Below are 72,089 nucleotides of genomic sequence, written 5' to 3'. Positions count from 1 at the left end.
CAATTGGTTTTAGAAATCACATAATTAGTTAAATGAAGATCACCATGTGCAGTCAAGGTGTTCCATCTGATTGTAGTAAAAATACACCTGTATCTGGAAGATCCACTGCTGGTGAGTCGGTATCCTGGCAAAAACTACACCACTCGCAACTCTGCAAAAAGGTTATTGAAAAGCCCAAGCCAGAAGGTGGATGAAAGAAAATTTCCAAGACACTGAATAACCATTGCAGCAGGGGCTAGTGAGGGAGGCCTCCAAGAGACCCATGATAACTCTGGAGGAGTTACAAGCTTCAGCGGCTGAGATGAAAGAGCCTGCGCGTACAACTGTTGCCCGGGTGCATCAGCAGTCGCAGCTTTATGGGAGAATGTTGAAAAAAACCTCACATGAAATCTTGGCTAGAGTTTGCCAGAAGGCATGTGGAAGGCAGCTGGAAGAAGGTTCTATGGTTTGATGAAACCAAAACTGAGCTTTTTGGCCATCAGACTAAACGCTATGTTTGGCATAAGTCAAACACTGAGCATGGTCAAAAACACACCATCCCTACCGTGAAGCATGGTGGTGGCTGCATCATGCTGTGGGGATGCTTCACTGCAGCAGGCCCTGAAGGGCTTGCGAAGGTAGAGGGTAAAATGAATGCAGCAAAATACAGGGAAATCCTGAAAGAAAATCTGATGCAGTCGGCAAGAGAATTGACTTGGGAGAAGATTTATTTTCCAGTAAGATAATGACCCCAAGCATAAAGCCAAAGCTGCATAGGAATGGCTTAAAAACAACAAAGTTAATGTCCTGGGGCGGCCAAGTCGGAGTCCAGACCTCAATCCAATTGAGAATTTGTGGCTGGACATGAAAAAGGTTGTTCACTCATGATCCCCATGCAATCTCACAGAGCTTGAGCGGCTTTGTAAAGAAGAATGGGGAAAAACTGCAGTGTCCAGATGTTCAAAGCAGATAGAGACCTGTCCACACAGACTAAAGGCTGTAATTGCTGCCAAACGTGCATCTAATAAATACTGACATGAAGGGGGTGAATACTTACGCAATCAATTATTCTGTGTTTTATATTTGTAATTAATTTAGGTCACTTTGTAGAGATCTGTTTTCACTTTGACATGAAAGAGTCTTCATCCGTTGATCAGTGTCAAAAAAGCCAAATTAAATCCATTGTGCTTCAATGTTGTAAAACAATAAGACATGAAAACTTCCAAGGGGGAGGGTGAATACTTTTTATAGACTCTGTATGTCCTTGATGGTGGGTAGTCTAGTGCTGGTGTTGCATTGGGCAGTTTTGATGACCCGTTCTGGAGCCTTTCTCTCTGCCACAGAGCAGTTTCTGTACCATAATGTGATACTGCTTGTTAGGATGCTCTCTATGGCGTGTGTAAATGAGGTGAGTATGGAGGTGCACAGTCCAGCTCTCTTCAGCCTCCTTAGAAAGTAGAAGCGATGGCGAGCTTCCCTGACTGCGAAGGATGTGTTCTGGGACCATGGGAGGTTGTGCGATATGTGCACTCACAGGAGTTTGAAACGGCTCACAGTTTCCATCACTGCGCTGCCAACATAAAGGTGGGAGTGAGTGGTGCAAGGTCTCCTGAACATGTTGACATTGAGGAAGATATTATTTGACTGGCACCGGGCCTCGTGCTCTTCACTAACTCTCTGTAGATCATCTCATTGTTGGTGATGAGCCCCACCGTTGTGTCATTAGCATAATTATCAATGTGATTACTTGAGTACATTTGGCCATGCAGCCACGTATGAGCAGAGAATACAACAACTCCTACATTCAAGATATTCTGCAGACGCTGGAAATTCAGAGGAACAAACACAAAATGCTGAGGAACTCAAATGGTTAGGCAGCGTCTATAGAGAAGAATAAAGAGCCCTGATGAAGGGTCTTGGCCCGAAACATCGACTGCTTATACCTCTCCACTGATATTACTACTCACATGTTCCCCTGGGATAATACACCTCTTCATTGTTTGAGTGACATCCCCACCAACTCCGCATCTCCAAGTTCAGTATTGGCAGAATCCTCGACCGTGTTCCTTCCTCACAGAGCCTGAGCACTGCCTGCAGAGAGCTTCAGTGTACCCCTTAGCATCTACCCTTGCAGCCTGGACTACACCAGTCAGTAACATCCCTTACAGTCATCTCGCTGTGCTGGAAGACCAACAAGCTTGGGCAAACCAAAAAGTGTCTTTCACCGAGCTCATGATCTTCCAGCAGCATGTCTCTGTTATGATCCTGGGGACACAGTAGATTATAAAAAGCACTATCATAGAAGTACTCAAACCTTTAATAGAGTAGTCTTGAGCACTGCATTTTCCTGTCGTGAGATCGTGTGGAGTTAACACCTCATGGTGACGTGACAAAAGAGGCTGCCTCTTCCTTTGTGGAAACCACTGTTGAACCAGGATTTGGGGAATGGGAGTGGGAAGGAAGATGGAGACGGGGGTGGGAGTGGAGACAGAGACTGTGGGCGAAAGGAGAGATGTGGGCTGAGGGTGTGAGTGGAGATGAGAGTGGGGGTGAAGGAGAGATGGAGGCTGGGGGGGATGGAAAATGAGACGGATTGCTGGTGGGATGGACGATGAGGACTGCGGGCGGGAGATGGAAGCTGGAGGTGGGATGGTGGATGTTCACTGGGGATAGGAGGGGAGATGGAGACTGGGATTGGGAAGGGACAGGGAGGTTGGGGTGGGAAAGGAAGTGGAAGTTGGGGCTGGGAGGGGAAGTGCGGAATTTGCGGTTGGAGAGGAGATTGAGAATGGAGATGGAAAGAGAAAGGAAGGATTGGGTTGGGGAGGAAGTCCAGTAGTAATATGCCACAGTACACATTCCTGCTCCTTCACAGGCATCTCAAAACCTTTGGCGTACCTCTGAAAACAACTGAAATGAAATCTGGGGCCAACATCAGAGTTGCAATTCAATGGCTAAGTGAGACAGTGTATATTCCATATTCAATAATTCAATTAATTAGCCAAATTGAAACTGGAATTTGAATTGCTGCCAATTTCTAGATTCTTGCTCTGGAGGTTTTGCTCATGGTGGAACCAATGATGAAGGGTGGCATGACAGTGTAACACCACTACAACGCCAGTGACCTGGGTTCAATCCCTCTGCTGTTTGTAAGGAGTTTGTGTGCTCTCCCCATGACCGTGTCAGTTTCCTCCAGGTGCTCTGGTTTCCTCCCACATTCCAAAGATGTACAGGTTTGTAGGTTAATTGTATGTAACTGGGCATCACAGGCTCATTGGGCTGGAAGGGCCTGTTGCCGTGCTGTATCTTGAAATAAAAAAATAAAAGAAATAAGAAATTGGCCAAAACATTCTGAACAAGTGGGTAAAATAGCCCGCCATAATGGTAAGAGATTTGACTTCCTTTCAACCTAGAATGGTGATCACATCTCTAGCAACACACACAAAAGGCTGGAGGAACTCAACAGGTCAGGCAGCATCTATGGAAAAGAATAACATGATGAAGTGCCTTGCCTCAAAATATCGACTGTTTACCCTTTTCCATAAATGTTGACTGACCTGCCGAATTCCTCCAGCATCTAGTTGGTGTTGCTTTGGATTTCCAGCATCTTTAGGTTTTCTCATTTCTAGACTATGTTTAACAGCTTCCTGTGTAGCAGGTTGAGGCACAGCTGGGCTCTTCCTGCCTTCCTGATTCAGTGTGAATGTTTGGCTTCCCATTAATTATGCAGTAATGGGACATCATTGATGCATTAAATAAAACACACACTGAGAGATCACTGTTGGTGATATTATTGGACAATCACATAATGCACTTTCATGAGGTTTCTCTCTCCACTAGTTAAGTTAATCCATTTAAAATAAACATGCTCTTGCTTGTCTTAAAAGCCCAGACAGGATGTCAGTGCTGTGATGGATATGGTGTCTTTATTTCATTCCACTCTGATCCCAAGCTCCGATTGCCAATATCTTGAGGTAAACCAGTAGAAACATGAACAGAAATAAGCAGCAGAATTGCAAATAGTAAAGTTGATGAAGAACAGACGGTTGTCAAATTCTCAATGCCAGGCAGTGGACTGCCAAGATGCAAGAGTCTGCCAGCATTGCTGTGGGTGTTACATTGCCTTCCCTAGTTACTGAACACGGTCCTTTGTATTAGTACACCATATTTTAAAATTTGTGTTATGTATTTGTTTGGAGAATATGTGAATCAGTGATTGGTAAGGCCAGCCTTTATTCTCCCTAGCAATTCACACAAAATGCTGGAGGAACACAGCATGGAAATGAATTAACAAGTCGATGTTTCAGGCTGATACCCTTCTTCAGGATTTAGTTCCATCCCTGTTTTGTGTTGGAAGGGTATCTGTTGGTGGGTCACCTTCCTGAACAAATGACGTCCATGTGCTGTTAGAAAGGGAGTTCCACGATTTTACTTCAGTGCCAATAAACGATGGACAATATACGCTCTGTAGCTACATTATTAGGTACAGAAGGTACCGATTAAAGAGGCCACTGAGTGTATTTCTGGATGATCATGGTCTTCTGCTGCTGTAGCCCATCCTCTTCAAGGACTGATGTGCTGTGCACTCAGAGATGCTCTTCTGCACACCACCGTATTTACGTATGGTTAGTTGAGTTATGGTCACCTACCTGTCAGCTTGAACCAGTCTGGCCATTCTCCTCTGACCTCCCTCGTTAACAAGGTTTTTGCTCACAGAACAGCCACTCACTTGATTTTTCATTTTTTTGCACTATTCTCTATAAACTCTAGGGACTGATGTGTGTAAAAATCCAAGATAAGCACTTTATGAGATACTCAAACTGGCATCAACAATCATTCCACATCAAAATCACTTACAGGTAGATCACGTTTCTTTCCTATTCTGATGTCTAGTCTGAACAACAACTGAACCTCTTGACCATGTCTGCATGCTTTTATGCATTGAGTTACTGCCAAATGATTGGCTGATTTGGTATTTGCATTAACAAACAGCTGCACAGGTATACCTGGTAAAATGGCCACTGTGTGTACCTGATCATCAATCTGCTGTGTGATTGGTGGAGCAGTTAAAAACATAGAGCATAGAAAAGTACAGTACAGTAGTGTGATCACTTGAATCGAATATGATGATCTCCTAGGAGATTGATTCCCTTAATGGAGAATGCCTGTGCATTGTTTAATGTTGAGGGTGCGGGGGGGGGGGGGTTGCTGAAATGGCAGCCACCACACAGTTCTTGACAGATTGGTGTCAGGGTCCAGTGGCATGGAGTGCAAGACGACTGGGGGCACTTCACTGCTGCAGCCTTCCTCCACCTTCATTGCCATTGCAAAGTGTCATCATCTTCCACCAGCTCCACCATTGAGATCTTGCTTGGATTGCTCTTTGTCTGGAACTTCCACCTTGGCCTTACCACCATGAGTCACCCTATCAGGAGCTAAACTGCTAACAGTTGGGATCTCGGGAACTCTCTAGCTCCTCCACCACGACAAGGAAATGAACTTCAGAGAAGACAGGATAGTATAGATCCTTCAGCCCATTATATTGTGTCAACACTTTAACCTTTTCCAAGATCAATTTAAACCTTCCCTCACATATAGCCCTCTTTTTTTTATCATTCATGCCTATCTAAGAGTCTCTTAAATCTCCCTAATGTACCTGCTCCTACCACCATCCATGACAGTGTGTTCCACACACCTACAACTGTCTGAACAGATTATTGTGTTTCTGCCTGGACAAAGTTTACCAGCACAGTCCAGTGACAGACCCTCAATAGCAGCCAGACTTTGCAGATCGATCACAGTATCACACTGCCAAAGGGAGGCTACTCAGCCCATTGAAACACTGACTGCCCTTCCCAGTGGGTGACACAGTAGCGTAATGGTCAGCATAACTTCAATTACAGCGCTGGCGACCCTGGGTTCAATTCCCGCTGCTGTCTGTAAGACATTTGTAAGTTCTTAACCTCGGTCACTGGGAGAACATACAGATGTGGGTTTGCTTCAGGTACTCTGGTTTCCTCCCACATTCCAAAGAGGTACGGTTAGGGTTAGTGAGTTGTGGGCATGTTGTGTTGGTGCTGGAAGTGTGGCAACACCCAGTATATTCTTGGATTGAGTTGGCCATTGATGCCTGTCACTGTAGGTTTCAACGTTACAATCTATATGTATCAAATAAAGCCAGTCTTTACCTTTAACTGAGGATTATCATCCTGGGAGATCTGCAATTTCTCACATGGAAGGTAAGAATTTTTAAATCTTTTGTTCATTCCTTGCCCAGCTGAGGGTAACATTTCAGATGCCTATGTAATGAGCCGGAAATGGTTTCTATCTGGTGACTACAATTGTTCTGCATGAAGACAGGCTTGTAATTGTGCTGTGCGGCGCAGATTGTTTTACAGAAAATCCAATGTTTTCAAGTGCACTCACTTGTTATGTGGGAAAACACAACAGACATTCTATGCAGACAAAATCTCAAGCTGACTTAAAGAAAAATAATGATAAACTGAAAATCAGGCAGGGGATTATTTAACACCCTCATCTTCTGCAAATAGTATTCTACAATTATTGTCCATCTCTACCTATCCTGACTGGTTGCCTCACAGTCTGGTATGGAAGTTAGATTGCACTGGAACGTAAGAAGCTACAGTGAATAGTGGACTCTTCCCAGTACATCGTGAGTACGTTCCTCACCACTAATGGCAATATCTACAGGAGGTACTGCAAAATCCATAATCAAAGATCCCCACCATCCAGGCCATGCCAATTTTGTACAGCTACCAAAGTTCAAATATCAAAGTAAATTTATTATCAAAGTACTTTCATATCACCATTTTCATTTTCTTGTGGGCATAAACAATAAATCCATAGACTAATAACCACAACAGAATCAATGAAATCAATGAAAGAGGTTTCTAAGATTATGAGAGGTGTAGGTAGAGTAGAGAGACAGTATCGTTATCCTAGGGTTGACATGTCTAACACCAGAGGGCGTGTATTTAAGGTGAGAGGTAATTTCACAGGAGCTGTGAGGAGCAAGTTCTTTACACACAGAGTGGTGGGTGCCTGGAGTAATGTTAGAGGCAGATGCTTTTGGGACTTTTAGGAGACAGCTGGTTAGGCACACGAATGTTAGGAAAATGGAAGGATATGGACATCACAAACACGAGGAAAATGATTGCCTCGGCCCAAAATATCGACAGTCCTGACAAAGGGTCTCGGCCTGAAACGTCAACTGTACTTCCTCCTATAGATGCTGCCTGGCCCGCTGCGTTCCACCAGCATTTTGTGTGTGTTTCCAGGATATGGACGTGGTGTAGGCAGAAGTGATTAGTTCAGTTTGCCATTTGATTATTAATTTATTGGTCAGCTCAACATTGTGGGCCAAAAGGCCTGTTCCTCACTGTACTGTCCAATGTTCAATGTTTTATGTTCAGATAACAATGAACTTGACTTTAACTTTGACCTGGGGATAATGGTGGTTTATCATCTGCAAGAACAGGAGGATAGAACATGCATACAATGTTCAGTAAAGTGTTATTCAATTGATGATAAGTGGAAGAGTCAGGCTGGGTTATCAGATCAAATCCCAGTTGCTGGACTGAACCAGCAAACTTATGACTTTACCAAATGAGCAAAAGCAATGTGACTTTACCGAATTTTCCTATGGCCTTGAGGCCAAACACACTCTATCTCATTTTCCTCTCCTCTTTCTCTCTCTCTCTCTCTCTCTCTCTCACTCTCTTTCTCTACCTCTCGCACTCACACACACTCCCCCTCTCTTTCCCTCTCTCTGTCACTCACCTTCTCTCCTCTTACACTCACAAACCCTCTCACTCTCTCTCTCTCACTCTTTTTCTCTTCTCTCATTCTTTCTGTCCGCTCTCATTCTTTCTCAAGTTTCTCTCCCGTCTCACACTCTTTAACTCACCTCTCTCTCCTTTCACTCTCTCTCTCTCCTCTTTTTCTCATACTTTCTCACTCTCTCTGTCTTCCTCTCACTCCCTCCATGAGAATACTGCCAGAAGTTTTACAAGGATGTTGCCAGGATTGGAGGGCCTGGATTATGGACAGCCTATGGAGGCTAGGCCATTACAAAACGTGTGGGCTGTGAATAAGATGTAAAGGAATTGCAAGAGCATATATAGACAGATTAAGTGAAAGGACAAAGACTTAAGGGATGGCAATTTTGTGAAACTACATATAAGACCGTGCAAATAGTGAAAGTTTGTAAGGTATAAGCATTCAAAAGGAACTAGGTTCCTTTGTACATGAATTACTGGAAGTTAATATGTAAGTACAAGTAATTAGGAAAGGTGGTAATAAATTGTTGGTCTTTATTGCAAGAGAATTTGAATACAAAACTAAAAGCATCTTTTTCCTATTATGAGACATCTGAAATATTATGTACAGCTGTGGCTGCTTTATATCAGGAAAGATGTACTTGTGTCTGAGGAAATGCAGTGAAGGTTTATCAGAGTGATTCCTGGCACAATAAATCTGATATCTGAGCAGAAATTAATCAGACTTGACTTAGAAGAAGAATAGGTTATCTAGAAATATATGAAATTTTTATAGATCTTATAGACTAAATGCAGGGGTGACATTTTCCCTAGTCCAGGAGTCACAGAATCAATATAAGGGGTTGGTTGATCAAGACTGAAATGATATAGGGTGTGAATCTTTGGAATTCTTTACCCCAGAATAGTGCAGAAGCCCAGTCACTGAGTGTATTCAAAACAATGATTAGTTCAAATAAAATTAGTTGAAGCTGTGGGAATCACGTTTACAGGGTCAGTGTTAGTGTGGTGCCAAAGATCAGCCAAGAGCAAACTGCGGAAACTGGAATTGTCACATGAACCAAGATGCAGTGAAAAGTTTGTCATGCATACTGTTCATACAGATCAAACATTACACGGTGCATTGAAGTAGAACAAGTTCAAATAATAACAGAATGCAGAATTAAGTGTATCAACTACAGAAAAAGTGCAATGAAGGCAGACAATAAGGAGCAAGATCATAAAGAGGTAGATTGTGAGGTCAAGAGTCCATCTTACCATACTAAGGAACTATTTAGTAGTTTTATAACATTGGGGTAGATGCATCGTTGAGCCTTGTGGTATATGTTTTCAGGCTTTTGTATCTTCTGCTAGATGGGAGAGGGGAGAAGAGAGAACATCCTGGGTGGGTGAAGACTTTGAGTATGCTGGCTGCTTTACTGAGGCAGCAAGAGGTATAGATAGGGTCCATAGAGGAGAGGCTGGTGTCGATGATGAGCTGAGCTGAAAAGCCTGCTTCTGAGCCTTAACACTGTTTCTTTCCCCAATATGGTTAATTAGCTTGACGCAAACCAAGAGTATACCTTCATGCTTTAAGTTGTTGAAGACCTAACTCTCGCCACAACAGTAATATATTGGTCTTTGCTCAATTCTTTACCCACGCCGTCTTTATGCCAGTGGGAATCTGGTCAGAGGGTGTCATCAATTAACTTTGGCTGGGTATTTGATTGCCAGATTAATTGAAATCAAATTCCTTCCTTGTCCTTATTTGCTAATTTGAGAAGTGCAATGTCTTTGTTGTACCGTAGGAAATGCAGCAGCCAATATTTGTGCAGTGTGGGTTCCCACAAAGAGCAATGTTATGGTGACCAGATGATGTTGGTTACAGTCGAAGTTTACTGTCATATGTACAAGTCCATGTATGCACTGGTGCAATGAGAAACAGATTTGCAGCAGCATTGAAGTACAGAGCATCATGCAAGCAGCTTACACCTGAAAAATATAGCTAAATTTAAGTTATACAGTATTTTTATAAGAAATAACACAATTATAACAAAAAAAATCAAAGTCCATTTTAGTGCAAAGTGATCAAATTGGTCACAGTGTTGCTAAACTGAGGTAATAATTAGAGTTGCGTCGGTTGGTTCAAAAAACTGAACTGTAGAAAAGTAGCTATTTTTGAAACTGATGATCCTACATTCTGTTAATGGTAGGTGTGAAAAAATGGCATGGGGATTTTTGATGATGGATTTTACCTTCTACAGTGCCTCCTACAAGATACCTCAAGTGGTAGGGAAGAACGTGCTCATGATTTATTGGGCAGAGTCCACTCCTCTGAAGTTTCTTATGTTCCTGCACAGTTGAATTCATTCAGCTTGGTTAATGGATATTTTTGGGCAGGATTCCAAGGGGGAACTCTTCCTGTTCTTTGATTTGTGCATTAGTGTGACAAGGAAGCAGGTTCACAGGTTTGGTAAGTGAGACAGAAGACACTGCAGATAAGCACATTAACCATTTATTTGCCAACAGTAAAGCATTCAACCAAACATCTGAGTCGCCCGAAGCTACAGAAACTATTCAGTAGCACTTCACATTCAACAGGTACAGTCTCCCCCAGTTACACAACTACAAAACTGAACATCCAAGAAACAGATACTTAGCTAAGAATGCACATGGGTCCTCCTATATCTGAAACAGACTTTCCCAATGATTCTTCAACACTGGTGGTGACCTCAGTGTGAAATGAGCCCCTGGAGACAAAGGAAAGCCAGTGAGTCTCTCGCACATGCTATTCTTATACCCCTGAAGTGCCTGGAAAAGTTCACTGGTGCAGTGGCAAGCGAGGCAGCCAGTGGGAAAGAGGTACTGCGTCCTGCAAAAGGGTCAATCACCAACCAACAAGGTGGAAGCAGCTCCAGACCATTAAGTAAGCTAACCCTTCACATTACAGGTAGACACCTCAAATAGCACAACACCCTCTCAGTACTTGCGTCTAAGCACAGACATTATATAGGTGGTTAGCCCAAAGTCCAGAGCAAGAAAAGAAACATGTGTTTTCAAAACTTATTGCCTTGTGACTATCTATAAAGGAGCAGATCTCCCTGAATAGTTGTCTGCATGACTCACAAAGGTCTACCTGTAGTCTGCACCACATTAATTCACCACCTCTCAATGAGGGAAGAAAAAGTGTAAAATTTAATCACTGAAGTTTGGAATTAAGGCAAGAGAAAATCAGTCATTGCCACCCTCTTCAGCAACTGAGATCAGCCTATTCAGAACAAAGCAAATAACGTCAGACATACTATCTGTGAACACTGTATAAAGCTATCTAAATGCGGGGGAATGTATACATTTTGTCTCTGTTCTGCTGTCTATGTTCTCAATCATTGACTGTTCCCATTCACTCACTGTCTAGATAACCTTGCTCGCAGATTACCCCCTTGGTCTCTCCATCCTGTCAGAGATAGTTAGCTGTATGACCCACAAGGATATCTTACCTGAAGCTTAACAAGCTTATTTTCATCCACTCTTACCTAATTCTGATGAAAGGTCTTCAACTTGAGATATTAATTCTGTTTCTCTTCCCACAGATACAGCTAGAACTGCTGATTATTTCAGGAGTTTTCAGTTTTAATTTGGAAAAAATATAAAGCTATTTACTTGATCTGAGTCCAAACCTCATATGCAAGTGTCGGTGTCTGATAGCAGGGAAGCTTGCCCTTAGATGACTACACAGAGTCATACACAGGGTCCAAAATGCAGATAGACAAACATAGAATAAACTCAGTCCTTTGCACAGGTGTACATATTGTTGTGACTGTGATCAAAGTCACCAGAGAGACACTGAACCTGATGATGTAAAAGCCTGTATTCATCATGACAAGCAGGCATTCTTCTGGAGATCCTCTCAGCAGAGTCTTGCAAACTCAAAATTACATCACATTTTTATACCCTTAAGATCAATGGTAACAGTAGGTGATTCAATATAACTTCAGTACTTACAGTGACATCATTTACTTCAACATTTTGGGTTGACAATGCTTCCTTTGAATTGCATATCAACAGAGGGAGACATCTCTGAATGTTCAAACATTTTTTCTAGCACAAAACTAATTGTCACAGAATTTCTAAAAGCTTCTGATGACAGAAACAGGCACCCAAGATTAGTGTTTGTGCGAGGTGACTCTCTGAGTACACAAATATCCCAACAACTGATTGCATCTACCTGTGCCCATGTTTGATATGCTAAGTGACGACATTAGTTTGGTCTGCCAGCTTTATTAAACCAGTTTCCAATGGTGCAAACGATTTAAACCTATAGTTGCTTGGATTGATGCAAGCCAATTAACACAACCCTATTGTCTTAAAGTTTGAATGATACAGATGCGAATGTCTCATGATTACCAATTTGCAAACCATATCTCTTAGATTGTGGGCCAGCCTGTGTTCCATAGACACTGCAAAGGTGTTCTTTTAACTTCAAAATATTGCTTGCAATTTACCACTTACATTAAGAGCTGAACACTTTACAGTACCAGCAATCCGGGTTCAATTCCCGCCGCTGCCTGTAAAGAGTTTGTACATTCTCCCTGTGACTGTATGGATTTCCTCCAGGTGCTCCTGTTTCTCCAAAGGTGTACCAGTTAGTATGTTAATTGGTCATTGTAAGTTGTCCTGTGATTAGGCTAGGAATAAATTGGGGGATTGCCGGGTGGCACAACTTGAAGGGCCAGCAGGGACTATTCTACACTGTATCTCAATAAGAATATAATAAGTATTCAACTAACTCCAGAATAATCACTAACGCATATGCTCACAAACAGTATTACACACAGGCATATGTAGACACTCTCTCACATACACTGCCCTGCATGAAGACTATCACATGGACAGACGTACTCACAACGCATACCAATTAACATAAGCGCATGCTTGCATGTGCATCTGTACACACATGCACATTCTCTCTTGTGTATAGCCATACATAGAATCGGACAGATTCACTCAAATACAGCCTCAGACCCAAAGCAGGCATATACACAATACTTTATGATGCACACATAGACACACACACACACATGTGACAGACACATGTTCTGAAGATCAGACACGTGACCATGAGCAGAAAGTTTTGATGTGCTTACTACTGCCCTTCCTGATTATGCTAGGACGATTTGGGCAGCTGTGAATACTTAACTTAGCATTCTGATGAGGGGCTACTCAGGATCTGAGCACGCACCATTGCACGATAAGTGAAAGCCTAAATAAAAGTTTGTATACTATTGATATTGGATCTTTGGATCAATGAACCACAGGAATTTAGAATCTACAAACACAAGAAAGTTTGCAGATGCTGGAAGTCTAAAGCAACACACACAAAATGCTGAAGGAACCCACCTGCTCAGGCAGCATCTATGGAAATGAATTAACAGTCGCTGTTTTGCGTGGAGATCCTTCTTCAGGGTTGGAAAGGAAAGGGGAAGACACCAGAATAAAAAGGTAGGGGGAGGGGAAGGAAGATAGATAGAAGATGATAAGTGAAGCAAGGTGGGCAGCTAAGACAATGGGCTGGAGAGGAAGGAAATTGAAAAGAGAGGAGAGTGGAACATAAGGAAAAGGGAAGGAGGAGAGGGTGCAGGGGATGGTGATAGGCAGGTGAGAAGAAGTAAGAGGGCAGAGTGGTTAGAATCTCTGTAACGCTGAATGCTGAAAGCAGCTTATTTAGTCAAGTAAAATGTATGGCATTTATCACATCTGGCAAATTTCACTTTAGGTTTTCAATCAGTGTAATGTTGTCTATTCAAAGGCCCTCTGTAACATGCAGGGAATCAGTGATTTCAGATTGGTGCCTCCTTTCATGGCTAGGCCTAAGAGCTGATAGGCTTCTGTGGGAGAAGTGGAATGCACCCAAAAATTACCGTGAAGTTTCAAAACACAGCTATGAAAACACTATTATATCCAGAGCTGCTGCTTCTCTCCTGTTTGCATACCTCTCCGCCGCTGAACAAACTGGAGGTGCCGATGTTGCAACCATGTAACCCGCTGACAAGCATTTGCTTGTTGCTAATTGGAAAAGCTTGACAGAGGGCCAAAGTTCAGCACCGAGGCGAAGATGAGGAGATTAGAGAGCAGGTAAGCCAAGCAGCGACCAACAATAAACACAAGGCGTTCTGGAAATCCAGTATAACACGCACATACAGAAAATGTTGGAGGAACTCAGCAGGTCAGGCAGCATCTATGGAGAGGAATAGAGTCGATGCTTTGGGCTGAGACCCTTCATCATCACAGGTGTCGACCCAAAGCATCGACACTTTATTCCTTCTCATTGATGCTCAGAACCAGAATCAGACTCGGGTTTATTATCACCGGCATGTGTTGTGAAATTTGTTAACTTAGCAGCAGCAGTACAATGCAATACATTATATAGAAGGGGAAAAAAGTAAAGATAAATAAATAAGTCAATTACAGGATATGTATATTGAATAGATTAAACATCATACAAAATACAGAAATAATATATACTTAATAACTGAGGTAGTGTTCACGAGTTCAATGTCCATTTAAGAATCAGATGGCAGAGGGGAAGAAACTGTTCCTGAATCACTGAGTGTGTGCCTTCAGGCTTCTGTACCTCCTCCCTAATGGTAACAATGAGAAAAGGGCATGCCCTGGGTGCTGGGGATCCTTAATAATGGACGCTGCCTTTCTGAGACACCGCTCCTTGAAGATGTCCTGGGTACTTTGTTGGCTAGTACCCAAGATGGAGCTGACTAAATTTGTGACCCACTGCAGCTTCCTTTGTTGTAGCCACCCCGCTCACCCCCCCCCCCATATCAGACAATGAGGCAGCCTGTCAGAATGCTCTCCACAGTACATTTAGAGAAGTTTTTGAGTGTACTTGTTGTCATACCAATCTCTTCTAACTCCTAATGAAGTATAGTCACTGTCTTGCCTTCTTTATAGCTTCATTGATATGTTGGGACCAGGTTAGATCCTCAGAGATCTTGACACCCAGGAACCTGAAACTGCTCACTCTCTCCACTTCTGATCCTTCTATGAGAATTTTTACACGTTCCTACGTCTTACCCTGCTGTATCTGGTAGGAATAATCCAAATTTTGTTAGGAATAATCCAAATAGGATATACATCGTAAATGGTAGGGCATTGAGGAATGCAGTAGAACGGAGTGATCTAGGAATAATGGTGCATAGTTCCCTGAAGGTGGAATCTCATGTGGATAGGGTGGTGAAGAAAGCTTTTGGTATGCTGGCCTTTATAAATCAGAGCATTGAGTATAGGAGTTGGGATGTAATGTTAAAATTGTACAAGGCATTGGTAAGGCTGAATTTGGAGTATTATGTACAGCTCTGGTCACCGAATTATAGGAAAGATATCACCAAAATAGAGAGAGAGTACAGAGAAGATTTACTAGAATGTTACCTGGGTTTCAGCACCTAAGTTACAGGGAAAGGCTGAACAAGTTAGGTCTTTATTCTTTGGAGCATAGAAGGTTGAGGGGGGACTTGATAGAGGTATTTAAAATTATGAGGGGGATAGATCGAGTTGACTTGGATAGGCTTTTTCCATTGAGAGTAGGGGAGATTCAAACAAGAGGACATGATTTGAGAGTTGGGGGCAAAGTTTAAGGGTAACACGAGGGGGAATTTCTTTACTCAGAGAATGGTAGCTGTGTGGAATGAGCTTCCAGTAGAAGTGGTAGAGGCAGGTTCGGTATTGTCATTTAAAGTAAAATTGGATAGGTATATGGACAGGAAAGGAATGGAGGGTTATGGGCTGAGTGCGGGCCAGTGGGACTAGGTGAGTGTAAGCGTCGGCACGGACTAGAAGGGCCGAGATGGCCTATTTCTGTGCTGTAATTGTTATATGGTTATCTGCTGAGTTTCTTCAGCATTTTGTGTGTGACAAACAATAACCATGAGTTTTGATGAGTGGAACAGTCGTTAAATGAACTAGTAACCGAGAGCCAGAGGTTCCTTCCCATTAAAAATTCAATCTGTTTGGCATTAAGGATCTCTTAACTCGGGTCAAATATTATTGGTTTGTAGTAAGAACACATCTTGTTCGTGGAACCCTCTGTCGCCTTACCTTATCTGTCCCAAATACGATTCTAAACTGCAGCAAAATACATTGTTAAACAGACAGCGCCTAATGTCAAGGTTACTGGGATTTTGAGGCAGCAGCTTCACTGGCTGTGTTACTGTGCCATTCTAAATTGTGGAATTTAAGGCTAGCAAAGAATCAACAGTTCTGAGTGGAAAGGAGAAAATTAGCTGACGGGCATGAAGATAAAACACAGAAATTAACATCAAAATCTGTTTCCTTTTTAATGCAGATTAATTCTTCATATCTCTTTCCCCCGTCTACATTTTCTACATTAAAGACAAGGGAGCTTCATAAATCACCAACAGACCGAAAAAAAGCTCTAGGATAGACAAATCTGATACGTAAGGCTCATTGGATTTTTAAAACTATTATTGTGCTAATATTAGAAAGACAAAGTATCATGCAATGGTTTGGCTTTAATAGGATCATCTTAGCCTAATGATTGAGAACATCATCCTCTTTAATGTTAATATTAATTTTATCTCTCATCCTATTGCTAAATTGCCAGCTGTTAAGGCAGTCACCACCATATACTAATGAGTTGATTTAAAAACACCCTCATTCTCCGCGTAGCTGAGAGCCGTGATAATTTTAAGTGGAGTATTTTGCTTTTGACTGTGCTTATCTCACCTGCCAAGATAGGGTTTAGCCGACTGCTTCATGTCTCAAGCTGTCCCTCCCTGCCTAGTTTGCAACAACAGGATACTTGCATCTATTAGTCAAGCTGCACCTGTAGTTACATAGTGCAAAAGCAATTTTACTGAAAACAGCAGCAGTTCCAGGTGAAAGTTAGCTGGTTAACCCTTTCAAACCTTATTCCTCAATATCCATTGAGTCCCTCTGTTTTATGGAGATTCAACTGGCATTTTAAGTGATACACACTGGTTTAAGAGTTCAAATGCACATTCAGGGCAGTTCAGTTGGATTGACCAGTGAGACAAGCTGATTTGCCTTCATTTGCGGCTAACCCAGCGCAAGATGAGGAACTGCTGCGTACTTGCTCTTTCAGAGACATGGCTCCAGGGCAACATCCCATGCACCATCAATCTATAGGCCATGCCACTCAGGGACTTGTGCTAATATTAATTTAGTGTCTGTATGTGCTTATAGTATCTATATGTGCTGTGTGCAACTGTATGTACTGTGTTTTGCACCTTGGCCCCAGGGGAACAATACTTAATTTAGCTGTACACATGTGTATGGTTGAATGACAATTAAACTTGAACTTGAACTTGTATGGCCTGAGTGGTAATTAGCTATCAGTTCTGAGAGGAAATAAAGAAGCAAGTATTTGGAATGCCCTTCTGGGTTGGATGGTGAAAAACTGATTCAATTGTCATTTTTAAAGGAGAATTCTAAGGTAGGTTTAGTTTCATTTGTCTTCGGAACATACAATGAAATGTATCATATGTGCCAACGACCAACACAGTATGAGGACGTTGCTAGGGATAGCCTGCAAGGATCACCATGCTTCCAATGACAACATAGCATGCCCACAACTCGTTAAGCATAACCCTTATGTCTTTGGAATGTGGGGCAAAACCAAGCACCCGGAGGAAACCCGTGTGGTCACGGGGAGAACGTACAAACTCCTCACAGACAGCAGTGCGAATTGAATTCCAATCTACTGATCACTGGCTCTATAAAGCACTGTGATAACTGCTGTGCTACCTTTCTACCATGATGTCCTTATATGGATTGGTCACTGAGGAATGTTCAAACTCCTTATGGACAGAGGTGGGAATTGAACCCTGAACTCCCAATTCAAAGATTAATTTATTTATTATCAAAGTGTATAACCCTGAGATTCTTCTTCTCCAGATAGCCATGAAACCAAGAAAAAAAAAACGGCAACACAGTCATCAATCCCCAAACCCTCCCTCCCCTGCACAAAATGCAACAGACTAGAAAAAATTCCATAGGTTATAGGCCAAATCCGTATCCATAACCAAAATGCAGAAAACCTTGGTAACATCTTCTGGGCACAACAGCAGGCCACACAGGATTCCCCCTCGGGCAGAAGGGCAATCATACCAGTGATCAAAAGGCAGGTAGCTGGAGCTCACCTTCCACATTCACCTCATTGTTTCAGCCTCTCTCCTCGCTTTAATCAGTGACTAATGGAAGCTTTAATTGGCAAAATGGAGTCAAACATGGCTCATGCCTCCCCCATTGCCTTCTCGCTTTGAGGTTTGTTACTGCCTCCCAGAATCCTCTTGGAGACAGCAAAGCTCTGGATCACCCGAAAGATCTCCAAACTGCAAATCACAGGCTCCAACATTTCCAGAAACGCATTCAAGATGACAAACAGATGTAAAAGACATAAAAGAAGTGAAATAAATAGTTTCTTGGTCTACCCAGAAGATGCCGACCGTGGGAGTGTTGTACACTGGCACCATCTTGACTGGACCTTCTGGCATTGGCACTGTAAATTGTTACACTAATCGCTATGCTACGTGGCCACTATTACTGTAACCATGCAGTTGTGCTGGCAAGGAAACTTATTGAATCTCAGTCTGCCTTCATTCAGTTTACTTCCTTTTCCTCTCCTGAAGTCATATTAAGACCATCAGACCATAAAACCATAAACCCATAAGACACACTGGGGAGCAGAATTAGGACATTTGAGTCATCCTGTCTACTCTGATGTTCCATCACACCCAATCCATTATCTCTCTTAATCCCATTCTCCTGCCTTAACCGCATAACCATTGACACCCTGACTAATCAAGAACCCATGAACTTCTGCTCTAACTATACCCAATGACTTGGCACATCTGTGGCAAGGAATTCCTCAGATTTAACAGCATCTGTCTAAACAAATTACTCCTCATTTCTATTATAAAAGGATTCTATCCTAAACAGACTAAATGCCATTCTTTAATAATTTAATGGTTGGGAAGACGTTGGAGTTTTTTTTATTAAGGGTGAGGTTTCAGGGTACTTGGAGGCAGATGATAAAATAGATCAAAGTCAGCATGGTTTCCTTAAGGGAGATCTTATCTGACGAATTTGTTGGAATTCTATGAGGAAATAACAGGGAGGATAGACAAAGGAGAGTCAGTGGATATTGTGTATTTGGATTTTCAGAGGACCCTTGACAAGGTGCCACAAATGATGCTGCTTAACAAGATAAGAACCCATGTAATTACAGGAAAGATATTAGCATGGATAGAAGATTGGCTGATTAGCAGGAGGCAAAGAGTGAGAATAAAGGGGGCCTTTTCTGGTTGGCTGCCAGTGAATAGTGGTGTCACACAGGGATCGGTGTCGGGGGACCGCTTCTTTTGGTTGACAGAATTGATGGCTTTGTGGCCAAGTTTGCAAAGGAGTAGTGTTGGAGAAGCGGGGAGTCTGCAGAAAGACTTAAACAGATAGAGAGAATGGGCAGGGAAGTGACACATAGAATATAGTGTAGAGAAGTATATAGTCATGCACTTTGGTGGAAAGAATAAAGGTGTGGACTATTTTCTAAAAAGGGAGAAAATTCAAAAATCAGAGGTGCAATGGGACTTTGGATTGGTCACACAGGAATCCCTAAGGGTTAACGTGCAGTTTAGTTGGTAGTAAGGAAGGCAAATGCAAGGTTACCATTCATTTTGAGAGGACTAGAACATAAGAGCAAGGATGTAATGCTGAGGCTTTGGTATGACCACACTTGGAGTATTGTGAGCAGCAGAAAAGATGTGTCGGCATTGAAGACGGTCCAGAGGGGATTCGTGAAAAGAATTCCGGAAATAAAAGGGTTAACCTATGAGGAGCGTTTGATGGCTCGGCGTCTGTATTTGCTGGAGTTCAGAAGAATGGTGAGGCTCATTGAAACCTATTGAATATTGAAAAGCCTAGAGTGGATTTTTCCCAGGGGGAGTCAGGGACCATAGAGTGCTATCTCAGAATAGAGGGACATCCATTTAGAACAAAGATGAAAGGGAATTTTTTTTAACCAGATGGTGGATGGTAAATCTGTGGAATTCTTTCCATGGACGGCTGTTGAGGGCAAGTCACTGGGTATATTTAAAGTGGAGGTTGATAGTTTCTTGACTAGGCAGGGTATCAGTGATTACAGGGAAAAGGCAGGAGAATGGGGTTGAGAGGGAGAATAATCATCCATGATAGATTGGCGGAGGAGACTTGATGGGCCAAATGGCCTAATTCTGCTCCTAAGTCTTAAAGTCTTATAACAGTTGCAGTGATGTTGAACAGAAAATAAGAGCAGTTGAATTGAAAGAACATATACAAGCAAGCAGGGAATCGCATTTTCAATCTATGATTCTATGATCTGATAGCCCCCCAGACTTACCTCCTTTCTTAAGGACTACTGGACAATACTGTTCACTCAAAATGGGGGAGGGGTGTTTCACTAATAAAATCCGATTTCTACCTAACTCAGAAGAGGACTCAAACATCAATGCTAATGAAAGAAGCTAAGTTGAGTAACAGACTGGGTACTGTGCAGTGCTTTCTTCAATGCTTTTCAAGGGCTGCAATTCCCTGAATCAATTGGTGAAATAACTGGTAAATGATTACATCTCAAATAGAAATTGGAGCTGCATAGCCAAACCCTATGAATCCGCGTCTAGTCTCCTGCAATAAAAATTCCATCCTGATGGATTGGCTGTGAGCCTAATTATACAGAAAGAAGGGGGGACTGAGACACGATGGCTGGGAATCACTCTTACACCAGCTCCAAATCAGTGGAGTTTAATTGAAGGACAATTGTCAATGTACTACGTTTCTCTATTCACATTTGCAACATCTGATGTAAATTTAGCACCTGGCCCAGTTGGACAGGTAAACAAATTATTTTTACATCAATGGTTGTGTGTTGTCAGTACCAACAGCTCTCTGTGAAGTGTTAACATAGTTTTAAAGCTGGACTTGATTTTGGGAAATATTAACTCATGTAAATATTTTTTTTAGGAACAAGAAGTTACAATGTTTAATTGGATTGACTTGGCTGCACAAGCCGGGTGTAAATAGTGACCCACGCAAAAAATAAGGAGGACGACCATTTCCATCGTTGGTAAGAAGCTGCATAGTGGAGTTGAGTCAACCCAATGCATCAGGGACACATCCCTCCCTACCATCAAAAGCATCTACATGAGGTGCAGCTTTATGAAGGAATATCAATTGTCAAAGATCTTCACCATCTAGGCCATGCCATCTTCTCACACTACCATCGGGCAGAAAGTACAGAAGCCTGAAGTCCCGCACCACCAGGTTCAAGGTCAGCTATGTCCCTTCAACCATTCAGTTCTTGAAGGGACCTGTACGACAACAGTAGAGCAACACTCTGACTACTTTGACCCTTGTTTTTTTTTCAGTTGTGTTCCTCCTTGTAAAAATTGCACATAATTTATGTTTAATTTACAGTTGTGAACCTGTTGCTATATGCTTGGGGTGTTGCTGCAAGTAAGATGTATACATCTGTGCACAGGACAGATGTATAAACCCAATTTTGACTTTTTTTTGACATTGCTCCTTGTCGTTCAACTCAACAACTGAACTGATTCATAACCTACCGGCTCAATTTTACAACTCTACAATTCAGGCTCTCGGTATGATGAATTATATTTTAATTGCACAATTTATCTTCTTTTGCACATTGTTTGTCATTCTTAGTTTACAGTATGTATAGTTTTCTTCTTGATACTATTATTGGGAGGAGGCACAGGAGCCTTTGGGCCCACACCACCAGCTTCAGGAACAGTTATCACCCTACAACCATCAGGCTCCTGAACCAGTGTGGATAACTTCACTCACCTCAACTCTGAACAGAGTCTATGACCTACAGATTCATATTCAAGGATGTTACAACAGATGTTCTTAGCATTACTTGTTTAATTTGCGTAACTTGTCTTCTTTTGCACAATAGTTGTTTATCAGTTTTTTTTTGGTAGAATTTTCATAAATCCTATTGTATTTCTTTATTTTCCTGTAAATATTCACAAGAAAGCGGCTCTCATGGTAGTATATGGTGACATACAGTATATGTGCTTAGATAATAAATTTAACATTGACTTTGAAGTTAAGTTTGCTTATAGCAAGATTATTTTCTCCCAATAAATTGCTGGTAAACTTATGCAGTGTGTGCATTTAGAATGTTCAAGGTTTGAACTAGGAACGAGAGTAATGAGAGTGAAATCAGATGGTGGTGGACTTTAGGAGATCTAGGCCTCATATGGAGCCAGTGATCATTAATGGAGAATGTGTGGAGCAGGTTAAGACCTATAAGTATCTGGGAGTACAGTTGGACGAGAAGCTAGACTGGACTGCCAACACAGATGCCTTGTGCAGGAAGGCACAGAGTCGACTGTACTTCCTTAGAAGGTTGGCGTCATTCAATGTCTGCAGTGAGATGCTGAAGATGTTCTATAGGTCAGTTGTTGAGAGCGCCCTCTTCTTTGTGGTGGCGTGTTGGGGAGGAAGCATTAAGAAGAAGGACGCCTCACGTCTTAATAAGCTGATAAGGAAGGCGGGCTCTGTCATGGGCAAAGTACTGGAGAGTTTAACATCGGTAGCTGAGCGAAGGGCGCTGAGTAGGCTACGGTCAATTATGGAAAACCCTGAACATCCTCTACATAGCACCATCCAGAGACAGAGAAGCAGTTTCAGCGACAGGTTACTGTCGATGCAATGCTCCTCAGACAGGATGAAGAGGTCAATACTCCCCAATGCCATTAGGCTTTACAATTCAACTGCCAGGACTTAAGAACTTTTTTAAAGCTATTATTAATGCTTTTTGAGTTAGTGATTTAGATGCATATCATATTATTACTGAGTTAAGTATTGTATGTAATGAGTTTTTGCTACAACAAGTGTATGGGACATTGGAAAAAATGTTGAATTTCCCCATGGGGATGAATAAAGTATCTATCTATCTATCTATCTATCTATCTACACTTGAAGGGATGAATGGCCTTTTTCACCATCACATTCAATGACTAAATAGGATTACATCTTAGACTTTACTATTGGTTTCACCTGTCTCTATACCTAGCAGGTGAAAGGTTAGCACACTCTTCATCTTTTGTCAATAAAGGAGGACACCTTTGCTAAATCAAGGGGGGGGGGGGGGGGGTTATTGAGATTGAGGTTCAGATAAGTGATTGATCATCTTTATTAAGTGCTGTGTTGTTTGATGTGAGCAATCATGGTTTTCCTTCTCTATCCATGACCATGATTGTTAACATCGAAACACAGAAAACCTACAGCACAATACAGGCCCTTCGGCCCACAATGCTGTGCCGAACATACACTTACTTTAGAAATTACCTAGGGTTACCCATAGTCCTCTATGTTTCTAAGCTCCATGAACCTATCCAAGAGACTCTTAAAAGACCCTATCGTATCCACCTCCACCACCATTGCTGGCAGCCCATTCCACACACTCACCACTCTCTGCGTTAAAAACTTACTCCTGACATCTCCTCTATATCTACTTCCAAGCACTTTAAAACTGTGCCCTCTCGTGTTAGCCAGTTCAGCCCTATTGTTGGAAAATTTTTCCTCAGAAGTGATTTGCTATTGCTTTCTTCTGGATAGTATATTTACAAAACGGGTAGGCCCCAGGCGTTATCAATACTCCTCAAAATTGTCTGCCTGGTGTCAGTGGTCGCATAACCAGGACTTGTGATCTGCACCGGCTGCTCATATGACCATCCACCACCTGCTCCCATAGCTTCACATGACCCTGATTCAGGGTGGGAGGTTAAGCAGGTGTTACACCTTGCCCATGGGTGACCTGCAGGCTAGTGGAGGGGGGGAGAACCTTGCACCTCCTTTGGTAGAGACGTATCTCCACCCTGCACCCTGAATAAGTGATTAGTTGGTGCTAAAAGAGCAAGTTTGGGGCTGAAAAACTAGTTGAATTCTTTCATTCCCCCTTCGATACAAGATGATGATAGAGGACTGAAAATCACAGATATTGCAACTTTGTCCAGGATAGGAAGCAATATAAAAGGAGTGGTCAGTTCAATGCTTTACAGGAAGACTAGCATTTTAATCATGAACTGATGAATGAAGGATGGCACTGGTTAATTAACAGCAAGTTCTATTTAATTAATGGAGTTCTCTAAAATGATGTCCTTATCATCATGTTACTGATGTTGAAGTTATTTATACAGAGTTCACAAAAACTTTCAGCAAAGTGAAATAAATCAAACAAATCAAAGTGAAGCAAAGTTAGCAAAATTAGAACAACTGGGGAAAAGGAGGCAAAGATGTCCCGAGAAACAAAATTATAGCAATTGACGGAAAATTAGTTAATATTCTCATGTAGGTAATAATGAGACAGTTTAATTTAATGCGAAGCAGTAGCAGAATCTTTGTCATTTTATTATAAAACAACTTCACAAACTGTAAATATTCTTATAAAGCTGAGGCTTTATAAGGCAACAGTCAGACTGCACTTGGAGTTTTCTGAGCAGTTTTGGGCCCCTTATCAAAGAAATGATATGCTGGCATTGGAGAGAGTCCAAAGGAAGTTGATAAGAATGATCCCAGAAATGAAAAAGTGAATGTATGAGGAGCATTTGATGGCTCTGGGCCTGTTCTTGCTCTAGTTTAGACAAATGTCGGTGGAATCTCATTAAAACCTATTGAATATTGAAAGGCCGAAATAAAGTGGATATGGAGAGGATGTTTGCTATAGTGGGGGAGTCTAGAACCAGAGGGCACAGTCTCAGAATACAAGGAAGTCCCTTTAGAAAAGACAACAGAAGGAATTTCTTAGCAAGAGGGTGGTGAGTTTGTGGAATTCATTGCCACAGACGGCTCTGTAGGCCAGTCGTTGGGTATATTTAAAAAAGAGGTTGATAGATTCTTGAGTAGAAAGGGCAGCAAAGGTAACTGGAAAAAGGCAGGAGATGGATAATAATGATGGAATGGCAGAACACTCAATGGGATCAATGGCCTAATTCTGCTCCTATGTCTTATGGTCACAAACTGATAGATATCGTGAATGAATACAACGTTGTTGTAAAGACTACAGGAAAGGGCTGGCACACTGCAAAATGAAATGCTGTGTGGAAATGTGAGTTGAGGTATTTCAGAGTAAGAGATATCATAAGTTAATTGGCACTCTCTAAGTTCAATGGTGCAAGTCTAAAAGATAAACATTATTTTTATTTGTCTCGTATACAGTGAAATGCATCGTTTTGCATCAATGACCAATACAGTTTGAGCATGTGCTGGGAGAAGCCAGCAAATATTGCCATGCTTCTGCTGCCAACATACTCATTGCTTGTTATGCTGTTGGTGTTTAAGGCAGCAATGAATGTCCTCTATTTCTGTCTGTCCATACAGTTGTGCACCGATATAGAAGAATTCTTCATTGCTATCTCCGTAACAATTTTTTTCTAAACACCCAGGGTTGTTAGCTCTGAGCTGAACCCTGGAACCTGGAGAACTGATGGACCACTCTTAGTCTGGCCTCTACCCTTTGACCTGCTTGGCATTTTCCCTACCAAGAACCAAAGCACAAGGTCCTGACTCCAGCCAACATAGCTCCCCGGATCATTGAGGCACGCAAACCTCCAAACCCTATGACAAGGTTCTGGTCCTCTTGGACGGGTGGCAGTATAGTGTGCCCACAACTTACTAACCCTAACCCCATAAGTCTTGTGGAATGTGGGAGGAAACTGGAGTACTCTGAGGAAACCCACGCAGTCATGGATAGAATGTACAAACTCCTTACAGAGAGCAGCAGGAATTGAACCCGGATCTTTCAATCACTGGCGCTGTGAAGTATTGGCTAACCACTATGCTACTAAAAAGAAAATCTGCGGTTGCTTGAGCACTGTCCTTTGAAAGTGGGAGGACAGGTTATTAAAGAAGTTAATGAAGCGGGCGTTGCTGGAAATATTTGACAGATACAGTATAGAGAAATAAACAGAATTAATGTCCCTGGTCAATGATGTGTCTCCAGCACTGGGAACTATTAAAAACAAACTAGTTTTAAATGCAGAGGAAAGCAGGTGAGGGAAAGGAAGGAATTAGTGATGGGGTTGAAAGCAGGAGAGACTAAATAATGAAAGGTGTGATTGCAGATGAATGAAAATGATAGTAGAAGAAGAAAATGAGCAAGTGATTCTGAAGCCGGTGTAACTGGGGAAGCAGAATGCAATTCTGAAATGAACCAGTACTGAATACAGGAACTAGGAAATGAAAAGCTGGAAATTCTGATTATTGCAAATTGCTGAACTCTGTGTTCAATCTGGAAACCTGTAACGTTCCTAGTTAGAAGGTGATGTGCAAAGCTTAATTGGAAAGGTGTCAAAGACAGAGGGCAGAGAGGTCAGCATCAGGGTGGTTGGACAACTCAAGCAATGAGCAACTATCTCGTGCTTTGCAGAGCAGTCGCACAATCTGCCTTTAGCCTCCATAAAGTAGTGAAGGTTATGAAGAAAATAAGTTGAAATAAGTACACATAAATCAAGAGGAATCTGGAGGAAAGATTTGAAGCCCTGGATGGTAGAAAGAAAAGAAAAAAGGAGAGGTGTGGCATCTCCTGGGGATGTTTCTCAGCTCTGGAAACTAACACAGCCTGTGTGCATGGCTGCTTTCCAGCATACTTGTTACCACACTGTTCCAAATGGACTAGACTGATTCATCGGCTGAGGGAAAGGAGCAGGTGATTTATTTCCACAACCGCAAGCACAAGGGATTCTGCAAGTGCTAGAAATCGTGAGCAACACCCACAAAATGCTGGAGGGACTCAACAAGTCAGGCAGCATCTATGGAGGGAATAAACAGTCAACGTTTCATGCCGAGACCTTTTATCAGGACAGGAAAGGAAGGGGGCAGAAGCCAGAATGACAAGATGGGGGAGGGGAAGGAGTACAAGCTGGCATGAGATTGGTGAGATCAGGTGAGGGGAAAGGTGGGTGGCTGGTGGGGGGGGATGAAGTTTAAAAAATGGAGGAGATTTTCACAGTGTATGCTGGCAATATCAGAACCCAAGTGCAGAGGAATGATGGAGTCTGTTGTAGAGATGGCGACGAAAGTTTATTCATAAGAATTCCAAAAAATCATCGGTGGCTCAGCCAAGCGACACTGCGAGAAATAACATTCTCAAAATTAGGACCCTGCAATAGAACTAATTTGGCATCCTCCTAAATAATACAAATAACATGGGATCCCTGAGCCTTTCAAAATAAGCTTAATAAGATTAAACAGAAGGCACCAGGAGATTGCTTTACAAAGAGCAAGCTGCTGGAGAAAAACAGAAGAAACTCTAAATGAATAACGACGGTTGTTAAACAACAATAACAAATTCAGGTGCTATTAAAAACCTTGGAGCCCAATTCTATCCAGCACCCCACATAGGCCCAAAGAGCTCATTACAGTGATAGGTGCAAGAGATAAAGGGCTGAAAAAGAAGGAGAAAACAGTGGACAATTGAAGAAAGGGAAGGAGGAATGGAACAGAACCAGATGGAGGTGATAGGCAGGAGCGGAGAAGTGAAGGGGTGAGAGGATAACCTTAATATCTTTCACCTCTTCTCTTCTGCTGATCTGCCCATCACCAACCTTTCCTTTTTTGCCATGGTCCATTGTCCTTCAGCAGTTTATGCAACTTATTTTCCCTTGTTTGTTCTTCAATTCCATGGGTTTTTAGGTCACCCAAAAACATGTACAGCTGTAGACATGGTGCATTCTCTTGCTGATACTGTATTGCTTTAAGGATAACCAAGTTAGAGTCTGGTTACCATGGGCTATTGACTGCAGTATATGATCTGTGAGTGTGATTATGCCTACTACTTCCCCTCTGGGCTCCCTCCTCCTTTCTCCTATTGTCCACTCTCCTCTCCTATCAGATTCTTTGTCTTTTTCCACCCACATATCACCTTCCAGCTACCCTCTTTCCCCTCCCCCCATCTTTTTATTTTGACATCTTCCCCCTTCCTTCTCAGTCCTGAAGAAGGGCCTTGGACCGAAATGTCACCTGTTTACTCTTTTCCATAGATGCTGCCTGACCCACTGTGCACCTCCAGCATTTTCTGTGCGTTACTTTGGATTTCCAGCATCTGAAGATTTGCTCGTGTTTGCCAGGTTGTTGCTTGACTAATCTGTTGAGCTGGTCCAGAAATCTAATATCTGACAGTGACTTAGTGATCAGGTCATTGGTTAGATTAATAAATAGTCTTTCATTTGCATTATATTTTATCCATTAAGTATAACTTACAGTATGCTTACTTTATCTAATTTATGCTTGTGTGTCCTCTGAACCTACAGTTCTGTGAAAAAGTCTTAAGACTTCTGCGCAGTACTGAATTTGTCAGCGTGGAGCAGAGAGCGCGTTTGTAAATCTGGTGGAAGCAAAGGATGCCGGGGATGGTGAGGGTAGAACGTCGCAGGAAGTGTTTGGGACAGGTGGCAGAGAAGGAATGCCAGGGGCATGGGGTGGCACGGGGTACAGATACACCCAGCCCTGAAACACCAGGCAAGCCCATTTGATTCCAAACAGTTGGTTTATCGATCATTACCGGATATCTCTCTAGTGCTCCCCACTCCCTCCCCTCTTCCTTCCCCTTTTCCCAACCCTCTCCCTGCCCCCTTCCCACTCTCAGACCAAAACAGAGACCCATATCAGAATCAGGTTTAGCATCACTCACATATGTCATGAAATTTGGTTTGTTTTGCAGCTGTACAGAGCAATACATAAAATTACTACAGTACTGTGTAAAAGTCTTAGGCACCCTAGCTAAGTATATACACCAAGACCTTTGCAGCACACTGTATTTGTCAGCGATGCTGCTGCAAGCAACTTTCCCATTGTACCTCTACCTCACTGCGATTGTGCACGTGACAATAAGCTTGACTAGACTCTGTGGCTTTTCAACACTGGTTTGCTTCAGAAGGCATTTTAAACATCAGTCATGTTGGTGGGCTCTGGAGTTACACATACAAGGAAGGCCACCTTCCCTCCTGAAAGAACGTTAAATAATTGCTGATCCTATTATCAAAAAATACATTGTCAGCAACACTGGCATTTTATTCCTGTACTTCATAAAATTCTCTGATTTACCTTCTCCAGTAATTTGAACTCATGTCTTTAGATTGCTTTGGGTTTTTGACCTGTTACTGCTATAACTGCGCTGACAGTACATAAATAGCCTGAGTAAGCTTGCAGCAATAAGGAAAGGTGGGGGACACTGGTGCTGTTCCCCTTGAAGTGGCCACGTTCCTTCCCAGTGGCGATTACAATCAGGAAGTGTGTGGGTAGAATATGAAGACAAATGGTTTCGAATGGTGGAAGGAACCACAACCAGACACCACAGGTGTTGGCGAATGACAAGAAGAATCATATCAACAAGAAGGGAATCATGTTCAAGCAATGAATGACTGAGATTTAGAATCCACTGCCTAGCAGGATGTTGGGAACAGATGCAATAATAGTTTAACGGTTGGGGAATTGAGAGAGAAGAAAATAGAGGAAGCTTAGGTAAGGACTGCTTGCAAAAAAAAAGTAATAGACTCTATATGCTAGGTGATCTATATAATTATTCTAAAGAAAAAAATCTGTGTTTATCAAGCATCTTTCACAAGGCATCCAAAAACAGCTTAGGAAAAAATCCTTTGAAGTGTGATCCCTCTGGTAAGCTGGAAGAAATGTAGCAGCCATTTGGGGCACAGTAGCTCCTACAAACCACAACGTGTTAACAGCTGGATAATCTCCTCTGCTGAAGATGTTAGAAGGAACATTGGTCAAAATCTTGAAAATGTTCCTCATTCATTGAGGAGGACAGACAGGGGCACTTCATCAGGAAAATGCCACATCCGACAATGCAGCAGACAGTGTACAGTATGTGACTGTGCCAACTTTAATTAGCTGATTGTGCCTCAGACATGGGATTCAAACCCACGCTGTTCTTATTCAGAAGTAGTCATAGGCAAATTGATTCCAATTACCCCTTCTAAAAACAGTGTAGAATAGGAAGACAAACTTGGTTTTGGGCTTCAAAAGGTCTGGGAGTGAAAGAGTTAATGTATTAAGAGAGTTCGATGGCCCCAGGTCTGTACTTGCTGGAACTTAGAAGAAAGAGGGGAGATTTCTTTGAAGCCTATTGGATAGTGAAAGGACTAGACAAAGTGCACATGGAGAGGATGTTTCCTATCATGACTGAGTCTAGGACCAGAGGGTGCAGCCTCAGAAAAGAGGGACATTCATTTAGAAACGAGATGAGAAGCCAGAGGGTTGTGAATCTGTGGAATTCATTGCCACAGACAGCTGTGGAAGTCATGTCATGGGGTATATTTAAAGCAGAAGTTGATAGGCTCTTGATTAGTAAGGGCGTCAAAGATTACAGGGAGAAGGCAGGAGAATGGAGTTGAAAGGAATAATAAATCAGTTATGAAGGTATGGTGAGGCAGTCATGATAGCCAAATATCCTAGTTCTGTTCCTATACCCTACGGTCTTATGTCCAACAGTCTCTCTATGGTCAGACATTATAACCACTTTAGCAAGGTACAAGAGGGTGTATGAAACAATACCAAACATTAGTTTGACAGAGGAATATTATATTGAGCATCAATTGCTAAACTTGATCTCTGTAATCTGTAAACTTGAATGATATTTATTGCTAAAATAGATCTGTAATCTGTAACAAACAAGAGTAAATCTGTAGATGCTGGAATTCCAAGCAACACAAAGAAAATGCTGGAGGAACACAGCAGGCTGACAGCATCTACGAAAAAGAGTATAGTCGACGTTTTGGGTTGAGACCCTTCAGCAGTCAAAAGGGTACTTCAGAAGGATCTTGGCCTGAAACATCAACTGTACAGTTTTCTGTAATCTGTAAACTTGAATGACATTTATTGTTAAAGTAGATAGGTAATCTGTAAATTTGAATATTTATTGTTAAAGTAGATCTGTCATCTGTTCACTTGAATGATATTTATTGTTAAAGTAGATCTGTAATCTGTACACTTGAATAACATTTATTTCTTTCCATTTTCTGGCTCTGCCAGATAAAGAGAGATTAGCTTTATTTGTCACACGTACAGCAAACCGCTGAAACAAACAGGGAAATGCATTGTTTGAATCAATGACCAACACAGCTCAAGGATTGTGCTGGTAGAGGCCACAAGAATTGCCACTCTTCTGACATCAATATAGCATGCCAACAAATAAAATAATCGCCAAGATTTGAAAGTAGCCCCCAAAAAAGATATTAACGATGTCTCTGAAGGCTCCCAATAGCCATTGTCCTGGGTTTGTCCTCCAAACACAAGCCGAAGTTGATTTCCAGGGTTAACTAACTTTTAAGTAGGAATCCACAAGAATTTTACAAGTATGGACATCTCAAAAAAAAGTGTACATTGGTTTCGAAGTTCTGCCATCTGTTATCCCCCCACTACATGACTGGTGGAGAGCTTCTCAATCCAGAATCACATATAGTTGACCTCTAATTGTTTGCTGGATATTGTAGACTCATATATCTTTGGCTTTTGACTTTAGCCAACTCACACAACAGAACAGTTTATAACATTTTAGTTCCACAAGAGCTACAAAATCATCTAATGCATGAAACAGACTTATTAAGCATTGGAATAATATCAATTTAATACAATCTTATTAAAACACCAAATATGTATACATTTTAAATTCATCTTACTGGACAAAACGAACCATATTAAGGATAATAAGATGTTTATGACCTTCTCCACTTGGTAATGCTTCAATAGTAAGAAATGGGAATTCCAAATGTATCTTGATTGATGTTACTATTATCATGCCAAGGAATGTGATAACTGGATCAAGATTCTGCTTGAATCAGGATTTTTATGAGACTGGATAGATTGGATGTGTTTACTGTTTGGATGCGGGACACCGACATATTTTGCTTTTAAGTGGAATGGAAGAATGGTATCAGAATTGGACGACATGAGCTAACTGTCAACAATTTAAACTGAGGTTTTTGATTCAATACAGCGAAGATGTAGATGATGAGAACTGGTTAAATTCTGTCATTGATGTGATGCCATGCCTTTCATAATGAGGAAGTCTACAGTCTAGTCTCAGGCTCAGTAGAAAGATGATAATCTGGGTCACGGTGCAGGGTAAGAAAAATGCGTTACTGGCTGGGAAAAAAATCCGAGAGAGAGAGAGAGAGAGAGAGAGAGAGAGAGAGAGAGAGAGAGACTGAGAGAGAGAGAGAGAGAGAGAGAGAGAGAGAGAGAGAGAGAGAGGGAGAGAACGTGACTGTTTTTGTACTTAGTGAGTGTGTGTCTGTGTTTGTTTGTGTGTGTGTGTGTGTCTGTGTTTGTGTGTGTGCGTGTGTGTGTGTCTGTGTGTGTGTGTGTGTGTGTGTGTGTGTGTGTGTGTGAGAGAGAGAGGGGGGAAGTGATAATGTGGCTGTTTTTGTAGTATGTGTGATAGTGTGCCTGTATCTGTTTTATGTGTGTGTATGTGTCTGTGTGAGTGAGAGAAAGAGAGAATGTAGTTTGTGTGATGGTGTGTCTGTAGTGTGTGTGTGTGTGTGTGTGTGTGTGTGTGTGTGTGTGTGTGTGTGTGTGTGTGTGTGTGTGTGTGTGTGTGTGTGTGTGTGTGTGTGTGTCTATGTTGGGAGAAGACTCAGTTCTAGGAAATTATCTCAGTGATTAAAAGGCCAGATATTATTGTTCAGCATCACATATGGAAATTTATAAAATCAGTGGAGTTGAATGGCATGGAGATAAGGAAATTCACCAAAATATATCTCAATATTCTTGGGAAGTAGGAATGAAGTGTGTGGGTAATATGGAGCAAAGCAGAATTGCTTAAAGCTTGGGAGCAGTGGGATTGGTCCACTTGGATTCAGCATAGTGAGAATCTGAATGACTGTCCCTAAACAATTTAAAAATTATATGAAAAAAAAAACAGATTTTAACTGACAGGATGAGCCAAAATTTATTTGTAGCTTGATATATCGCAATGATTTACTTTACATCTTGTGTTCACAATCACTTTATTCTACAAAGTCTGGAAAACAATGACATTATCTGAAATTGTTATCACATTATCTGTTCTCACTTTATCTTTCTTTAGCTGTTAAAGTATTTTGTGCCCCATTCTGGTCAGGGCACGGTCATAATCACATTTATTTAGACATCAATCACACTCATGATCTTTATCAGGATCAACGAGGATCATCATTGACTCCTAATTTGGTTTTAACTTAATCAACTGCTTTTTATTTTATTTAGATACCGTGCAGAGAGGGTCCATCCTGCACTTCCAACCACACCACCCATCAAAACCCCGATTTAACCCCAGACTAATTACGGGACAATTTACAGTGACCAATTAACCTACCCAACAGTACGTCTTTGGACTGTGGAAACCGGAGCACCTACACGGTCACAAGGAGAACATACAAACTCCTTACAGGCAACAGTGGAAATTGAACTTAGGTCGTTGGTACTGTAAAGCATTGTGCTACCCACTACACTACTGTGCTGGCCCTGATGGCATCGATCAAAGTTAGGATGGGAGTTTTGGCTAGACAGAACATGATCAGGGAATTTATGATCACAGTGAAGCGCTGGGCTCTCAACAGGCACAGGGATACTGTGCATTGAATAGATCTCAAAGTTCAAAGCAAGTTTATCATCAGAGTACGTATGTGTTCTCATATAATAACTTGAGATTCATTTTCTTGCAGGTATTTACAAAAACACGATAGAATTTTATGAAAGCTATACATAAACAGACAAACAGCCAATGCGCAAAAGAAGACAAACTGTGCAAACAAAGAATTAATGCTGAAAACACATGCTGTAAAAGGTTCTTGAGAGTGAGTCTGTAGGCTTTAGAATCAGTTCAGAGTGCTAGTCAGTTTGGGAGCCTGATTGCTGTAGGGTAATAACATGTTTCTGACCCTGGTGGTGTGGGACTTAAGGCTCCTGCCAAATAGTGGTAGCGAGAAGAGGGCATGGCTGAGATGGTAGAGTCTATGATGATGGATGCAGCTTTTTCATGCCAGTGCTCCATGTAAATGTGCTCAATGGTGGGGAGGGCTTTGCTTTTGATGAACGGGGGCGTGTTTACCAGTTTCTGTAGGCTTTTCCATTATTGGGTATTGGTTTTTCTATTCCAGTCTGTGGTGCAGCCAGCCAGGATACTCTCCAATGTGCATCTATAGAAATTTGTCGAAGTTTTTGGTGACAAGCCAAACCTACACAAACTTCTAAGAAAGTAGAGGTCCTGTCATGTGTTCTTTGTAATGCTGGTTCCTGTACAGATCCTCTGATATGTTAATGCCAAGGAATTCAAAGCTACTGACCTTCTCTACCTCCATTCTCCTAATGAGGACCGGCTTGTGGACTTCCAGCTTCTTTCTCCAAGAGTCTGCAGATCTGGCACAAGTCTTGGAAACAATCCACCACAAATTATGAAATCAATTACCTCCAAATGGGGCTTGATTTTTTTTTAGTTTATTTTAGTTTTTAGTTCAAGGACATATCTTTGGTTATTAGTTTTGGCAAAACAATATGTTTTTAACTGATCAAAAAATTAGACAAATGCATCTACTTTCTGCTTTCTACAACAAATTTCAACTAAATTAGTAATGATGATAAATAACACCTGCTGGATTCCTCCAGCATTTTGTGTGTGTTGCTCAAGATTTCCAGCATCTGCAGAATCTCGTGTGTTTATGATTTCTTACTATATTGCAAAGTCTCTTCAAGGTATGCCTACCCTGAAGAAATGTAAAACTTCCCTTCAATGGGAGTTCAGTAAGACCTTCTCTCAGTGCTCCTCCCCTGTGATCTCCATGACTCTTTGACCATGTGCTCATCCAGACGCTTGACTATGGGGCCATACCTCTTCCACCTATCCTCTCCCAACTTTTTACTTCACCCCCTCCCCCAGAAACCCACCTTCCCCCTCACCTGGCATCACCTAATGTATTTTCCCCTCCCCCAACCTTCTTCCCTCCTTCCTTTCCAGCCCTGATGAAGGGTGTCGGCCTGAAATGTCAGCTGTTTATTCCTCTCCATAGATGCTGCCTGACTTGCTGAGTTTCTTCAGCATTTTGTGTGTGTTGCTCTGGATTTACAGCATCTGCAGAATTCCCTTGTGTTTATGACTTGCCATGCTAATTTGCATGTCCCATCTTATATTTCTGGTTGTCCAGGTGATCATGTCCTCTAATGATGCATTCTGTTACATAGATCATGGAACAGTACAGCATAGGTACAGGCCCTGGTTAAATTTATCACTTCTGACTGTACGAAGTCCACATCCCTCCATTTACTGCATATTCATGTGCTGATCTAAGAGCCCCTTAAACTCCTTAATACAGTTTGGGTGTCAGTGAAAGTCTAGGCGCAAGCCAACACGCGGAATGCAAGAGAAATCCTAGGAGCATGGTTTTCCACCAAAATCCTGTATACAGACATGTAGACCTTGATCCTATTTATAAGCCAATGCAGGCAGAATTCCAGACCACAACACACACAGTTCGCCACATAACCAATCAGCGACGCGACCCCTCGCTACATCACAAATGAGTTTCTGTAATGATGACCAATCAGCTGATGGATAAGTATATAATGGCCAAGCATTCGAGACTACAACACAAATGGATGGTGCACTGATGACGTCTCCTCATTTGGTGACAAAACGTTTGCAAATAGATTGGCAAGATCGGAGAACAACTCAACCCAACTCCCTAATATATTTGCCTCCACTGACACCTCTGGCAGTGGATTTCAGTAGGTTTCAATAGGTACGTTTAACGTCAGAGAAATGCATGCATTATACATCCTGAAATTCTTTTTCTTCACAAACATCCACGAAAAGAGTGGAGTGCCCCAAAGAATGAATGCCAGTTAAATATTAGAACCCCAAAGCCCCCCCTAGCTCCCCCCCAAGCACAAGCAGCAGTAAGGCAATGCCCCCCTCCCCAACCAGCAAAAAAGCATCAGCGCCCCCCCATTGAGCACTCAAGCGTGAAGCAAAGCAGGCACTCACCACTCTCTATGTAAAAGTCTTGCCCAACATATCACCTCTGAACCGTTCTCCTTAATCCATGCCCTCTAGAATTTGTTATTAGTGCAGTGGTTAGCACAATGCTATTACAGCTCGGGGGATTTCAGAACCTGGAGTTCAATTCCAGCGCCGCCCTGTAAAGGGTCTCTATAGGTCCTCCCCGTGGAATGAGTGGACTTTCTCCAGGTCCTCTGGTTTCCTCCCACAGCCTGAAGACATACCGGAAAGGTGCATTGGTCATTGTAAGTTGTCCCATTTTAGGTTCAGGTTAATCGGGGTTGATGGGGCAGTGTGACTCAGAGGGCCAAAGGGCTAAACAAAACTGAATGTAATACGCCAGATATGACGTAACCAGCTTTTATAACTTGTGACGCTAAGTCTGTTGCCTCTACAGACGCTGACTGACTTGCTGTGTCAGTCCTGTGCAAAAGTCTTAGACACATATATATATATAGCCAGGCTGCCTAAGACTTTTATACAGTACCGTATTTGTCAATGAGGAGTGGAAAGTGAGTCTGTAGATTTGGAGGGGGTAAAGGATATTTGGATGGCGAATGTGGAGCACCATGGGAAGGGTATCATATGGGTGTCAGAGGAGTACCAGGGAGGAAGGTGATGTGGGTACAGACAGACCCAGCTCTGAGATATCAGGCAAGGTCATTTGATTCCAAGCAATTTGGTATATTGATCATTACAGAGTGTCTCTCTGGTACTTTCTGGACCCTCCTCTCTCCCTTTCTCTTTTCCCATGCATGATTTCCCCTCTCCCTGCCCCCTTCCCACTTTCAGTCTATAATAGAGACCCGAACCCATATCAGAATCAGGTTTATCATCACTCACATATGTCATGCAATTAATGTTTGTTTTAAAGGTGACAGTACAGTGCAATACATAAAATTACTACAGTACTGTGCAAAAGTCTTAGGCATCCTAGCTGTATATATGAGCTAAAACTTTTGCTCAGTACTGTAGTACATTACAATTACTTACCTCTGAGACTCCCACTCCCTCCATATTTTCCTCCAATCATCTTTAAATTATGCCCTCTCGTATTTGCTTTTGACACCCTGAAAAAAAGGCACTGGCTGTCCACTCTATCTATACCTCCTGTCACCTCCTATCAAATCATCTCTCATCCTCTTTTGCCCCGAAGAGAGAAGCCTAGCTTGGTCAACCTATCCTCTTAAGTCATTCCCTAATCCAGACAGAACCCTGGTAAATCTCCTCTGCACACTCTCTAAAGTTTCCACATCCTTCCTATAATGAGGCAACCAAAACTGAATGCAATGCTCAAAGTATGGTAGAACCAGAGTTTTGTAGAGCTCTATTTCCTGGATCTCCTGAGAATATTTAAAATAAATTTTACTGCTGATGGGCTTGAGAGGGAAATGGATCAACCATGATGAAATGGCAGAGCAGACACAATGAGCTGAATGGATTAATTCTGTTCCAATGTCTTATAGTTTTAAGGTGTTATATGTGCTGTTCCATGTTCAATGTAACAGAATACATCATTCTGTGACATGAAGCTGTAGCCTGGACAACCTACAAGAGAGTGACCAACCAAAGGAGGCAATTGAGTCATTAAACCAAAACACTAGGAACTTGAGATTTGATATATATATATATATTCAAAGACTCTTGCAAATTCCTGAAGATGTTTTATGAAGAGCATCCTGACTGGTTCCATCACTGCCTGGTAAGAGATCTCCAACATGCAGGATCGTAAGACTCAGCCAGCACCATCAAAGTCAGATCCTTCCCTTCCATTGAGTACCTATTCAAAAGGGGGTGGCTTAAGAAGGAGGCATCTATCATTAAGGATACTCAACATCCAGATCGTGACCTCTTCTTTTTACTACAAGTGAGAAGTCGTGAAGATCCATCAATGTTTGAGGAACAGCTTCTTCCCCTCTGCCAGTAGATTCCTGAACATTACCATGTTATTCCTCTATCAATCTATTAATCTACCATAACTTGTACAGCACTGTGTAAGAGTTATATGCACAGACATATATAGGTAGAGTGCCTAAGAGTTTTGTACAATACTTCACTCACGTGTGAAGCATTGACAAATACAGCAGTGTGTTTCACTCACATATGTCACAAAATTTGTCTATTTTTGTGGCAGCAGTACAATGCAATACATAAAATCACTACAGTACTGTGTAAAAGTCTGGGGCACCATAGCTGTATATATGTGCCAGAGACTTTTGCACAGGACTGTAATGCTTATATCTTGCATCAAGCACAGAATGCTGGTGGAATGCAGCAGGCCAGGCAGCATCTATAGGCAGAAGTACAGTCGACGTTTCGGGCCGAGACCCTTCGTCTGGACTAACTGAAAGAAAAGATAGTAAGAGATTTGAAAGTATGAGGGGGAGGGGGAAATCCGAAATGATAGAAGACAGGAGGAGGAGGGATGAAGCTAAGAGCTGGAAAGCTGATTGGCAAAAGGGAAACACAGCTGGAGAAGGGAAAGGATCATGGGACGGGAGACCTAGGGAGAAAGAAAGCAGGAGGAGAGCACCAGAGGGAGATGGAGAACAGGCAAGGGGTGATTGTGAGAGGGGCAGAGAGAGAAAATAAATTTCCCCCTCCATCTCCTACTTTCATATCTCTTACTATCTTTTCTTTCAGTTAGTCCAGACGAAGGGTCTCGGCCCGAAACGTTGACTGTACTTCTGCCTACAGATGCTGCCTAACCTGCTGCGTTCCACCAGCACTTTGTGTTTGTTGCTTGAATTTCCAGCATCTGCAGATTTCCTCGTGTCTACGTTGTTTATATCTTGCATCGTTCTGCTGCCGCAGAACAACAAATTTCATGACAATGGTAAATGTGATTCTCATTCTGAGTCCCATGGACAACCAATGATGTACGGACAGAAGTGAAAACTGAATGGCATTGCGATGTTTTACAAAGAATCAAGAAGCCAAGCTGCAGCTACATGAAAATTTGGTTAGGTTGCATTTGGAGGAATGTATGCAATTCTGGTTGCTCCTGTACAGAAAGGCTTTGGAAGAGGATAGAGAAAAGGTTCATAGGAAGCTGCCTGACGAGTTTGGAGAAATTTAGATTGTTTTCTCTGGAGTGTCAGCGGCTGAGAGGAGACCTGGCAGAAGTTTATGAAATTATGAGTGGTGTAGTTAGAGTAGACAATCAGAGTGTTTTTCCCAGGATAGAAATGCCAAATACTAGAGAAAATGCCTTTGAGGTGAGAGGGGAAAGTTTAAAGGAGATGTGCAGAGCAAATATTTTTACATAGTGAGTGGTAAGTGCCTGTAATGAGTTTCCAGCATCATCATCATCATCATCATTATGCGCCATGTTGTATGATGGTCTTTTGACCATGATTGTTCTTGGTAAATTTTTCTACAGAAGTGGTTTGCCATTGCATTCTGCTGGGCAGCATCTTTAAAAGATTGGTGACCCCAGCCATTATCAATACTCTTCGGAGTTTGTCTGCTGGTGTCAGTGGTCGCTTAACCGGGACTTGTGATGTATACCACCTGTACCTATGGCTTCACATGATCCTGATCGGGAGGGGGAGGGGAGCTAAGCAGATGCTGCACTTTTTTCGAAGATATCCGTCAGGCTAGTGGAGGGAAGGAGCGCCTTACACCTCCTTTGGTAGAGTTGTATCTCCACCCCATCAACCTAAATAAATGATTAGTCTGTGCTAAAAGATCAAGTCTTGTAAACCTCTATCAATTTGCCTCTCATTCTCCTTTACTCCAAAAAGAAAAGCCCTAGATTACTCATCTTTTCCTTACGTAAAACATATTCTCTAATCCAGGCAGCATCCTGGTAACTATCCTCTGCACCCTCTCTTGTTTGTTCATTATGTGCCTTGTTGTATAATGTAGGTGATCACGGTCTTTCCATGACCATGATTGATTTTGGCAAATTTTTCCACAAGATGGTTCTGGGCAGTGCCTTTACAACATGGGTGACGCCAGCCATGATCAATACTCTTCAGGGATTCTCTGCTTGGTATCAGCGGTCGCATAACCAGGACTTGCGATATGCGCCAGCTGCTCATGCGACCATCCTTCACCTGCTCCCATGGCCTCACATCACCCTGATCAGCACTGAGGGTGGGGGTGGCTAAGCAGGTGCTACACCTTGCCCAAGGATGACCTGCAAGCTACTGGAGGGAAGGAGGGATGTATTCCCACCCTGCCACCCAAGATGCCAGCAGGAGTGGTGAAAGCAGATACAATAGTGGTGGTTCAGACACTTTAAGATAGACACATGAACATGCGGGCACTGGAGAGATATGGATCATATGCAGGCAAAAGAGATTTAGTTTAACTTTCCATTGTGTTTAGCACAAAGACCAAGGGCCAAAAGATTTATTTCTGTGCAGTACTGTTCTATGTTCTATGGTATATTCTAAAAAAAGGCTTGCCCCAGGAGTCTGTTCAGCACAAAGAAGTTAAAGAATGATTATGTTTTAAGTAACACTGGAAAATTTAAGTTGCTTTATGGAGGAAGTGAGTGAAAAAGAGATTTGTTTAACTGAATCAACATTTCTGTAGTTCCCAGAGTTGCCAGGTACGTCATACTTATGTTGGAAAATATTTCTGCTGTCGGTACCGCACGTTCTTCTAAATTAACCTTGACACACGCAGATGCTGTTTTGAACCGTCAAGCACACATAATTGATGGGTAGTTTTTGACTGCCGCTGCTGTAATCAGGAACTTAGCCAAGTGGACAAGAGTAGCGATGGGACGCCCTCCAGGGCTGGAACAGAAGAAACAGAAGCTGAAGTGGGTTATTTTGCCCCTCCCGTCTGCTCCACCATTCAGTAAGTTCAAAGCTGATCCTTTACCTTGGCACCACTCTCCTGTCTTAACCCCATATCCTATGATTTCCTTGATTCCAAAGCTCTATTGGCTGATTTAAATATAATCATGGACCGAGCTGTGAAACCAACATTACACCACCCTCTTGTTACATCCCTCCCTGATGGCTAACCCCTTCATTAGACATTGTGGCCTCTGGTACCTCCACTCCAGCCAGGAAAAATATCATTCTACAATGACTCTGTTAAGCTTCATACGTCTTTATGAGGCAGCCTCTCATTCTTCTTAATCCAGAGATTATACATGTAGTCTATCATAGAACATAGACCATGTGTCAGGAGGAGGTAGTGGTGGTCCTTATTAAATACTGTTTTGTTATTCACCAACGACAGGGACCTTGACAAAAGTGAGGGCAGCACAGAACACGGTACTGTGCTGGAACATATTGAGCTCAAGTAAGAGGATGCCCTGGAAATTCTGAAAAAACATTAGGATAGATGAGTACTTGGGCCAGACAGGATACGACCCAAGTTACCATAGGAAGCGAGGAAAGAGATTGCTGCACCTTTGGCAATAATTGTTGCATCCTCATTGGCCACAGATGTAGCACCAGAAGATTTGAGGGTGACAAATGGAATTCCTTTGTTCAGAAGAGTTAATAGGGATAACTGCAATAGGCAAACTATTGGAGAGGATTCTTAGAGACAGGATTTAAAAGTACTTTGAGGAACTTAACCTGATTAGAAAGGGGCAGACCATGCTTCACAAGCCTGATGGACATTTTTTGATGAAGATAGAGCAGTGCAAGTGGTGTATATGGAATTTAGTAATGCACTTGGGCCTGGTACCCAATGGTAGGCTTTTTCAGCAAGTGAGGAGGCATGAGATCCAGAGAAACTTAGCTGCATGGAATCAGAATTGGCTTGCCCACAGAACGCAGAAAGCGGAGTTTATTCTGCATGGAGATCAGTGAACAGTAGTGTTCCAAAGAGATCTGTCCTGAGACCGCTGTCCTTTGTGATTTTTATAAATGGCTTAGAAGAGGAAGTGGAAGGGTGGGTTAGTAAGTTTGCAAATGGGTGATGTTGTGGATAGTGTGATATGTTTTCGTAGTTATAATGGGACTTTGATAGTGTGCAGAGCTCAGAAGTGGCACAGTTCAACCCAGAAAAGTGTGAAGTGATACACCTGCGATGTTGAACTTGAAGGCAGAGTACAAAGTTAATGATAGGATTCTCTGCAGTGTGAAGGAAAAAAGGGATCTTGGGGTCTATGTTCACAAAGTTCTCAAAATTAATAAGATGGTTAACAAGTTACATGGTGTGTTTGCCTTCGTTAGTCTGGGGACTGAAAGCAAGAGCCAAGAGGTAAAGCTGCAGCTCTATGAAATCGGTTAGATCACCCTTGGAGTATTGTGTTCATTTCTGGTCGCCTTACTATAGGAAGTACCGTATGTGGAAACTTTAAAGAGGGTGCAGAGGACATTTACCAGGGTTCTGACAGGATTAGAGAACCTATATTATGGAGAAGGATTGAACAAGCTGGGGCTTTTCTCTTTGGAGTGAAGGAGGATGAGAGGTGACTTATTAGATGTGTTTAAAATGATAATAGGCATAGAGTGGACAGCCAACAGCTTTTTCCCGAGGCAGTAATGAATAATGTTTTTTACTGTCTGTTAGACCGCTACCATTTAGGGCAGCAATGTAGGTTCTCCATCTTTGGCAGTGTTCAGGCTTTCTTCACTGTGTTAGTAGCTTCCTCTCGGTTTTCACCACTGTCGGTCGTACAAGTCCTGGGTGGGGACTCAGGAATACCGTCATACTCAGATGTAGAAGGATTCTTCATTGCTGTTTCTGTAATAATTTTGTTTTACCAGTCAGGGTTCTTAGTCCTGAGCTGAACCTATGAACCTGGAGGACTGGCGGGGCGCATTTAGCCTGACCTCTACCTTTTGACCTGTCGGGCATGGGAGACCCTACCAAGAGCCAAAACATAAAGCCCTGACTCCAGCCAGCAATGATCTCCGAGTCATTGAGGCAGGCAAACCTCCATACTACAACAAAGAGGTTGTCCTCTCGGAGAAATGGCTAATGTAATGTAATGGCTGGTGGTGGACCTGAGGAGGGCTAAGGCACTGGTGACCCCTGTTTCCATCCAAGGGGTCAGTGTGGACATGGTGGAGGATTACAAATACCTGGGGATATGAATTGACAATAAACTGGACTGGTCAAAGAACACTGAGGCTGTCTACAAGAAGGGTCAGAGCCATCTCTACTTCCTGAGGAGACTGAGGTCCTTTAACATCTGCCGGACGATGCTGAGGATGTTCTACGAGGCTGTGGTGGCCAGTGCTATCATGTTTGCTGTTGTGTGCTAGGGCAGCAGGCTGAGGGTAGCGGACATCAACAGAATCAACAAACTCATTTGTAAGGCCAGTAATGTTGTGGGGGTGGAACTGGACTCTCTGACAGTTGTGTCTGAAAAGAGGATGCTGTCCAAGTTGCATGCCATCTTGGACAATGTCTCCCAACCACTCCATAATGTACTGGTTAGGCACAGGAGTACATTCAGCCAGAGACTCATTCCACCGAGATGCAACACTGACCGTCACAGGAAGTCATTCCTACCTGTAGCCATCAAACTTTACAACTACTCCCTCGGTGTGTCAGACACCCTGAGCCAATAGGCTGGTCCTGGACTTATTTCCACTGGGCATGATTAACTTATTATTATTTAATTATTTATGGTTTTATATTGCTATATTTCTTCACTATTCTTGGTTGGTGCGACTGTAACAAAACCCAATTTCCCTCGGGATCAATAAAGTATGTCTGTCTGTCTGTCTGTCTGTCTGTCTGTCTGTAAGAGGGCATAATTATAAAGTGACTGGAGTAAAGTATAGAGGGAATGTCAGAAGTAGGTTTATATACAGAGTGGTAAATGCATGAAATAGACTGCTGAGGGTGGTAGTAGAGGAAGTTTCTTTGGGGGCATCTATGAGACTCTTTGGTAGGCACATGGATGAAAGAAAAATGGAGGGCCATATGGGAGGGGAAAGGTTAAACTGAGTAGGTCAAAAGATTGGTACATTGTAGGCAGAAGGGTCTGCACTGTGCTGTACTGTTCCTTGTTCTCATGACAGATCTTTGACCTGTCCAAATTTTCAGTCATTATTTTTTAATTGCTTCTTCAGGTTCCTGTATTTTATAAAGTTTGAACATAACCTTCCATCTTCCATGTTCTTTTTGACCATCTTCCTGAGATTTAAAACCCTTGTGTCTGATGAATATCTCAGAATTACTTTGCTGACCAAATACAGCTTCTGGGCAGTCAGTGAAGCATGAAAACATAGCATTCCAGCTAAAACAAATCAGGACTCATGAAATGCAAATTTCCAGTATCAAATTAATTTGGCTGCATCAACTCACTGCTTGTGGGTATGGATATTGAAGCCAAATTTATTAATTTACATGAACAGCAACAGTGGTTCTTCTCAAACATGAGGAATTCTGCAGATGCTGGAAATCCAGAGCAACACACGCAAAATGCTGGAGGAACTCAGCAGATCAAGCATCATCTATGAAAATGAATGAATAGTTGATGTTTCGGGTCAAGACCCTTTTTCAGGAAGGGGGGCAGATGCCTGAATGGTGGAGGGGAAGAGGAGAGCCGAATGGTGATAGGTGGGTAGGAAAAATAAAGGGCTGGAGAGAAAGGAATCTGATAGGAAGAGGAGAGTGGACCATAGGAGAAGGGGAGCAGGAGGGGACCCGGGGAGATGACAGGCAGGTGAGAAGGGGTAAGGGACCAGAGTAGGTTGTAAGGTAAAGGGAAATGTTCCACAGTTATAGCAGGGATGTTCTTGTTAGTGTAGCCAATCACATTGATGCCTTTACAGACCTGTGTCTTCATTAAACACAATGACTGCTTGACATTAGCCAACCCTTACTCAATTTTTTTTGGCTCCGGATGCTTGGACTTTCTGACATGTTAATTACATTGCTGCAGATGAGTGAAACAGATTTCCTACCAAAGGAAATAAGCAAAACTGCTGCAGCTACCTAAAATCTGAAATAAAAAGAGAAAATATGGAAAACACTCAGCAGGTCAGGTAGCATCCATGGAAAGGGAAGAGTTAATATTTCATGTGTTTCCAAACTGTCTCCAGCATATTCTGTTTTTTTAAATAGATGGATATATCAAAGCTCTTTTTCATTGAAAGATCTAACTATACTACTATTCCTTGATTTATGAAAGGGTTGAGTTCCTAGATGGTATTCCCTTAAATCAAATTCTATAAATCAAGATGGAGGCAAAACTCATTACGGGAATTTCAGAACAATGTATTCCCCTGCAGAGAGTGGCTCATTATTTGCTGTTGTGAAAAATGTCTTTATAAATTGGATGCATGCCCCATATGGTGAAATTAGTCTATCAAGCCTTTATAAATTGAGGTGTTACTGTACTCTTGACAGTAATACTGATTACTCGTTAACATATCAATTAGATTAGTCTCCAAACAAGCTATTGAGCTAGAGCAGAGAGCAATACAGAAAAATGGAGCAGATTTGTCTTCTTTTTTGCTTGATAATAATTCAGTTCATTCACAATGAATTAAAAACTTGCTGCTTTCAGAACGCACTGTCTATCAGAGGTTAGTAGATACTGTTGTGAGCAGTTTGAATGCCCAGCTAGATAGAGGGACTCCTATACTGTGCCATTCAAATATAAACAACTGAGTCTTTTGTTGAATACTATTTCAACAAGCAGGGCGGTAAAGGTTTGGGACTTCTACAAACAGTAGTAGTTTTAAAGCTGAGATTGATGAGTTCAAGTTAACAAAAAGTTAAACGATATTGTGCAAAAATTACAGAGGAAAGAGTGCTTCTGAGAAAGCCAAGGCCAACACAGCCAGCTTCCATCACTGTCTGACATTTTGTAAACTGTGGACAGCACGGGTCTGATCTCCTCCATTATTAGCTACCATGCTGACACATAATTTTGAGGGGGAGACAAGATGGCAGCTAACCCCCAGACAATGGTTCTAGCAGAGGAAGGGGGAGGAAGTGGCACTTTCAAAAATAATCTGGGGGTGGATGATCAATAGACTACAGAAGCTGGAATCTGGAGTGAAAACAAACTACTGGAGGAACTCAAAATACCAAAAAGTTTTGGTTGATGTTTCACATCTGAAGCTGCTTGACCTGTTGAGTTTCTCCAGGCAATTGCTTTTATTTTGATAAAAATCCAGGACACTTGCAAATGTACAGATATAAACTAATCGAGCTGTCAAAATTCCTTTGGTATAACTTCTAAATGTTATTAGGGGTTCAAAATATAGAGCAGATGCTGTTTATACTTGCTGTCATTTTAATAGTGTCAATGGTTTGACGAAGACAAGACACTCACAAACGTTTAATTCTTCCCATATTCAGTGTCTTGGCCAAAGTCCACACTGAAATCTGTTTAGCTTTGACTGGATCTGGTTCATGTTCGAACAGCAGCCAAGCCTCCCCAGTGTTGCAGTGGGACGTTTCTTATGAAAACAGCAGAAACTGGAGGTTCAGTAGCATTGCTACTTTAACACAATTTATTCTGCGATCGAATGGCATCTCATAGAACAGATTGTACTTGGTTCTTTGAATGTAGCAGACTATTTCAAGGCATCTCACGGGAGGGTTATCAAGCAAAATTGGATTTCCAGCCACAAACAGAGGTACTCAGACAGACAATGAAAAGCTTCACTGAAGGGATATACTTCATGACCACTTTATTAGGCACACCTGTACACCTACCCATTAATGCAAATATCTGATCAGCCGATTACGTGGCAACAAATTTCATGACATATGCCAGTGATATTTAACCTGATTCAGAGCAACTCAATGCATAAGAGCATACAGGCATGGTCAAGAGGTTCAGTTGTTGTTCAGACCAAATATCAGAACGGGGAAGAAATGTAATCTAAGTGACTATGAGCATGGACTGATTGTTGGTGCCAGATGGGGTGGTCTGAGTATTTCAGAAACTGCTGATCTCCTGTGATTTTCACAGTGAAATAGTCTCTAGTGTTTACAGAGATTGGTGCAAAAAAAACCCAGAAAACATCCACTTAGTGGCAATTCCGTAGGCAAAAATGCCTTGCTAATGAGAAAGGTCAGAGGTAAATGGCCAGACTGGTTCAAGCTGACAGAAAGGCATCAGTGGTGTGCAGAAGAGCATCTCTGAACACGCAGCATGTCAAACCTTGGAGTGGATGGGATAAAGCAGCAGCAGATGCCCACAAACATACATTCAATGGGCACTTTATTAGATACACGAGGTACCTAATAAAGCGGCCACTGAATGTAGTTTGTAATGCATGTTTTTAACAAAGGTGATGAGGTTTATGGAGGGAACTCCAGAACCTGGGGACTTGGGAGCTGAGTATACAGCTGTGAATGGTGAGGCAATTAAAGTTGGAAATGAAGAAGAAGTTGGAACTGACAGAGAACAGATTTGGTCATAGGGTGTCACAGCAGTGAGTGATCCTGCATTTGCCCTATCACATGGGATGATTTGGCAGTGAGCAAGAACAAGACTTGCCCAATCCAAATTGGACATAGTCTCACTGCAGTCATCCATGTCCAGCTGGGCTATCTCATTCCCTGTCAAACCTGTGGTCGTCCTGAACCAAATGAATCAGAAGTGACCCATTGTTTACTGCTACACCGATGGTAAAAGGATCCTTGCACCACTGGTGATATGATACAAAAAAAGATCTGAATCCTCAGAAAACATTTTTATTAAGCTGAGAACCACGCGTCCTCAGATAATATATGGATCTTGCTTTAAGACAAATTGAGCCTTGCTTACTTAAGGTTTAAGCTAAGCTTCCTTACACTGATCTAGTGCCAGGAATCAAGCTCTCCCAACACTGCTGACCAGTCCAACTCCTCAAAACATCTATACTGTGGCTCACAGAAGGATGCAACAATATTTATCAAATATTCCATTGTCACAAGAACATAGTGGCCTAAGGAAGTCCCTCCATCCGACTCACCAAATATCTGTACATTATACATGAATCATACTCTTTCTCAGTTAACACATGGGGTTATTAGTCATCCAAATTTATCCACAGTTGTGTTACAGCAGCGCAATGTTTTTCCGTTTCTCAGGACCAATACCCCCCTTTTCCCCTCACCAATTCTTTGCTGAATTGGTATCTTTTAGCTTACTTACACATACCTTAGTCTGGAGCCAACTTTAGGACCATTTGTGGGAATAAGATTAGTAAACTATGTTCCTTGTAAAAAGGAGAGACTTCCTACGTTTCACACGGGGGTTAGCTTATTTGACGGTAGGAAGCCGTTTCCATCTTGTCAGTCGTTGATTGGCCCATTTAATCGTTCCCATTGGTTGGCTGGCATGTCACAGCACCAATTTCTGGTTCCGGGCGCATCAGGGGTATAAGAATAGCTTGTGTGGGAGGCTCGGTCTCTTTCCTTTGTCCCCATGGCTTATTTCAGGCTGAGGCTGTGACCAAAACTGAAGAACCATTGGGAAAGTATGCTCCAGACTTAGAAAGCACTTGCGCACTCTTAGCTAAGTATTGGTTCATTGAATATTTCAGTTTGTAGTTTGTATAACTTGGGGATACCCTAACCCTGATGTGTTTGTAAATAAATGATTGAGATGCTTATTCATAATTAGTGTCTTCTGTCTCACTCAGCAAACACCGTGAACTTCCTTCCACATTACATGCCTATCATAATTATCGGAAGATCGGCAGAGGTTCGTTAGAATGGCAACTGAAAATGGCAATGGCCAATCAGAAGTGAGCATGCCGTTATTCCTGGGGAGGTGGGAGATGGAGTATGAAGATGGTGATTTTACACAACTGAAGAAGGGATGCTTCAAGAAGCCAGGCAGGATATGTGTCATCTCATTTATACCATAATGTGGAAGGAAGCCATTTGGCCTGTCAGTGCTGGCTCTCAGATTAAACCCATCCCTATGGACAGTGCAGGCAAATCCATAATGGAGGTAGAATGGACCTTGCCAAAATATCAGGGAATGTTTGCGGAGAATGAGATTTGATGGGCCAAAGTGGCCTCCTGTGTGCTAATGAAATGTGGAGTGGAGTTGCTGGGAATGTTTGGATCATGGACAGTCCTGGAGAACTGGCCATGCTCAATAAGATAGCCAGGGGAAACAGCAGGATGTACTAAAATAGAGATAAAGCCACAGAACTGGCACTCCAGAGATTCAAACAGATGGGCCAAGGCCAGAAGTTCAAAGTTCTAAGTAAATTTATTATCTAAGGGCACATATGTCACCATTTACTACCTTGAGATTCATTTTCTTCTGGGCCTTTATAGTAGAACAAAGAAAAGCAACCAAGTTGATGAAAAAACTACACACAAAGACAGAAAAACAATCTGTGTGCAAAAGAAGACAATCTACGCCAATACGTCATTAAACAAACAAACAAACAAAAGAATTAATACTGAGAACATGAGTGGTAGAGCCTTGAAAGTAAGTCCGCAGGTTGTGGATTTAGTTCAGAGTTAAGCTGAGTAAAGTCATCCATGCTGCTTCAGGAGCCTGATGGTTGGAGGGTAATAACTGTCCTTGAACCTGGTGGGGTGGGACCTAAGTCTCCTGTACTTCCTTCCTGAAGCACTGAAGATTTGCATTTGGATTTGCATTTGCATTACTCAAACAAGTACTCATGTTTGAGTACTGTTGGGGGGGACAGCCTACCTGGAGGAAGTGACAGTGGCCGGGCCTCCGGCACAGAGGACGGCCCTGTAGCTCAGAAGGGTAGGGATAGAAGAAAGAGGACCATAGTAATAGGGGACTCGATAGTCAGGGGTTCAGACAGGCGGTTCTGTGGAGGTGATCGGGAGTCCCGGATGGTAGTTTGCCTCCCTGGTGCCAGGGTCCGGGACGTTTCTGATCGCGTCCAAGATATCCTGAAGTGGGAGGGTGAGGAGCCAGAGGTCGTGGTACATGTAGGTACCAATGACATAGGTAGGAAAGGGGAAGAGGTCCTGAAACGAGAGTATAGGGAGTTAGGAAGGCAGTTAAGAAGAAGGACCGCAAAGGTAGTAATCTCGGGATTACTGCCTGTACCACGCGACAGTGAGAGTAGGAATGGAATTAGGTGGAGGATGAATGCGTGGTTGAGGGATTGGAGCAGGGGGCAGGGATTCAAGTTTCTGGATCATTGGGACCTCTTCTGGGGCAGGCGTGACCTGTTCAAGAAGGACGGGTTACACTTGAATCCTGGGGGGACCAATATCCTAGCGGGGAGGTTTGCTAGGGCTACGGGGCAGACTTTAAACTAGTAAGATGGGGGGGCGGAAATCAATTTGAGGAAACTATGGGAGAGGAGGTTAGTTCACCAGTAGAGCAAGTAAGTAGACCGTGTGTGAGGGAGGACAGGCAGGTGATGGAGGAGGGATGCTCTCAGCCCGAAGTTGTAGGGGAGAAGAAAGAAAAGGATAATAAATTTGAATGCATTGCTAGGGATGAAAAGAGAGGAGGAGGTGGAGAGTATCTTAAATGTATCTATTTTAATGCTAGGAGCATTGTAAGAAAGGTGGATGAGCTTAAAGTGTGGATTGATACATGGAATTATGATGTTGTAGCTATTAGTGAAACATGGTTGCAGGAAGGGTGTGATTGGCAACTAAATATTCCTGGATTTAGTTGCTTCAGGTGTGATAGAGTAGGAGGGGCCAGAGGAGGAGGTGTTGCATTGCTTGTCCGAGAAAATCTTATGGCGGTGCTTTGGAAGGATAGATTACAGAGCTCCTCTAGGGAGGCTATTTGGGTGGAATTGAGGAATGGGAAAGGTGTAGTAACACTGATAGGAGTGTATTATAGGCCACCTAATGGGGAGCGTGAGTTGGAAGAGCAAATGTGTAAGGAGATAGCAGATATTTGTAGTAAACACAAGGTGGTGATTGTGGGAGATTTTAATTTTCCACACATAGATTGGGAAGCTCATTCTGTAAAAGGGCTGGATGGTTTAGAGTTTGTGAAATGTGTGCAGGATAGCTTTTTGCAACAATACATAGAAGTACCGACTAGAGATGGGGCAGTGTTGGATCTCCTGTTAGGGAATGCGATAGGTCAGCTGACAGATGTATGTGTTGGGGAGCACTTCGGGTCCAGTGATCACAATAGCATTAGCTTCAATATAATTATGGAGAAGGACAGGACTGGACCTAGAGTTGAGATTTTTGATTGGAGAAAGGCTAACTTTGAGGAGATGCGCAGGGATTTAGAGAGAGTGGAATGGGTCAAGTTGTTTTATGGGAAGGATGTAATAGAGAAATGGAGGTCATTTAAGGGTGAAATTATGAGGGTACAGAATCTTTATGTTCCTGTTCGGTTGAAAGGAAAGATTAAAGGTTTGAAAGCGCCATGGTTTTCAAGGGATATTAGAAACTTGGTTCGAAAAAAGAGGGATGTCTACAATAGATATAGGCAGCATGGAGTAAAGGAATTGCTCGAGGAATATAAAGAATGTAAAAGGAAACTTAAGAAAGAGATTAGAAAAGCTAAAAGAAGTTACGAGTTTGGTTTGGCAAATAAGGTGGAAGTAAATCCGAAAGGCTTCTACAGTTATATTAAAAGCAAGAGGATAGTGAGGGATAAAATTGGTCCCTTAGAAAATCAGGGTGGTCAGCTATGTGTGGAGCCGAGGGAGATGGGAGAGATTTTGAACGATTTCTTCTCTTCGGTATTCACTAAGGAGAAGGATATCGAATGGTGTAAGGTGTGGGAAACAAGTAAGGAAGTTATGGAACCTATGACAATTAAAGAGGTGGAAGTACTGGCGCTTTTAAGAAATTTAAAAGTGGATAAATCTCCGGGTCCTGACCGGATATTCCCCAGGACCTTGAGGGAAGTTTGTGTAGAGATAGCAGGAGCTCTGACGGAGATCTTTCAGATGTCATTAGAAACAGGGATTGTGCCGGAGGATTGGCGTATTGCTCATGTGGTTCCATTGTTTAAAAAGGGTTCTAGAAGTAAGCCTGGCAATTATAGACCTGTCAGTTTGACATCAGTGGTGGGTAAATTAATGGAAAGTATTCTTAGAGATAGTATTTATAATTATCTGGATAGACAGGATCTGATTAGGAGTAGCCAGCATGGATTTGTGCGTGGAAGGTCATGTTTGACAAACCTTATTGAATTTTTTGAAGTAGTTACGAGGAATGTTGACGAGGGTAAGGCAGTGGATGTAGTCTATATGGACTTCAGCAAGGCCTTTGACAAAGTTCCACATGGAAGGTTAGTTAAGAAGGTTCAGTCGTTAGGTATTAGTGCTGGAGTAATAAAATGGATTCAACAGTGGCTAGATGGGAGATGCCAGAGAGTAGTGGTGGATAATTGTTTATCGGGATGGAGGCCGGTGACTAGCGGGGTGCCTCAGGGATCTGTTTTGGGCCCAATGTTGTTTGTAATATACATAAATGATCTGGATGATGGGGTGGTAAATTGGATTAGTAAGTATGCTGATGATACTAAGGTAGGAGGTGTTGTGGATAATGAGGTGGGTTTTCAAAGCTTGCAGGGAGATTTATGCCGGTTAGAAGAATGGGCTGAACGTTGGCAGATGGAGTTTAATGCTGAGAAGTGTGAGGTTCTACATTTTGGCAGGAATAATCCAAATAGAACATACAGGGTAAATGGTAGGGCATTGAGGAATGCAGTGGAACAGAGAGATCTAGGAATAACAGTGCATAGTTCCCTGAAGGTGGAGTCTCATGTAGATAGGGTGGTGAAGAAGGCTTTTGGAACGCTGGCCTTTATAAATCAGAGCATTGAGTACAGAAGTTGGGATGTAATGTTAAAATTGTACAAGGCATTGGTAAGGCCAAATTTGGAATATTGTGTACAGTTCTGGTCACCGAATTATAGGAAAGATATCAATAAATTAGAGAGAGTGCAGAGACGATTTACTAGGATGTTACCAGGGTTTCAGCACTTAAGTTACAGAGAAAGGTTGAACAAGTTAGGTCTCTATTCATTGGAGCGTAGAAGGTTGAGGGGGGATTTGATCGAGGTATTTAAAATGTTGAGAGGGATAGATAGAGTTGACGTGAATAGGCTTTTTCCATTGAGAGTAGGGGAGATTCAAACGAGAGGACATGATTTGAGAGTTAGGGGGCAAAAGTTTAAGGGAAACACGAGGGGGTATTTCTTTACTCAGAGAGTGATAGCTGTGTGGAATGAGCTTCCTGTAGAAGTAGTAGAGGCCAGATCAGTTGTGTCATTTAAGGTAAAATTGGATAGGTATATGGATAGGAAAGGAGTGGAGGGTTATGGGCTGAGTGCGGGTAGGTGGGACTAGGTGAGATTAAGAGTTCGGCACGGACTAGGAGGGCCGGAATGGCCTGTTTCCGTGCTGTGATTGTTATATGGTTATATGGTTATATGGATTCAGAGGGGTAAAGTTTAAAGGAGATGTGTGGGGCAAGAGTTTTTAAAAAGAAGGTGGTGGGTGTCTGGAATGGACTGCCAGTTGTTTTGGTGTAAGAACATACAATTACAATGTTTAACATATGAAGTAAATTTATTGACAAAGTACATATATGTCACCATATATAACTTTGAGATTTATTTTCTTGCAGGCATTCACAGTGGAACAAAGACAAGCAATTGAATCAATGGGGAACCTACACACACTGACAAGCAACCAAATTGCAAAAGAAGACAGCCTGTGCAAAAACATAAATAAATAAACAAACAAACAAATAAATAATCAATACTGATAGACACATGCATATGCAGGGAAGAGAAGGACATAAATCATATGTAGGCAAAAGGGAGAGTGTTCAGTACTGATATCATGTGTTGCAGAGTCTGTTCCTGCGCTGTACTGGTCTACGTTCTATAAATCTGTAATCTGACACCTGTTGTTTTTGTTACTTTTCACGCCTTGTGGCACATCGGGCAGCACTTTTGCCACTTCCGTAGCACTTGACTGTTTTTTTACGAGGCCGAGTTGCCATCTCAACACTCAACCCAGCATGGATGGAAAGCGTGCAAGGAGCCGGCCAGATTCGAACTCGGGACCAGTTGCCTCGAAATCCAGCGCTGATGTCACCACACCATTGACTGGCCTTCTTTGACACCTGAAGCACACTGTGATTATGATAGTTCCAAGTGGACGGAAGTATTGAAGAACTAGACTTTATATCTTGGAACGTAGGAGACTGAGGGGAGATTTGATAGAAGTATACAAAATAATGAGGGGTGTAGATAAGGTAGATGCAAGCAAGCTTTTCCCTCTGATGTTGGGTGGGACTACAACTAGATGTCATGGGTTAAGGGTGAAAAGTGGAAAGTTTAAGGGGAACATGAGGGGAAACATCTTCACTCAGAGGGTCGTGTGAGTGTGGAACAAGCCGCCTGCATAAGTGGTGCGTGCAAGCTCGATTTCAACCTTTGAGAGAACATGGATGGTAGCGGTATTGAGGGCGATGGTCCTGGTGCAGGTCGATGGGAGTAGGCAGTTTAAGTGGTTTGAGATTGACCAGATGGGCCAAAGGGCCTGTTTCTATGCTGTACTTTTCTATGAATCTATCTGTTTCATCCAGCATTTATTACATCATATTACAGTGGTTTAACCAAGGTTCATTCCTGATCTCAGGTGCTGACTGTGTGGAGTTTGCATACTCTCCCTATGCCAGTGTGAGTTTCCTTCCGGTGTTGCGGTTTTCTTCCACATCACAAAGATCTCTGAGTTGGTGGTTCTTTCTCTTATTACTTTCGCATACTCATGCTTCGCATGATCTGCCGGGTTGGCACACCAGCAAAGGCTTTTCAGTAAACTCGGTACAGGTGACAATCGATAGAAACTAAACCAATATCAAACAAAACGAAACAATGCCACTGTAAATTGCCGCCCTGTGTGCGACAGAACCTGGGGAAGTTCATAGGAATGCAGAGAGAATAAAATTAGGTTCATTCATTTTGTCATGTGCCATGTCATATGACAGGGGTGATCATGGACTTTCCAAGACCATGATTGTTCTTGGCAAATTTTTCCACAGAAGTGGTTTGCCATTGCTGTCTTCTGGTCAGTGTCTTGACAAGATGGATGACCCCCGCCATTATCAACACTCTTCAGAGAATGTCTGTTTGGCATCAGTGGGTTCATAACCAGGACTTGTGATATGTACTTGGTGCTCATTTGAGCATCCACCACCTGCTCCCGTGGCTTCACATGATCCTGATCAAGGGCTAAGTAGGTGCTACACCTCGCCCAAGAGTGAACTGCAGGCTAGCGGAGGGAAGGAGTGCTTTAAACCTCCTTTAGTAGTGTCGTATCTCCACCCCACCACACATAAAATTAGGTTACCATAGGATTAATGTAAACAGAGATACACACATAAAATACGAGAGGAACTCCAGAAGGTCAGACAGTATCCATGGAGAGGAATAAACAGTCTACATTTTGGACAAAGGTACTGCCTGACCCTCTGAGTTCCTCCAGCATTTTGTGGGTGTTGCTCTGGACTTCCAGCATCTACAGAATTTCTCATGATTATAATCAGATTCCTGATGGTCATGTCAAACTTGCTAGGCCACGGGACCTGTTTCTTTGTTGCGCGAATCTTTGGTTCAATAAATCAATACTGTCGCCCAAGTGACCCAGTGCTTCTTGTGTGGCTGTGAGATCGAAAAAAAACACCTTGAAACAATTACAAAACTTTAGTGGCCATGAGTCCTAGGAAGTTCTGAAGAATTTAAATGGACATCTGGAAGGAAGGAAGGAAATAAGCATTAATTAAAATGCAATTATTTGAAGGAAAAGATTAATAAGTCACAAATTTTCAGTACCTACAGTAATAACATTATACATACCATCCTCCTGAAAATGATCATTGTTGCTACAACAATGGGTGGCCATACATTTTAGCAAACTTCCAGTAGGTAAAGCAACTTCTTACTCTAATTGTGTGAGCTCAGTCAGGGTGCAATGATAACTTCAAAATGAGAGACATCATAGCTGAACTTGATCTGGTCATTTGGGCTCATCATTGAGGGCATTACTGAGCACTGAATGGGCAAGAACCTGGCTGAGTTTCTCAACTCAGAAGCATTGAAGACAAACAATGCCATTTTTATCTGCAGCTGAGATAGTTAAAGCCAGCACAGAGAAAAGATGTGGAATTAAGAACTCTTATAAACTGGCTGGCTTAATAATAGTGTCCCAATGCCACCAAGTGGACAATCAGTAGGGGATGTAGTTAGAGAAAAGACAGTGTTGCTCATGGATAGAGGCATTTGTTTGCAATGAGTGGAGTGAGTGTGAAATATTATTTAAAACTACTGCATGAATTTAAAAAACAGGGAGGAATTTTTCAAAGTCCTATGTCATGAATATATCCACAGCAATTTCCCACAAATGGCAAGTTCCCATCAACAACAAAATGACATAGATTGGGTAATTATTTTTAATGAAGGCATTGGAAGAATAAATCCTGGCTTAGACAACTGTGACATCATCTAACTCTGATGAAAGTATCTTTAACTGTGGTGCAAAAGGACAATAGATCTCAATTTAATACCATCGAGACATAGAACAGTGAAGCAGGGCCTCTGTTAAGTCAATTTGAATTTATTGTCTTGTACACAAATACAGTGAGGTAAAGGTATAATTAAAAACTTGCAGCCACATGAAGCAGCTCATTACTGGCATGTACAATAGGTATAGACCACAACCTCTTCCTCACCATCAGCAAGACCAAGGAACTGATAATTGACTTCAGGAGGAGGAAACTAAAGGTCCAGGAGCCAGTCCTCGTCAGATAATCAGACGTGGACAGAGTCAGCAACTTTAAATTCCTCGTTGTTATTACTTTGGGGGATCTGTCCCGGGCCCAGCATGTAAGTGGAATTACAAAGAAACAGCACCTCTGCTTCCTTAGGTGTTTGTGAAGATTTGGCATGACATCTAAAACTCCGACCAACTTCTACAGATGTGTGGTGGAGAGTATATTGACTGGCTGCATCACAGCCTGGTAAAGAAACACCAATGCCCTTGAAACGAAAATCCTATAAAAAATGGTGGATACAGCCAATCCATCATGGGTAAAGCCCCCCGCCCAGCGTTTTGCACATCTGCATGAAACACTGTCGCAGGAAAGCAGCATCCATCATCATGGAACCCCACCACACAGGACATGCTCTCTTCTTGTTGCTGCTGTCACAAAGAAAGTTCAAGAACCTCAGGACTCACACCACCAGGTTCAAGAACAATTATTACCCCTCAACCATCAGGCTCTTGAAACAAAGAAGATAAGTTCACTCAACTTCACATGGAAATGATCTCATGTTCTTAATATTTATTTCTTTTTTATTTAATATTATTATTACTTTCTTTTTCTACTTGCACAGCTGGTTGTCTTTTGCATATTGGTTGAATGCCCAAATTGGTGCGATCTTTCATCAATTCTGTTATGGTTATTATTTTATGGATTTATTGAGCATGCTTAGAAGAAAATGAATCTCAGGGTTGTATATGGTGACATATGTGTACTGTGATAATAAATTTACTTTGAACTTTGAACACAAATTATATATAAATGAAGCACATAGGTGAAGAAGAGAAAAAATGACTGTATAAGAGTACGTCCGGTGTGAAAAAACAAGTACAATCACAAAAATCCATGGTTTTGCAAAAGGTATTCTGTTGCTGAGGTAGGGTCACAGTTGTGCAAGCAGGTGAAGATCCTGATGTACTAGTAAATATATACACAGGTGCAATTAAATACTTAACCTGCAGCAGCATCACAGGCAAATTGCATTTGAGACACAACTATTCACCAGAGAAATAGAAATTATATAAATAATACAAGAAGTAACACAATGAGAACAAATGCAAAGTTGTCCAGTTTTGATCAAGAACCTAGTGGTAGCAGGGAAGTAGTTGTTCCTGAACTTGGTAGTGTGGAACTTCAGGCTTCAGTACCTTCCTCCTGTTGAATCCAGAACAGCCAAGTTATTGTGATCCTGTTCTAATGCTATTTCATTTTACCTCCATCCCTATAGGAGTAGGCAATTTAGCTATTAACAACATGCCTTTGGGATATGGGCAGGAAACCGGAGCATCCAGGGAAAACCACACAATCACAGGGAGTACGTGCGAACTCCACACCGACAGCACGGGAGGTCACGAGGCGAAGCCACTACGATGCTACTGCAGCATTTAGGGCAGCATGGCAGCATGGCATTTCGTGTAACTCTTTATAGTGCTAGCTGTAAGATCAGGGTTCAATTCCCACCGCGATCCGCAAGGGGTTTGTACGTTCTCCCGGCGACCACATGGGTTTCCTCTGCGCTCTCCAGCTTCCTCCCACATTCCAAAGATGTACAGGTTAGGGTTAGGGAGTTGTGGACATACAACGCTGGGGCCAGAAGCGTGGCAATTCTTGTGTGCTGCCCCCAGCTCATCTCAGGTTGTGTTGGTCGTTGATGCAAACAACACATTTCACTGTATGTTTTGATGTAATTGTGACAAATAAAGCTAATCTTTGAGCTTTATTTGAAAGATAATCCTTCTGATAGTCCAACACTCCCTCAGTTCTACACTGGAGCAGCATCCTATGCTCAAGGCTCTGTGTCAGAAGCCTCAGGCTCCCAGCTCAGACATGACCGCACAATGGCTGATACAGCTTGTGGACATTGAATGAAGGAATGAGAGTAACTAACACAAATAAAAATCTCCAAAGAAAAACTTGCTGATACTCAAAACCTGAAGTACAAAGAGAACCTGTTAGAAATGTGCAATAAACCAGGCAGCATCTCTGGAAAGAGAAGTAATGGTTGAAGACCCGTTGTTAGAAATAATCGGGATCAAAATTGATGAATTTTTGCTCCACGGTGATTTTGCACTGGAAACATTAAAACTTTTTCTCTTTCCACAAACGCTGCCCGACCTGCTGTGGTTTCCTACAGTTTCAGATTTTATGGCACGCCATCCCTCCTCTCTACAGACTGTAAAAACCATGCATGCTCTATTTTACACCGTGTGTTACAGCTCTACCACTCCCAAGGGTTAGAACCAGAATCAGAATCAGGCTTGTTATCACCGGCCTCTGTCGTGAAATTTATTAACTTAGCAGCAGCAGTTCAATGTAATACAAAATATAGAAGAAGAAAAATTAAATAAATAAATTACAGTAAAAGTATATTGAATAGATTAAAAATCGTGCAAAAGCAGAAATAATATATATTGAAAAAGTGAGGTAGTGTTCACGGGTTCACGGAATCAGATGGCAGAGGGAACATCAGCACAGTTTTGTGGGCCGAAAACCCTGTATTGTGCTGTAGGTTTTCTATGTTTCTATGGGAAGAAGCTTTTCCTGAATCATTGGTGTGTGCCTTCAGGCTTCTGTACCTTCTACCTGATGGCAACAGTGAGAAAAGGGCATGTCCTGGGTGCTGGGGGTCTTTAATAATGGACGCTGCCTTTCTGAGACACTGCTCCTTGAAGATGTCCTGGGTACTTTGTAGGCCAAGATACAGCTGACTAAATTTACAACCCTCTGCAGCTTCTTTCGGTCCTGTGCAGAGGCATCCTATACCAGACAGTGATGCAGCCTGTCAGAATGCTCTCCACGGTACATCTATAGACGTTTTTGAGTATTTTTGTTGACATACCAAATCTCTTCAAGCTCCTAATGAAGAATAGTCACTGTCTTGCTTTCTTTACAGCTGCATTGATATGTTGGGACCAGGTTAGTTCCTCAAAGATGTTAATACCCAGGAACTTGAAACTACTCACTCTCTCCACTTCTGATCCCTCTTTGAGGATTGGTATGTGTTCCTTCATCTTACCCTTCCTGAAGTCCACAATCAGCTCTTCCGTCTTACTGACGTTGAATGCCAGGTTGTTGCTGCGACACCCCTCCACTAGTTGGTATATCACACTCCTGTACGCCCCCTCATCTCCATGTGAAATTCTACCAAAAATGGTTGTATCATCAGCAAATTTGTAGATAGCATTTGAGCAATGCCTAGCCATACAGTTATGGGTTTAGAGAAAGTAGAGCAGTGGACTAATCACACGCCCCTGAGGTGCACCAGTGTTGATCATCTGCGAGGAGGAGATATTATCACCAATCCGCACAGATTGTGGTCTTCCAATTAGGAAGTCACAAATCCAATTGCAGAGGGAGGTACATAGGCCCAGGTTCTGTAACTTCTCAATCAGGATTGTGGGAATGATGGTGTTAAATGCTGAGCTATGGTCGATGAACAGCATCCTGACATAGGTGTTTGTGTTGTCCAGGTGGTCTAAGGCCATGTGGAGAGCCATTGAGATTGAATCTGCCGTTGACCTATTGTGGTGATAGACAAATTGCAATGGGTCCAGGTCCTTGCTGAGACAGGAGTTCAGTCTAGTCATGACCAATCTCTCAAAGCATTTCATCACTGTCGATGGGAGTGCTACTGGACGATAGTCATTAAGGCAGCTCACATCATTCTTCTTAGGCACTGGTATAATTATTGCCTTTTTAAAGCAAGTGGAAACTTCTGCCCGTAGCAGTGAGAGGTTGAAAATGTCCATAAATACTCCTTCCAGTTGGTTGACACTAGTTTCCAGAGCCTTACCAGCTACTCCATTGGGGCCTTCCACCCTCTTTAAAGACAGCCTAACATCGGCCTCCAAGACAGAGATCACAGGGTCATCAGGTGCAGCAGGGATCTTCACAGCTGGAGTTATATTCTCCCTTTCAAAGCGGGCATAGAAGGCATTGATTTCATCTGATAGTGAAGTGTCACTGTCATTCACGCTGTGCTGGATGGACCATCAGCAGGTTTGGTGGATGGGACCATCAGACAGATCTGAGTGACAACAAAGAAAATTGAGTTTCCTCATATGATCACTATCCAAATACACATCTCCAGGCATCAGGTTTGGCGTTCATTTTGCGAGGACTATGATATAAAAGCAAGGATGTAATGTTAAGGCTTTATAAGGCACTGGTGAGGCCTCCCTTGGAGTACTGTGAGCAGTTTTAGGCCCTTATTTAAGAAAGGATGTGTTGACATTGGGGACGGTTCAGAGGAAGTTCACAGAAATAATTCTGGGTATGAAAGGTTTATCATGTTAGAAGCTCTGGGCTTTTACTTGCTGGAATTTAGAAGAATAAGGGAGGATCTCATTGAAACATATTGAACGTTGAAAGGCCTAGATGGAAGGAATGTGGAGAGGATGTTTTCTATGGTTGGGCAGTCTAGGACCACATGGCATAGCCTCAGAACAGAGGGAAATGAAGAGGAATTTCTTTAGCCGGAGTCTGGTGAAGCTGTGTAATTTGTTGCCACAAGAAGCTGTGGAGGCCAGACCACTGGGTGTATTCAAGGTGGAGGTTCATAGGTTCTTGATTAGCCAGGGCATCAAAGGTTACAGGAGAATGGGGTTCAGAGGGAAATGAATCAGACAAAAAATAAGCCCAAGCCAATGCAGAATTGAAAAAAAGATTGGAATTGATGGATTTTGGCTTTGCAGCAGTATTGATTGATGAAAGATCTGAGCAGGTAGTTGGAACTTTGTCTTAGAATTACCGGGTACTGCAGGACTACTCCGTCAGATCATTGGCAGAGAAACTGAAGGATCTGGACTTGGTACAGACCATGATGCTGCCTGCGACAGAGGTAATCAGGTACTCGAAGGAGGTGTGCAGTCCAGCAGCAAGTGATCATCTTAGTCACATTTTTGTGATCGCAAGACCCTGTTTCACATTTTTGGTGTGGAATGCTACAAGTCCGGTTTATGGATTTGTTGGTGAATAGTGGGGGAAGATGGTCAGGGGAGCGACACGGCCTCCGTTGTAACAAGCATTAGGCCTCAAGCCATGGTGTCATTTGTTTGCAGCCGCCCAGGGAGAGGTGTCAGAGTTGGGCTCTCCACGTGAGTGCCGGAGGTGGTGTGGTGGGTCAATGCTGCTCTCCAGTTGTTGCTCGACAGAAGACAAGATTTATTCTATTGCAGCCTGCTGCAACATGTATGGACTCAGGGATCTGGACTGTGTTTTACTGCTGTCTTATATGTGCTGTGTGTGCCTTGTGCTGTGGATAACTGTTGGTACTGCGTTTTGCACCTTGGCCCTGGAGAAACACAGTTTCGTTTGGCTGTCTGTATTCAAGGTATTAATGAATGGTTGAATGACAATTAAACTTGAACTTCAACTTGGACCTTGATTGTAGGCATAGTGGTGGGCTGCAAAGCCTGTTTCATTGCTGAATGACTAGATGTAAAAGTATCCACAAGAAGATTTTGAAGAAGATTCTTTCTTCTTCCGCCCTTTACCCTTCCAACCTATCACCTCCTAGTTTCTCACTTCATTCCCTCCTCTCCTCCATCACCTGGCTTCACCTATCAACTGCCTGAAATTTTCATATTCTGTCTTGATGAGGAGTCTCAGCCTGGGATGTTGACTGTTTATTCCTCTCCATAGGTCAGAATCAGAATCAGGTTTAACATCACCGGCATATGTCATGCAATTTGTAGTCATGCAGCAACATAATAATAAAAACTGTGTCCATTCAGAAATCTAATGGCAGAGAGGAAGAAGCTGTTCCTGTATCACTGATTGTGTGCCTTCAGGCTCCTGTATCTCCTTCCTGATGGTAGCAATGAGAAGAGGGCATGTCCTGGGGTGGTGAGGATGCATAAGGATTCATGCCACCTTTTTGAGGCGTCACTCCTTGAAGATGTCGCGGATGCTGGGGAGGCTAGTGCCCATGATGGAGATGACTGAGTTTAAAACTTTCTGCAGCTCATATCAATCTTGTGCAGTAGCCCTCTCCCCCACCTATACCAGACGGCGAAGCAACCAGTTAGAATGTTCTCCACAGTACATCTATAAAAATCTGCAAGTGGCTTTGTTGACATACCAAATCTCCTCAAACTCCGAATGAAATATAGCTGCTGTTGTGCCTGCTGAATTCCTCCGGCATTTTGTGTGTGTTGCTCCATCACTAGAGGCTTTGTCTGAAATAAGAAAGAAGAATCCAATGTTCACATGCTATTTCTGAAATTTCCCTTTTCGGTGGACCCTGGTCTGTTGAAGGTACATTAGCACCCCAGCCCAACCGCCTGAGTATTGGTTGGCGAAGATAAAACAGCAGACTGAATTCAGAGGCAAAAATCTCTGGCTTCAAGCCCAGGAGCAATATGCAGAGTAAAGTGTCCTGTTGACAAGGAATAATTCTGTGCATGAAATTTCCTCGACAATGCAGGCAGCAGAGTTTAGCAAATACACGGGCCCCTTGTGTTAGTAATTCTCAACATCTGTGCTGCATACATTACCTCCTTGAAAAAAACTTGTTGGCCCTTCACAATCCTCAGCTCGCTTGCATCTGTCTTTGTCATTGATGTGCGGAGTGCAGCCAAGGCGTGTGTGGAAAGAGTTTATTTAGCTTCTTTGGAACATTATTAACTAACGTGAGTTTCCAGCCCTTGTTGGCTCACTGGGGCGAACCGAGCCGCTCAGTTTGTTTTCCTGCAAGTGCGTTTTCAGCTTTCCCGCTTTTCAATACCAAACTGAGTCCGAGTCGTGTTTAGGTGCTAAGTGTGAGAACATCTTGAGGAAATAAAACCTCGCCCACTTGGGCTTCACAGTGCTGCAGTTTAATGAAGATCGCAGGCCTGACATTTGACTGGCTATTTATTTAGCAGTGAGCGTTGACAGGGCTTCTCAGCTCTGGGGGAAGGGCGGTGCAACAAGTTCCAAGCTTTCCCTGGTGCCTTCCAGCGTTGTGCTTTGGGGGCAATTGTAAGCTCGTTTCGTCGTCTAGCTGCTCAAACCTGGGGGTAGTTCACCATTCCAGCCTGCTGCACCATTTTGTCTATAAAAAGTGGTGGATATAGCCCAGTCCATCACAGGCGCGTCTAAAAGGAGCACTGCCACAAGAAAACAGCATCAAGGACCCCCAACATACCCCCTTCTCGCTTCTACCAACGGGCAGGAAGTACAGGATCCTAGGTCCGTATCACCCAAGATCAGGAACAGTTATGACCCGCGACCATCAGGCTCCTAAACCAGCATGGCTAACTTCACTCATGTCAACTCTGAAATGGCTCCACAATCAATGGACTCACTTTCAAGGACTCTATAACTACTATTAATTTACTTTTTTAAAAATTATTTGCATAACTTGCCTTCTTTTGCAAATTGGGTTGTTTGTCAGTCTTTGTTTATTTTTAGTTTTTCATAAAGTCTTTTGTGTTTCTTTATTTTCCTATAAATGCTTGCAGGGAAATAAATCTCAAGTTAGTATATGGTGACATATACATATTTTGATTATAAATTTACTATACATTGAACTCTGAACTCCTTTTATTTTCCCAATATATTCAAAGGCTTCTCCTCAGTTACTTTCCTCTTGTCACATTCCTTCCTCGAGCCAGAAAATGTGGGTGTAGAGAAGCCTTGCCTCCGCTATCCTTCCATTGCCAGGCAGGGCCATGATCCGTCATGTGATGTGGCAGGGCCTGGACTGGCGAGGAATCGTTCATTCCCGCGAAGAGTTTCATCTGGCGTCTGATCGGCCGGAAGGTGCCAGGTTTTTTAAGGCTGGCCAGGTTAACGTGAGGATGTCAATTCTCAAACTCCAAATGTCAATCTAAAACTTTATGAGCCCTTAATCCGGTTTAATTTTCAGCCCTGGTGCGAAAAAAAAAATCACATCTCAAGAGAACAAACAGCTTCCATGGCTACCAGCTGTCTGGCATCAACGGGGGAAAGTCTGTTTCTCTTTTAGTCTCAATCACTCCGGATTACTTCCTTCAATTGAGAATGGGAGATGGAGATTTAAGTAGGTCACCTTTATTTTTCTTTCCCACTCAGTTTTGTTCACTTTTCTCTGGTGTGACTACATACAAGGGTATGGTTCGTGGGTGATTTTTGTCTCCACTAGCTTGTCTGAATGACCACTTCTCATCTGTCAACAGAATGTGGAAGCAAGTTATTAATTTTTGAGGCTGCATCCTTTCTTCACCTGTTAGAAATTGAGCATCACTGTTAAGCAATTAAAATGTATGGTTATGGTTAAGATTAGTAATTAGGATTATAGGCATGCTATGTTGGCACAGGAAATGTTTCAACACCTGTGGCTGCCTCCAGCACATCCTTGGACTGAGTTGGTCATTGACACAAATATGTACTTGCAAGATGGCGCCAGTGAACAATGTAACCAATGGCGACATCCTGCTGACATTCAATGAAACTATTTCTTTTAAGTCTCTTCTTTCAACTATGATTCTGCTACTAAGCTACATATGGTTGGAACCTGTGACCTACGTTTTGATGGTTTGTTTTGGGACCAATTCAGCGATCTGGCACTTTGCTGTCTCTGAGGGAGTTTGATGAGGGTTGGGGCTGAGTGTGCGGCCCAGAGTCCCGGAAGCCTGGAGAAGGAACACGAGCTCATGATTGACTCTATTGCTTCTCTCCGATTGAGGCACCATGCAAAGTTGAAGATGGTGAGGATGAGAGTGAAGGATAGGCAGGTGCATTTCGCTGGTCTTCCTCTCTCTCGCTCGCTGCTGTGGGAGGAAAGTGCCAGGTTTGATTGACCAGGCTGTGGATTTGTTTTGGGGACTTTGAAGTTCATGTTGTATGTTTTCCTGGGTTGTGGTTACTCTTTCTTTTGCTGTTCTTGAGCAGCGTGAGTGGGGCTGTGGTGAACTACATATACCTGTCTGGACACGCCCCTGCTGACTGCTCCTGTGGCTCCTCCCACAGACCCCTGTATAAAGGTGATTGAGGCCTGGGCCCGGCCTCTCAGTCTCCAGGATGTAGTATGGTGGTCAACCACTGCTTGTTCCTTCTTCCAGTCAATAAAAGCCGATATTTCGCCTTTACGTCTCAGAGTGAGTTATTGATGGTGCATCAGGGGCAATCAATACGGACTGGGATGTTTTGGTGAAGAATGGCTGCCTGGCCTGCATTATCTGGTGGCGTGGTGCTGACTGCTACTGGTCTGCTCTGACGTTTGTTATTCTATGTGTTGTTCCCTTGTGTTTTGCTATTTGTGCAATTTCTTCTTTTTTTCATGTATTGGTGTTTGATATTTTCCAGACGGTTTCCATGGTGTTTCTTTGTTTCCTGGCTGCCTGTAGGAGGACAAATCTGAGTTGTAATCTATATACATACTTTGATAATGAATGTACTTTGAATCTTGTATATTTGAACCTTTAAATCTTCAGATGTTCCGGTGTACATGTAACAAGTAAAGCTAATCTCCTTGTATTTGTTCAGAGCACAGGCCGTGGCTAGTGGGTTTTCATAGACTGTTCTTGTTTCTACCTACATCTCAAAGGCTTGCCGACCGAAAAGTGCAACACAAAATGGTGGAGGAACTCAGAGAGTCAGGCAGCAATGATGGACGGAAGTAGACAGTCGACATTTTGGGTAAGAGACCCTTCAGTCTGCACTGAGACCCTTCAGCTGGTTGAAAGGTAAAATGGGTGCTGTAAATTCTCCCTAGTGTGTAGCAAGTGGTAGAATCTGGGGGAGGGGAGTTAAGACGAAAATAGAAACAGTGAGGGGAGAGACTGTGGAGGCACAGTAGTGCAGCAGTTCCTGTATTGCTATTACAGGGCCAGTGACCTCGGTTCAAATCTATGGCTGTCTATCGGAATTTGTCGTACAGCCTGTGATTGCATGGGTTTCCTCTAGGTCAGGGGTTCCCAACCTGTGGTCCACTGACCCCTTGGTTACTGGTAGGGGTCCATGGCGTCAAAAGGTTGGGAACCCCTTCTGTAGGTGGTCTGGTTTCCTCCTGCATTGCAATGCGCACGGGTTAGTAGGCCAATTGGTCACATGGGTGTAATTGGGTGGTAGAGCCTGTATCTCTGAACTCAAATACAAAATAAAAATGGATTAATGAAAACGGGTGTTGGATTGTCAGCTTGGACTCAGCGGGCTGAAGATCTCAATTCCCTGATTCTACACATAAAACACAGGCGACTCTGAATTCCTTAAAAACTCCTACCTTTCCATTTCCATCCAGCAAGGATTATCACAAAGTTTCTCAGCTTAATTTCTCTTAGTAAATGATAACCTTCTTATCATTTCTTCCTTTGGTTCCTTGATCAATGTTAATCCCAAACCATCAACTGGACAAACTTTAAAATTAGAAGTATCAGCATTACATTTAATTCCAAATGATCCATAAACCTCTGGAGTATCAGACATCATCACTTCTGTAGAGAGTTATCACTTCTTTCAGTGCAGAGTGACCTTTACTAAAATCTCCCAGGGGACGTGATTATTAATCACATTCCTATGTGCAGCTGGGGAGGCTTTGTTGATGGATGACTGACTCCATTTTCTTGCTGTTTCAGGAAATGGTAGGATATCAAAAAGATTCTTCTTGGAGTAAGAAAGAAAGTTGTTAAGTCCAGACATGTGAGAGATCTTTGGCTGAAGCTCAACGGTTTTGTGCACGCATTAAAAAGCATCACGCTGCATTTCCCTGCACGAAGTTTTATTGTTCTGTATGTATCCCATTTTCGACAAATCCACGATGTTTTATCTTGGAGTTTTCAAAGCTAGGAAATAGATTCACTTTGCCAGAGGATTCTCTTGATATCTGAACTGAATTGCCATTCCTTGAAAACAAAGCGATACAATTGTGGAATGCTTAGCAGGAGAGATTATCTGGTGTCTGTTTACCAAAGGTGCTGAATAGTAATTCACAGAGAGGATTCCTGTTTCCTTCTCAGAGGCCCTGATTGAAGGGAAAATATCTACATGCTCATTGCAGACCCAGATTAAAGAGGAAAGACTTGAAATTGTTTAATACCTTTCACAATCATTAGGTCACTCAAAGCAAATTTAGTAATTTTAAAATCTGTTTTTCATTTCTCATTCTTCTGCATTTGGACATCACCGTTATCATCCACCTCTAGCCACCCGTTATCATCCACCTCTAGCAGTTATCATCCACCTCTAGCCACCCGTGAGAAAGTCACTGCGCAGGATCTGCCGACTGGACTTGCCTTGGTGGACTGTGTTGCCACCTGGCAGTGGAGGAGGTCCCCATTGGAAGTCCCTTTATGCAGGGGTGCTTCTCTTGTACAATGGGGGCCTGAGGTGGAAGCTGTTGCATCCGGCAGTATGGTACAACAGGCTTTTTGAGCAGGTTCACTGACGCCCCGTCCACCCGTCCATCCTGTGGCTGGGAGTGTACCACGCGTACACGGAACGTGAGAGGTTGCAGCCCCTCTTTGAGTTTCTCAGGGAGCTGCCGCTGAGGTTCTGGCTGCACTTTAGTCCCGCGCTCCTCATACACGGACACCCAGTTCAGAAGGGGGTGGGCTTGCTCCTGGGCCTGGCCAAGATGGCCATTCGCGGGTCTAGGTGGAGGGTGCTGCCCAGACCGACTGTCTGCCCCTTTTCCAAGGTTATGTCCGTGCCCGGCTGTCCTTGGAGAAGGTGTACACAGTGACAATGGGTACCGTGGGGGACTTCCTGAATCAGTGGGCCCCCTGGAGTATTGACTGTTTTATAAACAGTAGTAACCATACTTTAATCTGAGTATACTTACTGTCTGGTAAATACTGAATGTCTGTACCTTGTGTATATGTGTTGTAAATAAACTTTTACAGTTTTGTAACAAAAAGGTTATGATGGCTGGTACTCCAGGGGTTTATGAAGGATTAGAAATTTAATGTAATTGTGATGTTCCTGATGGTGAGCCATCTTCGTGAGCTACTGTAGCTCCTCACGTAAAGGTTCTCCCACAATGATGTTGGATAGGGAGTTGCTGGAATCTGACCCAGTGACAATGAAGGACCAGTGATACAATTCAGATAATGACGGCGTGTGATTTGGAATCAGGTTTAAGACCATAAGAGACAGGAGCAGAATTAGGCCGTTCAGCCCATCGAGTCTGCTCTGCCAAACCATCATGTCTGATCCTGGATCCCACTCAACCCCATACACCTGCCTTCTTGCCATGAATGTTGTGAAAGTTGTATTTTTTTGTAACAGCAGTGCAATGCGATATGCAATAAAAAATGTGAATATTTATTACTGTTATATATATAAGGAGAGAGAGAGAGAGTCAAGTTACAGGTGGTGGCATTCCAATCTTTGCCCAGGCATGATCTGCTACTGTTTCTCAGCTCCTGAGGTTGGCACGATTTTTGTGGCAGTATAGAGGTGACAACGGTTGAAGAGTTTGCCAGGAGTCCTGTAGATTACGTCCACTCCAGCAAGAATCGGGGGATGAGGTCCAGCAATGAGGAGAGAAAGATTGAGGTCTGGAGGTAATGGTGGGGCCTTGCTTGATACTGGTCTGCCCTGAGACTAGGTTGTTGAGTACTGATCTGATTAGGGCATCTACGACTGCTCCACGGACTGTCCCAAGACCGCCGATGAAAGGAGGAGGGTTGGGTGACCCCATCCAGTAAAAAAAAACAGAGCTAAAGAAATGCCAACAAAATCTCCAAAGACTTCATCCCTGGGAGAGGAAAGATCTTCGCCTAGAAGATGTATAAAGTTGTGTGCCGTAAGCGGAAGTCAGTGGGCCTATCAAATTTTGGCCCAGGATAGAGGACTCTGTACTGCTCTTGGTGAACTATGCCCCAGTAGGGGTTATGAGCTGAAGAAGGAGGACAAGTAACATTCTAATTCAGTTTTCACACTGAAACAACAAAACATCTTGTTTGATAAGATGTGAACTCACAATCTACTTCATTGTGCACCAGCACTGTGCTTTCCCTGTAACTGCAGCACTCTATTCTGTTACTGCTTTTTCCTTGTTCTACCTCGGTGTACAGATGCTGTGACGTGATCTAGATGGAAAACAAAAGTTTTTCACCATACCTTTTGAACAGACACAGGGAGGAATTCCTTTAGCAAGAGGGTGCTGAATCTTCGCCACAGCTGGCTGTGGTGGCCAATGAATTGGCCAATGAAAGAAGAGACTGATAGGTTTTTGATTAGTAAGAGTGTCAAAGGTTACAGAGAGAAGGCAAGAGAATGGGGTTGAGAGGGATAATGAGTCAGCCATGATAGAATGCCAGAGCAGACTTAATGGCTGAATGGTCTAATTCTGCTCCTATGTCTTATGGTCTTATGTAAACCAATTACCAATGGGAACCACAGCAAACAAGTATATGAGTGACTACATATTTGCTTTTATGTGATTTCTTATTGTGTATACCACTTAAGTGCATTGGAATATTTTCTTATTTAATGCTGCCTTGTGTTAACAGAAAGTAAACTTCAAAAGGAGTTCATTGGCTGTAAATCACTTTGCTGTATCCTGATGTGGAAGAAGCTATTTAAATGCTGGCTTTTCACTTATAGAAGTGTGTGCCTTTGCAGGCTGCCCACTCTTCAACACACATACTCGGCTCCTCTGTGGAAAGAGTTGCAGTATGCTCAAAGTTCTAAGTGCATTTATTGTCAAAGTATGTATAATATATACAACCTTGAGAGTCATTTTTTTTTGTAGTCAGCCTCAGAAGAAAGAAACACAATAGAACCCATTAAAGAACCCCACACAACGAAGACGGCCAAGCAACTAATGTGCGAAAGAAAGAACAAACCGCGCAAATGATTAAAAACTGTAAACAAATGACACATAGAACGTGCACTGCAGAGTCCCTAAACGTGAGTCCACATCCATAGAGTCAGATCAGCACTGAGGGTGGTGAACCCGGTTCAGGAGCCTGATGGCTGCAGGCCATAGGCACAGAGTCGGTTCAGCACTGAGGCACGCAAACCTCCTGTAGGAGTGAGCTGAACACCAGCTCGTCCTTCACCCTTGGCCTTGATGTCTTGATCTTTTTAATCTGCCTCAGAGCATAAATAAGCTGAACCTCAGTTCACCTTTCACTCTCAGGCCTGGGCCCCACCGCTTCAATCCGGTCCCAAGTCAATCCAGCGTAAGCCAAACACCGGCTTGTTCTTCGACATTGGTCCTGGGCCCCGCCACTCTGATCCGGGCCCATGTCCACTCCAGCAATGGCCACCGTGGCTGCACCTACATTCTAGAGATTCCAGTTCGCTGAGTCCTTCAGGACACCGCAGAACCGCCAGGTCGTACGGATGGTTCGAAAGCACAGCTCCCAAAGGGAAATAACAGACTGTGGATCACAGTGATTGTAGTCCAGAAAGAATGTTATAAAAAGAATAGGTAGTACTTTTGTTTGCTGCCTGATTAGTTTTGCTGTGTCTCACCAGTGCCATCTTTAACACCCTCCAGATTTCTGGAAGCGCATGTAATGCCTGGTCCCTCAACACCACCTCTTTGTTTAAGAAAGCACAAAAGAATCTCCACTTCTTGAGGAGATTGAGGCGAGGTCGGTTTTTCGCCTCCCTCCACATTTTAACCAATTTATACAGGAGCAGCAAAGAGAATGCCCTGACTAGCTACATTACTATCTAGTACGCGAACTACAAGGCATCTGTCCACAAGTCCCTTCAATGGATTGCGAGAACTGTTGGGGGGTTATTGGGGTCTCTCTTTCACCCTTTAGAGATATAGAGAGTGCCACAGAGCCCTTAGCATTGACAATGATTCCTCCCATTTGTCCAACAATCTCTTTGACCTCCCCCCCCAGCCCACCACCATCATTAGGACATGCACTGTTAGGATGGGAAACAGTTTCTTCCCCTGAGAACTACTGAATTCCCTGCCACCACCCAAATCTCATCAATTACCGCACAAAGCATTAGTAGCGTTAACACGAGGAACTCTGCAGATGCTGGAAATTCAAGTAACGCACACAAAATGCTGGTGGAACACAGCAGGCCAGGCAGCATCTACAGAAAGAAGCACAGTTGACGTTTCAGGCTGAGACCCTTCGTCAGGACTGACTGAAAAAAAAGACAGGTAGAGATAGGAAAGTGGGAGGGGGAGGAGGAGATCCGAAATGATAGGAGAAGACAGGAGGGGGAGGGATGAAGCTAAGAGCTGGAAAGGTGATTGGCAAAAGGGATACAGAGCTGGAGAAGGGGGAGGATCATGGGACGGGAGGTCTAGGGAGAAAGAAAGGGGGAAGGGAGCACCAGAGGGAGATGGAGAACAGCCAAGAAGTGATTGTGAGAGGGGCAGAGAGAGGAAAAAAGGGAGAGAAAAAGGGGGTGAATAAATAAATAAGGAATGAGGAAAGAAGGGGAGGAGGGACATTAACGGAAGTTAGAGAAATCAATGTTCATGCCATCAGGTTGGAGGCTACCCAGACAGAATATAAGGTGTTGTTCCTCCAACCTGAATGTGGCTTCATCTTGACAGTAGAGGAGGCCATGGATAGACATATCAGAATGGGAATGGGACGTGGAATTAAAATGTGTGGCCACTGGGAGATCCTGCTTTCTCTGGTGGACCGAGCGTAGGTGTTCAGCGAAACGGTCTCCCAGTCTGCGTCGGGTCT

The 72,089-nt window shown here is 42.8% G+C and overlaps 1 long non-coding RNA gene across 1 annotated transcript; it reads left to right on the top strand.

The window, feature by feature from the left end:
- The first annotated feature begins 13,730 nt into the window (after window positions 1-13,730).
- On the top strand, window positions 13,731-53,597 carry LOC140718601 (uncharacterized). Its single transcript, XR_012096745.1, has 3 exons — window positions 13,731-13,886; window positions 20,799-21,105; window positions 53,305-53,597. It is a non-coding gene; the product is annotated as an uncharacterized lncRNA (long non-coding RNA).
- The last annotated feature ends 18,492 nt before the right edge of the window (window positions 53,598-72,089 follow it).

This window comes from Hemitrygon akajei, chromosome 30 (genome assembly GCF_048418815.1).
Source record: "Hemitrygon akajei chromosome 30, sHemAka1.3, whole genome shotgun sequence".
NCBI classification, from domain to species: Eukaryota; Metazoa; Chordata; class Chondrichthyes; order Myliobatiformes; family Dasyatidae; genus Hemitrygon; species Hemitrygon akajei.
The sequence above is the reverse complement of the archived record's forward strand: the minus strand, read 5'-3'. Positions and strand labels throughout refer to the sequence as shown.